Source organism: Bubalus bubalis, chromosome 4 (assembly GCF_019923935.1).
Source record: "Bubalus bubalis isolate 160015118507 breed Murrah chromosome 4, NDDB_SH_1, whole genome shotgun sequence".
NCBI lineage: Eukaryota > Metazoa > Chordata > Mammalia > Artiodactyla > Bovidae > Bubalus > Bubalus bubalis.
Genome location: NC_059160.1, coordinates 93,142,479 through 93,211,882, shown reverse-complemented (window position 1 = coordinate 93,211,882; position 69,404 = coordinate 93,142,479). Strand labels below are relative to the sequence as shown.

General features: G+C 50.0%; 3 protein-coding genes across 3 annotated transcripts; all 3 read left to right on the top strand.

The window, feature by feature from the left end:
• Nucleotides 1-20,518: 20,518 nt before the first annotated feature.
• KRT78 (keratin 78) lies at nucleotides 20,519-28,591 on the top strand. The gene is made up of 9 exons (XM_006046603.4): nucleotides 20,519-20,956; nucleotides 21,322-21,536; nucleotides 22,578-22,638; nucleotides 23,340-23,435; nucleotides 24,249-24,413; nucleotides 24,770-24,895; nucleotides 27,198-27,418; nucleotides 27,667-27,701; nucleotides 27,783-28,591. The coding sequence occupies exons 1-9, from the start codon at nucleotides 20,591-20,593 to the stop codon at nucleotides 28,082-28,084; spliced, it is 1,587 nt and encodes a 528-aa protein (XP_006046665.4). The 5' UTR covers nucleotides 20,519-20,590; the 3' UTR covers nucleotides 28,085-28,591.
• Nucleotides 28,592-33,879: 5,288 nt separating this feature from the next.
• Nucleotides 33,880-44,648, top strand: KRT79 (keratin 79). The gene is made up of 9 exons (XM_006046602.4): nucleotides 33,880-34,580; nucleotides 36,432-36,652; nucleotides 37,711-37,771; nucleotides 37,893-37,988; nucleotides 41,359-41,523; nucleotides 41,730-41,855; nucleotides 42,806-43,026; nucleotides 43,726-43,760; nucleotides 43,989-44,648. Exons 1-9 carry the CDS (start codon nucleotides 34,104-34,106, stop codon nucleotides 44,192-44,194), a joined length of 1,608 nt encoding a protein of 535 aa, XP_006046664.1. The 5' UTR covers nucleotides 33,880-34,103; the 3' UTR covers nucleotides 44,195-44,648.
• An 8,605-nt stretch (nucleotides 44,649-53,253) lies between these two features.
• Nucleotides 53,254-60,220, top strand: KRT4 (keratin 4). Its single transcript, XM_006046600.4, has 9 exons — nucleotides 53,254-53,838; nucleotides 55,467-55,681; nucleotides 56,756-56,816; nucleotides 57,152-57,247; nucleotides 57,807-57,971; nucleotides 58,226-58,351; nucleotides 58,902-59,122; nucleotides 59,367-59,401; nucleotides 59,510-60,220. Exons 1-9 carry the CDS (start codon nucleotides 53,329-53,331, stop codon nucleotides 59,746-59,748), a joined length of 1,668 nt encoding a protein of 555 aa, XP_006046662.3. The 5' UTR covers nucleotides 53,254-53,328; the 3' UTR covers nucleotides 59,749-60,220.
• Nucleotides 60,221-69,404: the final 9,184 nt, after the last annotated feature.

The following is a 69,404-nucleotide window of genomic DNA, read 5'->3' as shown; positions in this document are numbered from 1 at the left end:
TTTGAGGGAGAAGAGGAACATGGGCAGGTCCAGCAGGGGTGGCCTCTGGATCGTGGGAGTGGGGGTCTTGAGGGAGGTTGGACAGGCTTGCTCTGTCGCCTGCTTTGAGTAAACCTCTGCTTCCCACTGTGGGGACTGGATTGTGGGGGTTGCCATTAGATACCAGGTGACTCTGCTTTAATGTTGCAAATGACCAAAGGGAGGCCAGAAAGTCTTGCAAGGACCGGATGTAGTTGTAATGACCTGTAATGTAACCTCCAGGGTGGGGACACTGGTCACCTTCAGAGACTGGTCTCCCTTGGTGGCGGGGGGGGGGGGAGGGGGGGGCGGGGGCCGGGGGGGTACTGGTGGGGGAGGGGATGATTTCAATAATGTCTTGCCAACCTCCACTTGCCCACAGCCCAGCCCAAGCTTCATAGAGACCAGCTGGCCCTTGAGTGTGGCCATGTCCTGCCAATGGGTACCCAGAGGACTAGGAAGACTTCTCAAATGTCCTGGCCTGCAACAGACCCTTTTCTTTCCTGCTTTCAGATTTCCTGCCCCCTTTTGCCCTCCAGGGCTGGGATGAGCCAGAAGGGTGGGGATCCCAGTTGCCAAGATCCAATTTTGCTGGCTGGGAGGTTTTCAGGTTCTAATTAGAAGGAGCCACCCAGAGAGAATGACTTCACTTGTTCACACACACACCCTGCGCCCTGCCCTTTCTTCTGCTCCCATTCACACGCCCAGCCAAGGCCAGGGCGGCTGGCAAGGGAGCCCCACAGAGAAAGCAGGATTGTGAGCCTGTGTGGCTGTCAACAAGCAAACTGCAGGCTCAGAGCATTTTTGACATTTTTTTCCCCCTAGTCAAATGTTGCAGTCTCAGCATTTTCCCTGTTCCCTCCCCAGATGAACTGGATGGGGAGGGGCCCGTGAGGGCCCCACTGTGGGGAAACACTGAGGCCTAGTCTCAGTCCAGCTAGCTGCAGCCCTGGTGGGTGGGGGGCAAGGGGGCTTTTGGTGGGATCACCTTCAGCACAGGCAGGGAGGGCTTCTCCCCACTTCACAGTCCTCTCTGCTCTCTAAATTCTTCCAAAGATAAAACCACGATCCCTTCCATTCTGGGCTGCAGGATGGGAGCGTGATGCCCGAGGTGGGCATTGGCGCAGAAACAGCGGCATCTTAGGAGAGGTGTTGGAGTGTTGCCCAGAACTCCCAAAGGTTCCTGGGTTGGTGCTTGCTACAACCCCCATGGACCCCTTGGTCTCGGCTAGTTGGGAGGAGGCATGCGAGTTTCTGGATTCTGTCAGCATCGGGGTTATGGTGCGGGGGTCTGCCCCCGGACTCCAGCTGCCGGGGAGCAGCGCGGCACGTGGGAAGCCAAGGGGCTGGGCGGCCGCGCTCCGCGTGGAGCTGGGCGGAGCCGGCACAGGCCCGTTCCCTCTCCTCTGTTCTGGGAACGTCCTGCAGGGGTCGCCCTAAGCCAGGCTCCTGGGCGCCGGGGGCGGTGCAGGCTCTTTCCCGAAGCCGGGTCCCAGGTCAGACCCCAGGTCCCAGACTCGGGCTCTCTTCTCCCTTTGGGGTCCTCCAGCCCTCAGGAGTCTGGGAAAAGCCACGAGGGAGGGACAGAGACAACGTGGGGTCCAATGGCTCTGAAGCGACAGGAGTGACAAGTGTCGTTGGCCCGACCGGGCTCATGCAAATGACATGCAAATGAGCCCAGCTAATCCACCCTGGCCAGAGCCCGGCACGTTTTGACTCGGCGGGGAGACCTTGTCTCCGGTTTTCTTCCTATGTCTATGAGCGTTAGGATCCCATCCTTACTCCCTCCCTCCAAGTAACTGTGCCAGTGCTGTGCTAAATGCTCTGGCTACTTCACTTAGCTGTCATAAGCCACTGGCAGGGACCATTATCCTCATTTATATATGGTTCCCATGCGTTTAGAGTAATGTTTCCCAGGTTTTCCTCTTTTCCCTCACAAAGCACCAGGTATCAAATGAGCTTGAACAGAATATAACAGGACCCATCACCCACTCCCAGCCTCTGGAAAGCAGGGTCCTTCTGCGAGGTCCCTGAGAATGGAGATCTTGGTCTGTGATTTGGCACAAAAGGACTCCCTGAAGATTAGGTCAGGACTTTGAAGAAGTCATCTGGAGCATTCCCTGCCTCTGTGGGGCAGCCTTTCCCTGCAGGACCTGGGTCAAGGGGACCTTGAGCATTAGTGACCCACACTGCTCATGTCCCTTGTCCTTTCCTTAATGGTGTCAGAGGTCTGACTCCATCCCCCTCTCTGTAGCACCGGCCCATTCCTCTGGTGATGGGCCAGGCTTCCCAAGGGACTTTTAAAGGGGCTTTCGGTGCAGTTTCTGTACCCCTTTCTTACGAAAGGCCGTCATCGAGCTGGGGGCCTGTGGGTGGCACTGATCGCTTACCCAGAGTAGAGTCCCAGAGAAAGCAGAACTGAAGCCTTCTTCCCCAGGAGGTAGGCACAGTTCTCCTTGGCACTTGGCTGGTCCTGGGGCTGGGGCCAGAGGAGGTGTGCCCCTCCTCCTCCTCCAAGTGCCTGACAGCGTCCTGGTCTCAGGATAGAATCTCCCCTCTCTACACCCAGTTCCTCCCCGACATCTTCATTTACCCTGCCCTGCTATCTCTCCCACCTCCCACTCCTCCGTGGCCCCCTGCCCATCTTCTCTCTCCTGGATCTTACGCCAGGCGCCCCTTCTCTGTTGCTGACCATTTGGGAACCTTGGCTGCTCACCCTGGAGACTTCCTGGATTTCTCTTTCCTGCAGGCCTGGGGCCTTGAATTCTTCTCCCAGTTGCTGGGAATGAGGTGGTTCGAGGAATGAAGGTCTGGCACATTCCAGAGTTTGGAGGTGCTCAGATGCCCAGCACCTGGGCTCTTTGGAGTCTGAGACCCCTGGCCCTGCAGAAGCCATGAGGCAGATGGCCCAGGCCTCCTTGGGGGTAGGGATGGCACAGGGGGACAGATACTTTGGGTGGCTCAGAAACCAGGCCTCAATTTCTACCATTTCCATTCCCCACTCTGCCACACTGCATGCAACCATGTGCTGCCCTCCCCAGCTGGCTGTCACAGAGGTCGAGGTCCCCCTTCTTATCCCCTCACTCAACAATCTCTCCCTCTTGCTTCCTGAGGCCCTCCATACGCCGCTCTTCTGCAAGATGCTGCCAACTGCCCCAGCCCACTATTCCTGGAGTTGTTCCATCTGGTCTGAGCAGGTTTCTATCTTTCTTTAGATTCCCCATCTCCCCAGGTAGAGGGGGAAGAACAGAGGTGCTGATTCAGGTTGAGAACAGGTAGATACAGGCACAGACCTGAGAAAGGGTTCAGGTTTTATAGACAGACCTGGTTCAAATATTGACTCCACCACCACTGGTTGTATGAGCTAAGACAAGTAATTTAACTTGACTGACCCTCAGTTCCCATCTATACAGTAGGGTCACTTAGAAGCACAGTATGGAAAGCACCTGGCATGTAGTAGTTGTGCATTAAATGATAATTCTTCTTCTTCTTCTTCTTTTGACCATGCTGTGTGGCTTGCAGGTCCCAGTTCCCCAACCAGAGATTGAACCCTGGGCCATGGCAGTGAAAACCCAGAATCCTAACCACTACACCATTAGGAATCCTCTGATTATTCTTGATACATATAATAGTATTAAAAGTTGAGACAACTTCCTGGAAGAGAGGTCTTCTCTGGAACCCCTAAATGTAAGGAAGGACCCTTCTTGATGTCTAATCCCTGCCCCCAAGTAGCCTTTCTCTCCGAGACACCCTTCTCATCCAGTTCTTTATTGGGATTTTGTCTTCTTAGGAGAGGCAGGGTGGGGTGGAGTGCCTGCCTCCTGGGAAGGGGTTTGGTTGTGGGCTTGAAGATGATCGCTTGCTCTCCTCCAGCCCCAGTTCCCCTCTTCATGAAGTTGCCAGCTGCCCCTGGTTGGGCCTGCCTGGGCAGGTAGGCAGAGTCCTCTCAAAGCCAGCAGAGGGGTTTAAGCGATCTCATCAGTGCCTGGGAGCTGCCCCGGGCACCCTCGGAGGGGCTGGGGAGAGCAGGGAGAGGGTGCGGCCTGAGCAGCCAGTGGGAGGTGGGGGTGCAGGGTGGGGACAGCTGGTGCTGGTTTCCTTCCCGAGTTTCGATCAGTGGGGCGGGTTTAAGGCTGGGCTCTGATGAGCTAGCAGCTTTTCTCTAGGAAACCTGAGAGCTTTGAAGACAGAAAAACAAGTTTGTTCCACATCAAATCAGGGGCGTTGGGGAACTTTTTTTCTGATGAAGCACCGTCTCCAAGAAATGTGTGCTTTGGGTGGGGCTGGGGACTGAGGACATTCACACACAACCCTCATACACACACATCATCACACACAACCTCACCACACAGTCACACTCCTCTCTCCCCTCTTTGCACACCTTTATACGTTGATGTACACAAGTGTCTTCTACCATGCATATTCACAGAAGCTGTGTATTCACACTCTTACCTTACACACACTGCTAGCTTACACATTCACACCCAAACTCTGCTTGCACAGCTCCCTACACTTTTACTTGTATGCACACATATATGGCCTTGCATGATCATATCCCATCCCTTTTTACATTCATGCTCACTCCCTCACATCGTATCAGTTCCTGGTGATACACTCCCCACGTGTATTCACATGCTTGTCCCTACTTTATTTTACTGTGGGAGGTCAGAAGGGCAGTTGTCCTTGGACAGCAGTGAGAGCAGGAGGAATCCCGGGAAAGTCAGTCTTTATTTAGTAGGCTAGGCCTGGTTGGTGAGTGGAGGCTCAGAAAATGATAATAATAATAAAAATTAAAAAAAAAACCCTAATAGTTGAAGGGTACCACCCTGTGCTAAGTACTGTTCTGAGCACTCCTCATATATCAGTGGTTTGACATAATGCAGCAATCCTAGGATTGGATTGATTGAAATAGGAATGATTATCCTCATATTAGAGTCGGGAATGCAGAGGCACAGAGAGGTTAAGTCGCTTGCCTGAGGTCACACAGCTAGTCAGTAGTGGAGACAGCATCTGAACCCAAGCAGTCTGGGCCAGTTGGGACTTCTTAAAAGTTCAGAAAAATGCCCAGAAATCACCAGGGCTTAGGTCCCCATTAGGGGGCCTGTTTGGGGCCTCTATTTCTTTGCATTGATCGTTGAGGAAGGCTTTCTTATCTCCTTGCTATTCTTTGGAACTCTGCATTCAAATGGGTTCGTCTTTCCTTTTTCCTTTGCCTTTAGCTTCTCCTTTTCTCAACTATTTGTAAGGCCTCATCAGACAACCATTTTGCCTTTTTGCATTTCTTTTTCTTTGGGATGGTCTTGATCACTGCAAAGAAATAGAGGAGAACAATAGAATGGGAAAGACTAGAGATCTCTTCAAGAAAATTAGAGATACCAAGGGAACATTTCATGCAAAGATGAGGACATTAAAGGACAGAAATGGTATGGACCTAACAGAAGCAGAAGATATTAAGAAGAGGTGGCAAGAATACACAGAAGAAATGTACAAAAAAGATCTTCACGACCCAGATAATCACGATGGTGTGATCACTGACCTAGAGCCAGACATCCTGAAATGTGAAGTCAAGTAGGACTTAGGAAGCATCACTACAAACAAAGCTAGTGGAGGTGATGGAATTCAAACTGAACTATTCCAAATCCTGAAAGATGATGCTGTGAAAGTGCTGCAGTCAATATGCCAGCAAATCTGGAAAACTCAGCAGTGGCCACAGGACTGGAAAAGGTCAGTTTTCATTCCAATCCCAAAGAAAGGCAATGCCAAAGAATGCTCAAACTACTGCACAATTGCACTCATCTCACATGCTAGCAAAGTAATGCTCAAAATTCTCCAAGCCAGGCTTCAATAGTACACGAACCGTGAACTTCCAGATGTTCAAGCTGGATTTAGAAAAGGCAGAGGAACCAGAGATCAAATTGCCAACATCTGCTGGATCATCAAAAAAGGAAGAGAGTTCCAGAAAAACATCTACTTTTGCTTTGTTGACTACGTCAAAGCCTTTGACTGTGTGGATCACAATAAACTGTGGAAAATTCTGAAAGAGATGGGAATACCAGACCACCTGACCTGCCTCCTGAGAAATCTGTATGCAGGTCAAGAAGCAACAGAACTGGACATGAAAGAGCAGACTGGTTCCAAATCAGGAAAAGAGTACGTCAAGGCTGTATATTGTCACCCTACTTATTTAGCTTATATGCAGAGTACATCATGTGAAATCCTGGGCTGGATGAAGCACAAGCTGGAATCAAGATTGCTGGGAGAAATATCAATAACCTCAGATACGCAGATGACACAACACTTATGGCAGAAAGTGAAGAAGTAAAGAGCCTCTTGATGAAAGTGAAAGAGGAGAGTGAAAAAGTTGGCTTAAAACTCAACATTCAGAAAACTAAGATCCTGGCACCTGGTCCCATCACTTCATGGCAAATAGATGGGGAAACAATGGAAACAGTGAGAAACTTTATTTTCTTGGGCTCCAAAATCAATGCAGATGGTGACTGCAGCCATGAAATTAAAAGATGCTTGCTCCTTGGAAGAAAAGTTATGACCAACCTAGACAGCATATTAAAAAGCAGAGACGTTACTTTACCAACAAAGGTCCATCTAGTCAAAGTTATAGTTTTTCCAGTAGTCATATATGGATGTGAGAGTTGGACTATAAAGAAAGCTGAGCACCAAAGAATTGATGCTTTTGAACTGTGGTGTTGGAGAAGACTCCTGAGAGTCCCTTGGACAGCAAGGAGATCAAAACAGTTAATCATTAAGGAAATCAGTCCTGAATATTCATTGGAAGGACTGATGGTGAAGCTGAAACTCCAATACTGTGGCCACCTAATGCGAAGAACCGACTCATTGGAAAAGACCCTGATGCTGGGAAAGATTGAAGCAGGAGGAGAAAGGGACAACAGAGGATGAGATGGTTTGATGGCATCACCGATGTGATGGACAGGAGGTTGAGTAAGCTCCGGGAATTGGTGATGGACAGGGGAGCTTGGCATGCTGCCCTACATGGGGTTGCAAAGAGTTGGACACGACTGAGCGACTGAACTGAACTGAACTTGGGGCCTCTGGCTTTCCATCACCACCAGGCACTAGGGAGGCAGTGGCAGAGAAGGGATTCAGGGAAGTCAGGATCAGCCTCCCCTTCTGTTCTTTCCACTGCTGCAGGACTGGTTCCTGCCTAACTCCCAGGCCTGGCTCCAGGTGTCCAGGTAGCCTGCAGGGGGAGTCAAGACTGGGAAAAGCCGGGCTCCAGCTCCTTCCTGCCTGAAAAGGAAAGCTGGGAATGAGTCTGTGCCCTGAAGAATCATGGAAACAGGTCTGGGATCAGGATGAGTTTAGACCTCACAGTCAGTTGAGGAGAGAGCTGTCTTCCACGTCTGCAGTGTGCAGGCTCAGGCTCCTGTATGTGTGTGTGTGTGTGTGCGCGTGCGTGTGTGTGCGCGTGCATGTGTGTGTATGCATGTGCGTGTGTAGACTGGGTTTCCAGAGCAAGGTTCAGGTTTCCTGTGGGAAAGAAATCAGATAGTGGACCTGGTGAAAAATCCTGAGACTTCTTGCAAGGGAATATTTCTGAGCCATTCATGATAATCTAAGTGTATATTTACTGACACAAATGGGGCGGGGGTGGGAACTGGCTAGAAATCTGTGTGTGTAATACGATCCCACTTCTGGGAAATACATATTTGCATGAATAAATGGTGTTTACAGTAGATAGACTACAACCCTATACTAGACATATGAATACACATATGAATACACACATACACATATAATCATCATGAGATGCAAACTCCATAAGGGCTTGGATATTTAAAACAAATATTTATTTTTAATTTCTTTGGCTGCATTGGGTTTTTAGTTGAGGCATGTGAACTCTTAGTTGTAGCATGTGGGATCTAGTTCCCTGACCAGGGAAAGAACCTGGCCCAGTGGCATTGGGAGTGTGGAGTCTCAACCACTGGACCACCAGGGAAGTTCTCAGGGCATGGGTTTTTATCTGTTTCATTTACTACTTTATCTTTAGCACTAGAAAAATATCTGGCACATAGAAAGTGTCCAATAAACATATATTGAATGCATAATGAGAGATATCTACATATGGAAAAGTCTGGAAGATTATGCACCAAAATATTAATAGTGACTACTTCTAGGAGGTAGCATAAGAGTTTGATTTTTCCTAATTTTGTTACGTGCTGCTTTGAATTTTTCAACAATAAATTTGTAATATTTGTATAAAGAAAAGGAAGTGCTACAAGCTCTGAACTCTTCTTCCTCCACATCTTTGAAACAGGAGCCTAGAGTTTAGGAAGCCAGGCAGTGGGTGGGATCTGTCTTTTCATCCCCTTCCACCTGCCCACCCACCATCTTCCTGCCCTTCCTCTCCTCTTTCTGCCCCTTCTCCACCCACCAGCTTCTGCTGGCAGAGCTCCCCAGGCTTTTCTGTCCTGCCTTAGCATAATAAGGTTTAGGTAAAGTCACTGGAACAATGGACAGGCTGACTCAGGAGCCAGGAGAGGGCTCTGTGCAGCATCAGCCTTCTCCCTCCCTTCCAGGCCAGGCTAGCAAGCAGGTGCTTCTGGGGCCAAGAGGGACAGGCTGAAGTTGCAGCAGGAAGGAATGAGGTTAGACCCGAGACCTTCCTGACAGTAATAAGAGTCTTGAGCAGGTCAAAGAGGTCTTGGAGCCAGTCTCCTTTCCTGGAGGGCAGGAGGGGCACTTCCTTTTTACCTGGAGGAGATTAGTTGGTGTATCTCTGCATACCAAGCACAGTGCTTGGTGCTGAGAAGTGCCCAGAAAGTCTTATGGGTCGATGATAGTGTGTGTGAGCTTGTTGGGATGGTAGGGGCTCGGGGTCCTCTTCTGTGGTCTCTGTCCTAGTCGCATGACTCTCCGTAGTGCAGGATGAAATGAGTCCTGGCTTAGTGGACTCTAGTCCTGTCCTTGCTCTGTGCCCTGGGCAGGTTGCTTGCCCTCTCTGGACCTCCAGTTTCTTGTGCTATGAAAGAAGGGTATAGGATAAGATGACCTCTAAAATCTCTCTGGTCTGACATCCTATAATAACAGGCAGGTATTATGCACGTGTCGGGGGATTTTGCTGTCGGGTCATTCTCCAGTTATGAGTATTCTGGTCTTAACAAGACTCTACAATCCTCGAGACCTGGTCTGTGTGGCTGTGGCGCACACAGGCTGGCTTGCCTTGCCTTGCTTTGTTGGCAGTCAGCAAGCTGCTGTCTGCACTCCCCAGTTCTGCTAACCTTCCCTCCCCTGGACCCAACCAGAGGTTCCTGTCCTTGTCACTGTTGTGACTCAGAGGTTATGTGGAGCAGGGGGCTATGATTCTTCCTTTTGGAGAGTGGGTGGGCTGCAGCGCAGAGCAGGCATCAATGAGCTGAGGGATTAGATTCAGTCTTAGAAGAATTTCCTAACTTTCAGGATAGATTGAGAGAGGGGTCTTCACTCTGAGTCCCCGCTCCCAATCCTGCTTTCATTACTGTCATCCATCTATAAAAGCTTCCCAGACTAAACCTCTCTTTTCCCATCTCCCAGTCCTGACAACTAATGCCACTCCGGGTTCTGTTCTTATTTCTTGGGTTGTATGTGTCTGGGGGTGGGACCACTTCCTCTATCAGAGGGTTATTCAGCTTTTTGGGACCATGATCCCTGGTAAGAAATGCATTTTATATCACAGTTCTGTATATATTTATACAGACATAATGCACACTGAACACAATTTTATGGTGATACACTCTGATATGCTGGTTGACATCCATTAAATTAATTTCACAGCCTACTAGCGAACTGTAACTTGCAGTTGTTTTTTTTTTTTTGGTTGCCCTAGGTCTTCACCGGAGTGTGTGGGTTTCTCTAGTTGCAGTGTGTGGGCTTCTCTTGTCATGGGACATGGGCTCGAGAGAGCATGGGCTCAGTAGTTGTGGTGCATAGGCTTAGTTGCCCCACTGCATGTGGTTTCTTAGTTCCCTGTTCAGTTCAGTTCAGTTGTTCAGTCGTGTCTGATTCTGCGACCCCATGCACTGCAGCACACCAGGCTTCCCTGTCCATCACCAACTCCCGGATTTTGCTCAAACTCATGTCTGTTGAGTTGGTGATGCCATCCAACCATATCATCCTGACCAGGGATCGAATCTGCATCCCCTGCATTGGAAGGTGGATTCTTAATCTCTGGACCACCAGGGAAGTCCTGTAACTTGCAGTTTTGAAAATACTATTCTCTCAGGCTGACATCTGAAAGCAAGGAGACCAAACCAGTCAGTCCTAAAGGAAATCAACCCTGAATATTGATTGGAAGGACTGAGGCTGAAGCTGAAGCTCCAATACTTTGGCCACTTGATGTGAAGAGCTGACCTGTTGGAAGAGGCCCTGATGCTTTGAAAGATTAAGAGCAGGAAGAGAAGGGGGCAACAAAGGATGAGATGGTTGGATGGCATCACCGACTCAATGGACAATGAGTTAGAGCAAATTCATGGAGATAGTGAAGGCTGCAGTCCATGGGGTTGCAAAGAGTTGGACACAACTTAGTGACTGAACAGAAAGAGGCTGAAGTTCCTTGGGGATGGAGGCAGAAGATTCAACCCCCTCCCTAGGGCTTATTGCTTCAGATGGCCATGAGAGGGATGCTGGTGAGAGGGGCTGAGGAGGGGTAGGGAGCTGGTCAGGTAAATCCCCAACTTCATCTCCCAGTCTAGGAGTTCCTACTGGGCCCTGGACCTTATTTTCCCAGGGTTGTAGGAACCCTGGGACCTTTCCCCTAGAAGTTGCCTCATGGGCCTTTCACCCTCGGGTGTCGGGAGGCTGTCCTTAGTAACATGCCACATAAATATTTGCCAAATCAGGAGCGGTTGCTAGAAGCAGGACACCCAACTGGCTGAACCTGATTGGGTCTGAGTGGCAGGGACTGCGTGCTGGGCCCTGATGGGCAAGTCTGGACTCAACTCGTGTTTTCTGATCTGTACTCTTCTGCTTCCCTCTCTGCCCAGCCCTCTCTCCTCTCCAGGTACCGTCAGCTTGCTCCTAAAGGGGGTGTTCGTGGCTCCCACAGTCTGGGACAAGTCGTGCTCCACAGAAGGGCTTCCACCTTCCTCACCCTTGGCCAGTGGTGTGCAGGAGCCAGGTTGTGCAAACTCGCACGAGCTAATTGTGTCCACTTCTTCCCAGCTCTGCAGCCAGTGACATAATGCTGGTAGCTTGAAATCAGCCGTGGTGGTGGCGTTTATACCCTAGAAAATGGTGGCAAACACTACAAAACAGAGATGTGTTCTCACAACCCTGCACACAGCCAGCTGTAACCCTGCAGCACCCGCTGTTCAGTGAAGCTCAGGCAGTCCCCTCCCCGGCCCCTCTCCCCGGCTCCTGGCAGAGGGGAGGCTTCTGGTTCTCTGTTGACTAAGGAAACATGTGCACAGGCCTATTCTCAGTGGAGGCTGTGGCCTTCCTGAGAAGACTACAGGATCCTTAGAAGAGCTGGGTTCTTCTCCTGGCTGGATATATTCCTCTCTTTGGGATCTCTTGGGTAGTTGCTTTTGTTTCTGTGTCTGTGAACAAGAACAATACCCAGTTTTCAGACTGTGGTGAAGACTAGAAAAGGTTAAGTCTCTACAGGGCCTGGTACAGTGATTGGCACTCAGAGGGTCTCCAATATAATTTATTTTGTAATAAAATTAATTTTTTTATTAAAGTATAGTTGATTTACTATGTTTGCTAGTTTTGTGTAAAACATGGTGATTCAGTTATACACACACACAAACGTATATATGTATATATATTTATTTTCCTTTATAGATAATACAAAATGTTGATATATTTCCCTGTGTTATACAGTAGGCCCTTGTTGATTATTTTATTTATTCTAATTAATTAATTATAATTGGAACATAATTACTTTACACTATCATGATGGTGTTTTGCCATACATCAACATGAATCAGCCACTCTATTTTATATCTAGTAGTATGGAGAAGGAAATGGCAACCCACTCCAGTATTCTTGCCTAGAGAATCCTGTGGACAGAGGAGCCTGGTGGGCTGCTGTCCATAGGGTCGTACAGAGTTGGACACGACTGAAGCGACTGAGCATGCGTGCAAGCATTGGAGAAGGAAATGGCAAAGCATTCCGGTATTCTTGCCTGGAGAATCCCAGGGACGGCGGAGCCTGGTGGGCTGCTGTCTATGGGGTCGCACAGAGTCGGACACAACTGAAGCGACTTAGCAGCAGCAGCAGCAGCAGTGTATATCTGTTAATCTCAAACTCCTAATTTATCCCTTCCCCCCCATTCCCCTTTGGTAACCATTGGTTTGTTTTCTATGTCTGTGGGTTTCTGTTTTGTAAATAAATTCATTTGTAACTTTTTTTAGAAAAAAGATTCCTTGTGTAAGAGATATCTCATGGTATTTGTCTTTCTCTGTTTGGCTTACTTCACTGAGTATGACAATCTCTATGTCCACCCATGTTATTGCAAATTCTTTTTTATGGCTGAGTAATATTCCATTGTACATATGTACCAGATTTTCTTCATCCATTGCTTTGTCACTGGACCTTTAGTTTGCTTCCATATCTTGGCCATTGTAAATAGTTCTGCAAGGAACACTTGGATGCCTCAACGGAATTTTAAAAATATGAGCACGTTATAGATGGAAAAGGGCGATCACTTCAAAGTCAAGAGTTTGGTGTTGTCTCTCCTCACTCCCACCCTCAACCAGGAACTTGGAGACACACATTTAAATTCTGAGCTCCCGGGAAAGCTTAGAAAATTGTTCCTTTCCACATTCTTGGAAATGTGCTCCCTGTGGGTTTTGGGGGCTCACTACCTGGGCACAGAGGGCCCACAGAGGCAGTAGCTTGGCTCACCTTGGGGGCACCCTTCCCTGTCACAGTAAGCCCACCCCTGGGTGGGCATCCCCTTCCTTCATCAGCAGTGCAGTGAGGAAGGCAGGGGCTACTCACCCCAGCCCAGAAGGCAGGAGGGTGCCAGGGCAGAGCAGGCTGGTGTGAGGGTGCTCTCTCTGGCCTAGGGGAGCGTGAAGGGCAGGCCTTTCATCTCCCCCCTCCCCTCCTGCGCCGACAGGCCAGGAGAGCTGTCAGCTGTCTTGCAGGTGAGATAGAAATCAGCCACTCCCGTGGGTGCTGCTCCTCCCTCCCTCACTGGCTTTAGGAAACTTTGAATAGGGTTGAGGTTGACCTGTGTTCTCTGTAAACCAAATCAGGCAGAAGAATGTTTTACATTGTAATAGTTAGGTCTTAAGTGAATATGAATTAGCAAAAGATTAGAACCAGCACACAAAAGCTACATTTATGGATATTATGGTTTAGGGTCAGGATAAGAAAGAGGTGAATCCATTTAAATTCTATTTGAAGAATATATTAAGGACATACCAGTATGTCTGGCATTACACAATGGCATGATGTTGGAGGTTGAATGTGAGTGCCTGATGTTTGGGAGACTTGGGAGATTCTGGGTTAGAATTTGGTATGTATTTCTCAGTTGCCAAGGCTGAGCTGAGGGAGGGGTCCATGGTGCCTAGATTGAGGAAGTCATGGGCTGTCTGTTGTCAGGAAAGGGAGACTGACTAAAGGCAGGTGCAAGACGTTTGAACCTTTCTGGTCCAGCTCCGCTCAAACAGGATGGGACAGGAAACAACCCCTTTGTTGACTTTTGAAAGCCAGGAAGACCCGAATGGGTGTGGGTAGCCGTGCCTCACCTTGACCCCAGGCAATGACTTCTGTTCTTTGGGGATGTGCCCAAAATAATCACACCTGCTTTTTCAAGAAGATGCCAGAACCACAAGAATTGTACCTGCATCTATAGCGGTATCTCCAGCACTTATTGCATTTTCAGTTTAGTTTAGTTCAGTCACTCAATTGTGTCCAACTCTGTGACCCCATGGACTGCAGCATGCCAGGCCTCCCTGTCCATCACCAACTCCTGGAGTCCACCCAAACTCACGTCCATTGTGTCGGTGATGCCATCCGACCATCTCATCCTCTGTTGTCTCCTTCTCCTCCTGCCCTCAATCTTTCCAGCATCAGGGTCTTTTCAAATGAGTCAGCTCTTCGCACCAGGTGGCCAAAGTATTGGAGTTTCAGCTTCAAAATCAGTCCTTCCAATGAACACCCAGGACTGATCTCCTTTAGGATGGACTGGTTGGATCTCTTTGCAATGCAAGGGACTTTTTCTGGTCTTCAAAATATATTCCCCACGTCTTCCCTACTCCCCTTCCAGACTGCAGACACCTTGAAGGCAAGAACTTTCATTAACTTTTGTTTACCTTGGGCTGGCATGGTGTCTGGCAGAAGCTAGTGTTCAATTAGTGTTGATCAGGGATGAATGTGGAAGAATGAGTTTCACTTTTGGATCTGCTGTGTGATCTTGGGCAAGTCATTCTACCTGTCTGGACTTTAGTTGGTTGAGGTGTCCTTCAACATGGACATTGCTAGGTCTCCTCGAGGAACACAGTGAGGTTGTTAATGGCAGACTCTGGAGTCGGTCTATGTGTGTGCGTGCTCAGTCACTTCGCTCATATCTGACTCTGCAACTCTATGGACTGTAGCCCACCAGGTTCCTCTGTCCATGGGATTGTCCAGGCAAAAATACTGGAATGGGTTGCCATTGCTTCCTCCAAGGGATCTTCCCGACTCAGGGATCGAATCGGAGTCTCCTGCATCTCCTGTATATTGCAGGCAGAGTCTTTAACTGCTGAGCCACTGGGGAAGCCCCAGAGTCTATCTACCTTTGTTCAAATTTTGGCTCCATTCCTACTAGCTGTGTGGCCGATTTTTTCTCTTTGTGCCTCCCTTTATAAGGTGGTGATAATCCTAATACCTACTTCATAGGGTTGGGTTGTTAGGATCGCATGGCTGCTCTATGTAAATGGCTTAGATAAAGGACAACTGGGTAGATTCCCAAACAGCTTAGCATAGAGCTACAGCTGACTTGTAGCTATATGGGGATCTGTGAGGAGCATGCTAGAAGGAGGGAACAGCAAGTGCAAAGGCTCTGAGGCAAGAGTGTTCCTGGCATGTTTGTGAAAAAATTAGGGGATAAACTAGGCTAGGTCTTTTTCATGCCCTGTACTTTCCCCAAAAGACATACACTGAGAGGATGTAAAATGGCAGAGGAAGGGTTTCTAGTGGCATGCCGCAAGGCTCTGTCCTTGTTTTCCTTCAAGACAAAAGAAGAATCCCTCACTACCATAATAACACATCTACTTGCACCCCAGGGCAGTCTCTCTCAGATTTTCCTTCCCATTCTGCATTCATATGTGTGTTCTCTATGGCACTGTATAACTGTACATTCTTTTCAGACGGGAATGGGGCCTTATCCATCTTATGTCTTCTGTATCATTTAGCTCAGTGCTCAGCCCACAGCAGGAGCTCAATAACACACACACACACACACCACACTTGTGCACATACACACACTCACACACACACACACACACACACGCACACACACGCACACACATGACTACATTTGCTTGCTCCCAACCTTGTCAGGGAGTGAGGTGCTTTGGAGAACAGAATTGAGAGTTACAAGGATATCCAGAGGTTGAAAGATGAAGGAGATCCACAAGATGAAATTGAATGGGGAGTCATTTATTTAACAAGTGTCTACTGAGCACCTACTGTATTAGGCAGAGTTCTAAGTGCAGAGGATATAGAAGTCAGCAAAGAGACCAAATCCTCACGTTCATGGAATGATATCCTAGAGCAGGAAGACTGACAAACAAAGTGAGGAAGTGAAATATATGGCATGTTAGAAGGTGCCAAGTGTTGAGTGGAAGCAGATAGAGCTGGGAAGCAGGTAAGAAGTGTCAGTGCATGTTTATAATACCCAGGACACGGAAGCAACCTAGATGTCCATCAGCGGATGAATGGATAAGAAAGCTGTGGTACATATACACAATGGAATATTACTCATCCATTAAAAAGAATACATGTGAATCAGTTCTAATGAGGTGGATGAAACTGGAGCCTATTATATAGAGTGAAGTAAGCCAGAAAGAAAAACACCAATACAGTATACTAACGCATATATATGGAATTTAGAAAGATGGTAACGATAACCCTGTATGCAAGACAGCAAAAGAGACACAGATGTATAGAACAGTCTTTTGGACTCTGTGGGAGAGGGAGAGGGTGTGATGATTTGGGAGAATGGCATTGAAACATGTATAATATCATATATGAAATGAATCGCCAGTCCAAGTTCAATGCAGGATACTGGATGCTTGGGGCTGGTGCACTGGGACGACCCAGAGGGATGGTACGGGGAGGGAGGAGGGAGGAGGGTTTGGGATGGGGAGCACGTGTACACCCGTGGCGGATTCATGTTGATGTATGGCAAAACCAATACAATATTGTAAAGTAATTAGCCTTCAATTAGAATAAATAAATTTATATTAAAAAAAGAAAGTAGCAGTGAAAAATAATAAAGAAGAGGCAAACCTTCTAAGTAATATTTCCACCTTGCTTTGCATTTGATTGTCTTAATTGTCATAACTCAATCCTTGAAACACTACATAAATGACACAATGCTTTTAGCCAAGACTTTTCCTCTTTTTACAGAATCATTATTACCTTCATCTGAGATCTGGAGATTCTGAATTTCTATGGGATTCACTGTATTTTAAGTTGCCTAAATATAAAAGTAAACAGATTTCCCTCGTTGAATTTTAACTGCATCTTGTATGAACTAAAATGTTGAATTTGTTTGTTCTCTTTTTCTCTTTTTAACAACCTGGAGACAGCTTTGTGAATGATAATGCCAGATATTGTTAGAACATCTGAATGAGAATCTCAAAATAACTTCTTTCTAATAAAGTTGTTGCTACTCAGAAAAAAAAAAAGAAGCGTCAGTGCAACTCGGTGTTTCAGTTTTGCAGCCAGAGACGGTGACTTGTAGCTCTACGGGGTTCTGTAAAGGAGCATTCTAGAAAGAGGGAATAGCAAGGGCAAAGGCTCTGAGGCAGGGGTGTTCCTGGCATGTTCGAGAAAAAATTAGGGGATAAACTAGGTTAGGACTCTTTCATGCCCTGTACTTTTCTCTCCTTATCATAATTGCAATTAAATACATGTTTAATTGCCTGTTCCATGTCTCTTTCTCTACTGGACTCTAAGTTTTCTTAGTGCGAGGGCCAGGCCTTGTTCACTGCTAAATTCCTAACTCTCAGCATAGGTCCTGGCACACAGGAGGTGCTTAATCATAATTTGTCAAGTCAATAAGTAAATGTGGGGATTTCCTTGGTGGTCCAGTGGTTAAGAATGCAGGGGTTGCGGGTTCAGTCCCTGGTCAGGGAGCAAAGATCCCACAAGTCTCAGGGCAACTATGGCTGTGGGCCACAGCTAGAGAAGCCCAAGCACTGCAATGAGAAGCCCTTGTGCTGCAACAAGGGTCCAGCTCGGCCAAGATTAAAAAAATAAGTTCAATGTGAATAAATGGCTATCGGGTAAAAGCCTCCACTGCACACGCAGAACAGGCTTGAGTGCAATTACAGGGAAAGAGGTTGAGGAGTTGTAGCTGCAGCCAGAGATGAACTCAGGGTGGAGCAGTAAGAAAAGGGGCTGCTGGGGAGTGGAGAATACAAGTAGCTGCCCTGGCTGGGTATCCTCAAAGGCAGGACTGGGGTAGGCAGGGATTGTAGGGCTTGAGGTGTGGTTGAGGCTGTGACTTGGAGCAGGAGATTTAACCCAATGGGTAAAACCCACTGGAACTGTCACATGCTGGGTGTAACGTTAAGTCCATGATTTGAGCCATTCGCACTTTACTGCCCCGTAAGTGGGACCACTTTGTGTAACACTTGGGCTTCCCAGGTGCTGCTAGTGGTGAAGAACCCACCTGCCAGTGCAGGTTAGACATGAGACTCCCAGGTTCAGTCCCTGCATCGGGAAGATGCCCTGGAGGAGGGCATGGCAACCCACTCCAGGATTCTTGCCTGCAGAATCCCCATGGACAGAGGAGTCTGGCAGGCTACAGTCCATGGGGTCGCAAAGAGTCGGACGTGACTGAAGTGACTTAGCATGTGTGTACCACTTAGCCTCTGAGGGGCCTAGTATTCAAATCTCCAAATCATTTTGTCATTCTCTCTATCATGGCATGATTTATCTTTTTTAAATGGAAGAAAACATGTTGCAGTAGTGTTTGAGAATTTAAGGGAATTCAAGAAGGTCCCTAGGTATAACTGTCATGAGTAAGAATTCATCTCTTAGGCAAGTGCTTTGAATGACTAGTGTAAGCCAGACCCTGAGCTGGATGGAGGGGTGGACAAGGCAGACACGGTGGAGTCATGATCAAAGGTCTGTTTATGGGCTGTTCCTGGGTCAGTGGTCTGAGCTGGGTGGGGGCTCAGGCTCCAACCTGATCAGCTGTGTGGGTGGCCTTGAGCAAGTCGCTCAAACCAGAGTGATGGGTCAAAGTAGGCTTAGAGGTCATCTGGTGCAATCTCTTAGATTACTCAAGGTTGCACAGTCTCTGCACCTACCCTAAACCCTATGGGGCCTCAGAGTCCTTAAGTGAAAAACAAGGGCCTTGGACCAGAGGACCTTGAAGCTCTCTGGCTTTAATACTCTGTCACGTGCTCAGTCGCTTCAGTCGTATCTGACTCTTTGTGACCCCATGGACTGTAGCAGGCCAGGCCCCTCTGTCCATGGATTTTCCAGGCAAGTATACAGGAGTCGGTTGCCATGCCCTCTTCCAGGGGATCTTCCCAATGGGGGATCAAACCCTCATCTCCTGAGGTTCCTGCATTGCAGGTGGATTCTGTAGTGCTGAGCCACTGGGGAAGCCCTTTTAATACTCTGAAACATTACAAATATGGGGAAGTTTCAAGTGTGACCTCTGCCCTTCACCCTCAGTACTGGTGGGGAGGGAGTGGTTGAATCCAGTCCGCAGAGATCTTTCTCCAGAATGTTTGTGGGAGGAATGTGCCTCTGTGGAGTGGTCCCAGGGGGCAGGGTTTGGAGGTGGGTCCTCAGTGGGATTCAGTCCATTCCCCAGATTCTCTTTCTAGACTCCGAGTCCAGCCGCACTGCCTGCTCTCTACTCGGTCTGCCTGAATCTCTTCTTGGATCGTTTTCCTTCCTTCTCTTTCTCACCTGAGTCCTCACTCCCTCGATCGCCTTTGTTTTCCCCAGAGGAGGCCCGGCCTCTTCCTCCCCTTGAGGTCATCTGTCATTCAGTTTCCTTCCGGGTTGTCTGCTGGATGGGGCTATAGGGGAAGGAGGAAGGGACTTTTAATCCTCTAGAGGGAGGAGAGACACGCTCACCGTTGTCTGGTCCCAGGGGTGGAGCGTCTATGGGATTGTTTGCATTGCTAGGACTGACTTCCTCATAGCACATCTCTTGCGTGTTCATTATTCTGTGAGTCTCTGCACTGGCTTTGAGTTGCATTATCAAAGACCCCAGTACCCCAGCTTCAGGGTGCATCAGGCTCTAAGAAATGGTGGGAGGAAGAGGGAGAAATAGCCCGCCCATCATGGAAAGTAGACATTTTGGAAATTTCTGAAAATCAGAGCAGCCAGCCCTCCCTGCCCGCAGTGGGAGGGCAACAGGGGAGGCAGCTGAATGCTGCCTGGTTCCTCCACCAGGTGGGAGAATCGCTGAGTGATGAACCCTGGGGCTCCTCCAGTTAGCAGACTCTCAGGTCAGGGATTGAATCTATCCGGCGGCTGCCCCAGAGCTCCTATGTTTGTTCCCAGGCCCCAGGGGAAGACTGTTTCTAAATGCACATTTTATTTTAGAGCCTGGGAGCTCTGATGAGTAACTTGACAAATGCAGTGCGAGACCCAGGTTGCTGGGCCTGGTGCTGCGTGTTTGTGGAAGGGACACGGGCTGGGCTTAGGAATGCTTTATCTGCCGCCATCCCAGGTGGAGAGGCCTGGTTTGAGTGGGGTGGCGCCTTGTCGATGATTGCTGGGTTGGGCAAGAGGACGGACTTGGATACCCTGTTTTTCTGTTTCATTTCCAAATCTTGCAGTGTCTTTGAGCCAACGATGACAGTAACACCCCTATTAACCTCCTGGCTTCTCCTGTGCTGCAAAGAGCCTTCCTTCTCCTACTCTTGTATGTGGATCCTCCTTTGAGAAGTTGTGCTCCCCTGTCCAGCATCTGCAGGGCACTCAAGTGCTCCATTTGAACCCCCTCCATCTTCTTCTCCCCTTGAATGTGCCTTCCTTCTTACCCGTCTCCTCCTCCAGGAAGCCTTCCTTGAATGACCCTCAGTGACTTTGCTCAGGGCCTTCTCTCCCCATTCCCCAGCACTGAAGTCCCAGTCTCTGGCTGCTTCCTGGTCTTCAGAATGTGCCCACACTTCCTGTAGCCTGGGAGCTCAGAGGGCAGGCTCTGGGTCTCTTCCTTGGGCTCTGCACGTACCGGGCATCTATTCCCAGGCGTGTCAGAAGAGGTCAGCTGGAGCCAGTGACAGACACAGTCAGGCCAAGAGCATCTTGCTCTCCAAGGCCCAGCCCAGGCACGGGAGGGGATAAAAGTCTCGTGCCGGGCCTCAGGGCAGGAACTTGCTCTTGACGATCCTTTGCAGCCCTGAGACCTTCAGTCACTGCCATGTCTCTCTCTCCCTGCCGGGCCCGGAGGGGCTTCAGCGCTCGCTCAGCCTGTTCTGCCCAATCGGTGGGCCGAGGCAAGGCTGGCTTCAGCAGCAGGAGCCTCAGTTCCTTTGGGGGGTGCCGAGGAGGCTCTCGTGGAAGGACCTGGGGTTCGTGGGGAAGGCTAGGGGTGCGGCGCCGGGAGGGGAGTGGTGGGCCTGGGCTTTCCCTGTGCCCTCCGGGAGGCATCCAGCAAGTGACCATCAACCAGAGTCTTCTGACCCCACCGAAGATTGAGATCGACCCCCAGTTCCAGGTGGTTCTGACTCAGGAGACCCAACAGATCAGAGTCCTCAACAACCAGTTTGCTTCTTTCATTGACAAGGTGAGGGTCCACTCAGCTAAGCCCCTGTCTCTGTACCTGCCTCTGAGGAACTGTTTTCGATGGACCTGGGAATTGGGCAGTCTAGCCTCCTACTCCTTTTCTGATCACTTCTACAGCAAGGAAGTCCCTCTTGTGGTCTAACTGGAGTCTCTCTGGTTATGCTGAGGCTATGTTTAATTGGTGTTTTGAAATTCCCTTTATAGAAATGTCATTATAATTCATTGAGTGTGTGGGCAAATATTTATCAAAGGCCTCAAAGGCTCCAGGCTGGCCAGAGGGTTGCTCAGGCTAGAGAGTTGTCCCGGAGGCTGTGCCCAGGCAGGCAGTCTGGCAGGAGCCTCAGGAACTCTCTGCTTGTGCGGCAGGTGCGGTTCCTGGAGCAGCAGAACAAGGTCCTGGAGACCAAGTGGCACTTGCTGCAGCAGCAGGGGTTGAGTGACAGACCCCAGGGCCTAGAGTCTTTCTTCGAGGCCTATCTGGTCCGGCTCAGGACACAGCTGGAGCAGCTGCAGAGGGAACGAGGGTCTCTGGACGCTGAGCTGAAGTCCTGCCAGGGCCAGGAGGAGGAGTATAAAGCTAAGTATGTGAACCACAGCATCCCCATGGGGCCTGGTGGCAGCTGGGAGGGCTTGAATCAGGCTGTCTGCTGAAAGTTGTCCTTCCTCTGAGCTCCCGGAGTCACAGGATAGGCCTCCCCTCTGGCCCCTCTGCATCCCTACTCTCTCTGATTCCCAGGGGGCCCCATCTGCTGCAGGTAAGAGGCCCCCCAGCCCCTGATATCCAGGACTGGAGAGCCTCGATTCTAGCAGGCCCTGACTATGAGGGCCACGTTTCTGGTCAAGGTGGGGAGGGGCTTATTTAAAGAATGTTCCTGTGGGTTTTTTTCTTGAGAAATTCCTGTTGAGCAGGCTGTGGGCTAAAATGACTCAGATACTCTCTGGTCTCAGAGGGAGAAGGGAATGCACTTGGTGGGACCACCCCCGGGCCTGTGCATGATTCATGGCTGGCTGCAGTTCTGGGTTCCCCATGAGGTCACCTGGTGGCACGGGGAGAGCCCTGAAGCCACAGAAGGCTCCCGTTTGGTGACTGTGAGCAAGGAAAACTGTGTGGCCTTGAGCAAAGAATCTCACCTTTCCCAGCTTCAGTTTCCATATCTGTAGACGGGGATAATGCCTTTCTCATATTCCAGAGCCACTGGGAGGTTGGCTCCAGGGCCCAGGGGGAGGGTCCTAGAAAGACTGGGGCCAGGAGACCTGGATTTTAGATCTGCATGGGCCACCTAATTATCTATAACCTGGGCACATCTTATAATCTCTCTGATAAAATCCAAAATGCCTGCTTCAGATGATGATTGTGAGTGGTAAGTGAGAAGTGTTTGAAAGTGCCTTCCAGACGTGAAGCTAAGTGACCCGATGTCATAGTGGACCTGGGCCGAGAGAGTGAAGAGGGACATAGGACATGACAGAACTTCCTGACAGAAGAATAGAGGTGCAGGCTGGTGGTGGGTCCTGCTTTGGAGCATCTAAAGCAGAGTGACCTTCTCTTGGAGACTGTGCTTGGGGAGAGTCCTGGGCTCTGATGCCAGCACCCTGGGCAGTGTCTTTCTGTGCTTACTTGGCAGATATGAGCATGAGGCCAACAGGCGTGCCACGCTGGAGAATGACTTTGTGGTCCTCAAAAAGGTGAGTGGGTTCAACTGTTCTACCTGAATCCTTTTTTTTTTTTTTTTTAAATTTGTTTATTAAGCTGCACTGGGTCTTAATTGCGGCATGGGGGATATTTAGTTGTGGCAGGCAAACTCTTAGTTGCGGCGTGTGGAATCTAGTTCCCTCATCAGGGATTGAACCCCAGCCCCCCGCTTTGGGAGCACAGAGTCTTAGCCACTGGACCCCAGGGAAGTCCCTCTACCTGAATCCTGAGCCATTCATTGTGCACAGAATCTGGGCTGCGAGAGCCGTGTGTGTGTGTGTGTGTGTGTGTGTGTGTGTGTGTCAGGGGGATTCTCAAGAACGACATGCTGTCACATGTCTACAGGGACCCTGTGGGGAAGTGGAACATACACACAGATACAGGGACCCTTGGACAAGATCTGATTGAGGGACTATGGGATGAGCTCTGGGAGTCACTGTGGGAGAGGGTGGGGAGGGAGTGGAAGAAGCCGAACTGGTTGGGATGAATTAGGGAAGGCTTCCTGAAGGCGGTGTGGGTCAGTGTCAGACAAAAGAGAGAGCAGGGCAAGGCGGGGCTGAAAGAGGAAGGAATGGGAGCTGGAGAGGGCCATGGGGGTGTGTGTGCTGGGCAGTGTGTGAACACAACTCCTGGGTCATAGTGGGACCCCCAAAGAGGGAGTGGGGGTACATTGTTTTTGTCTTTCTGTCCCTAGGATGCAGACGGGGTTCTCCTGAGCAAGATGGAGATGGAAAGCAAGGTGGAGGATCTGAAAGAGTACATCTGCTTCCTGAAGCATCTCTATGAAGAAGTGAGGATTCTCCAGGGGCAAAAGCAATGGTCTGCCTAGGGCAGGCAGGATGAGGGAGGGGGACAGCACAGGCAGGCTCCCTGTGGCCACAGCATCGTGGGAGTGGCCGGGAGGTGAAGCCTGCTTAGGGTGACTTAGACACTGGTCATTCAATCCTCTGACAAACAATTACTGAGAATGTACCAGGTGAATTGCTAGGTATTGAGAATATACCCGTGAATGACCAGACAAAAATCACGAGGCTGGGAGATAATAAACACAATAAGCAGTAGACCCGGTAAATAAGTAAATTACATAGCATGTTAGAAAGTGATAAATGCTATGGAAAAAGGAAAACCAGAGCAGGGAGAGGAGGACTGGGAACGTGGAGGGGTAGGGCAGGTGGCAGTTCCAAATAGAGTGGTCAGATGGCCTTATTTAGAAGATGAAATTGGAGTAAAGATCTGACAGAGGTGAGGAAGTTAGCCACATGGTGGGGGTGGTGCGAGGGATTCCAGGCAGAGGGAACCAGGAGCCTTCTGGTCTTTGAGGAAATGCAAAGAGGAAGAGGGAGGGGATGTGATAGGGGGTCAGGGAGTGATGTGGGCCAGGTGATGTGGGGCCCTGAGGATATGTTCCTTTGATATCCAGGAGTCCTCGGACTGCCCTCACTTCCAGATAAGGGGACAGGGCATGCTCAGTGGCAGCCGGCATGAATGAGGGCTGCCTCTGAAGGAGGGGGCAGGAAGTCAGGCACTCTGCCCACTTTCCCCGGGGCTCCAAGGGGAAGGGGAGCCGGGAAGCCATGGGACACTGAGTCAGTCCTGCCCGCAGGAGCTGGGCCAGCTGCAGACCCAGGCCAGTGACATGTCCGTGGTGTTGTCCATGGACAACAACCGCTGCCTGGACTTTAGAGACCTCATCGCCGAGGTCCGAGCCCGGTACGAGGAGATCACCCGGACCAGCAAAGCTGAAGCCGAGATGCTGTACCAGACCAAGGTGCCGGGACTGGGGGGCTAGCACTGAGCTGGGAAAGACTGGTTCTCCCTGCCTGCCCTCGTGGGGCAGTTGTCCACCTCAGTCTGGCTGAGGCTGTTCTGATAACCTGTCTGGAGCACCAGGGCTGGGTGGGTACCATGTTCCCCTTCTCCGGGAGGGAGGCAATGCAGGGAAACCATGGGAGATGAGCCTGGAGTTCCACAACCTCATCCCACCATGTCCTGGTCTCAGTGTTTCACCTGCATTCCGGATGAGGATGTGAGGAGGCAGAGAGCCGGGGCCATGGTCAAAGGTGAGGGTCAAAGGTCAAAGGTGGGGTGCTGTCCACTGACGGTGCCACCTCTGTTCCCCTCCAGTACCGGGAACTTCAGGCATGTGCCCAGCTTCATGGGAACAGCATGAAGGAGACCAAAGTCCAGATCACTCAGCTGCAACAGACAATTAGGAAGCTGCAGAGTCAGATTGAGACCGTCAAGAATCAGGTAAGGGTCCCGAGCCCCCAAGCCCTCTGTCTTATCACCTTTGTGCAGGGGTCACTGTGGGGTTGGTGTGAAACTTTGATAACTCGTTGGAGCTTCGTATAATTTGGGGTTGAGAGCACTTTGAGCCCCACGTCAGAGGGGTTCGGCTCTCCTCCAGGGGATTCTAGCTGCACGGGCTCGGCACTGCCAACCCCTGCATAGCCTTCCCACTGCATTCCGTGCCCACATGTGCTTGGTGCTTTCGGCTCCTAGGGGAGAGGGTTAATTCATCTCTTTTCTAATCTTTTCTTTTGGCACTTACTCCTCAAGTCCAGCAAGGACTCTAAGGCCGTGCACTGAATTTCCTGGTCCCCTGTTGGGGAGGGAGAGAACCAGAATCTCAGGGAGCGGGGGACATGGGCAGGATGGTGGGGTGCTGAGACCCCCTTAGGGTTGGGTGATGCTGCGGATGGGAGGAGTGGGGAGAGGTGGGAGGAGTGGGGAGAGTTAGGAGGAAGGATGTCAGGGGCAGGGAGGTGGTTTCCTGCCCCTCTTGGAGACCTTACTTCCAGATGTGAGGATTACAGATTCTTAAGTTTTCAAGTGTCTTTGCTCTCACTTTCCCCAAGCCCAAAGAATCGCTCTTTTGGGATCAACAGAGGGTTGAGAGCTGAGACCAGTCAGAGGGTTTCCTCAAGCACTTCAGCCTGATTCCAAAGTCATGTGTGGCCCGTGCACGTGTGAGCAGGGCACAGATCTTGGAGAAAGTTCTTGGAGTACAGATCATTCAAAGGCCATACTCAGTCTCCAGACGTCCTGACCTGCTCTCCTTTGAAATGCAAAGCAGGACCTGAGGTGAAGGTGACCAGGTCCTATTACTCAATTTGCTGCCCCTTTGTTTTGCCCATCATTTTGGACTTTTTGCTTTGGAAGCTTGGGGATTCTCTGGGGTGTCTGATAAGATACAGATTCCTGGGCCTGCCACTGGCAACAGGGAATCAGAGTCTCTAAGCATGGAGCCCAGAAACCTGCTTTCTCAACAAAGCTCACCCAGGTAATGACGAAGCGCATGGAGTCTGAGCCCAGCGGCGAGCGCTTAGGAGAGTCACTATGTGCCCAAGTCTGGGAACCACAGTCCTCCCGTACAGCAAGGTGTCTTTCCTGGGAGAATCCCTCTTGGGGACCCACCCCCTATTACTCCTCCCTTTCATGCACAAGCCTGATGAACAGAGACTAAAGTAAGAGCAGTGGACTGGACCTCAGATGTCCTGGGTTAGGTCCCAGCTCCACCTCTCACCTCCTTTTCAGGGCTCAGTTTCTTCATCAGGAGAATGGAGACATTGTCCCCATCCATGGGGTGCTTTGTGGAAAAAATGAATAATGAGAGCCTTTAGGGAATGCCTTCCTTCCTGACCCGAATGTGAGGGTAAATCAGCTAGATGGCTGATTAGACAGGGATGCAGTCTTTCCTCTAGGAGTTTTCTACCGGATTGGAGAGGTGAACACAGAGAAAGTGTTTTTCAAATTGAGGCCCATAGTTTGATGGACTCTGACAACATCGGGACAAAGTATTTGAAATGGGGCTGTTCTAAAAAACACATGTATAATGACCCACCCAGGACAGGAGGAGCTGTAAGTACCCTGGGAGAGAGAAACTATTTAAGGGATGGTGCTGAGGATTAAGGCTAGGGGAAGAAATACAGCAAATCACTGGAGAAAGTGGCAAAGGAGATGGATACATTTCCTGTGGCTGCTGTGACAAAGTATCACAAACTTGATGGTTTGAAAGAACAGAAAACTGTTCTGTCTGGTCCAGAGGCTGAAGTCTGAACTCGGGTGTCAGCAGCTGTGCCCTCTGAAGGAGCTGGGGGAATCCTTCTTGGTATCTGGTGGCTCCAGGAATTCCTTGTCTGGTGGCTGCCTCACTCTCATCTCTGCCTTCATCTATTTCAGTGTCTGTATCCCCTCATCTTTTTCTTGGACATCGGTCACTGGATTTAGGGCTCACCCTGAATACAGTATGATAGCATCCTGAGATCCTTAACTCATTACATCTGCAAAGACCATATCTTTCCAAATAAGGTCATGTTCTGGAGTTCTTGGTGGACATGACATTTTTGAGGACACTACTTAACCCGCTCTAGGACTTAAAGAAGCAGAAGAAGGAACCCTTCCTTTTAGAATGAGAAGAGCTGGGAGTGGCCAGGAATAATTTTGGGCTCATGAAATTACGGTCCATCTCAGCTTTTAAGTTATAGTAGGTGCTTTGGGGGCCTGTGCCATGCCGATAGTCACTTTCTCCCTTATCTCCATGCTTTGCTAGAATGCCAGCCTGCAGGTCGCCATTGCTGATGCTGAGCAGCGTGGGGAACTGGCCCTCAAGGATGCTCAGACCAAGCTGGCCGAGCTGGAGGCTGCCCTGAGAACCGCCAAGCAGGACATCGCGCGGCTGCTGCATGACTACCAGGAGCTGATGAGTGTAAAGCTGTCCCTGGATGTAGAGATTGCCACCTACCGCCGGCTGCTGGAGGGCGAAGAGTGCAGGTGAGGGGCTGGTGAGGGTCCTGGGGATGTGTGAGAGGTGGGGGTGGGGGATGCCAGACCAACACAGGATGCTGAGAGATTTCTCCACACTCTGAACTGCTGAGGGCCACCCGTTCTGCTGGGAGGGATTTAAAATTGGGGGATTTTATCTGCTCAGAGGGTGCTGCTCCAAGAGGCTGAAAAACACCCCGGGACACATTCTCTGCAGCCTTTCTTAGTGTTTCTTCCTCTTGTTTTTTCTCCCCTAGGATGTCTGGGGAATGCGCCAGCCAGGTCACTATCTGTGAGTATCAGGGGACTTTGGGAGAGGGGTTCCCATGGGGAATCGAGGACTCTGCTGTGACCCTGGCCCCTTTCTCGGCAGCTGTTGGGGGAGGCAGCACTGTCGTGTCTGGAGGAGCAGATGGTGGCCTGGCGGGCACTTGTGGACTTGGAGGCGTGAAAGGCAGCTTTGGGTCTAGTTGCTCCAGCGTCGTGAAGGGAGGCTCCAGCGTCGTGAAGGGAGGCTCCAGCATCGTGACCGGTGGCTCCAGCATCATCCTGGGCTCTGGGCAGGGCCCCGTTGTGGGCTCTGGCTCTGTGTCCGGCTCTTCCTCCAGCTCCACCAGCCACACTATTCTGAAGAAGACGGTTGAGTCAAGTCTGAAAACGTCTGTCACATACTGAGAGACCCAGAGGCCACCTACTCACCCCCGCTTTCCTGAGCCCTCTCAGGCCTTCTCATCCTCATCATTCCCGCTTCTGCACTGCTGACTCTACGTCCACTGCCCACAGCCTGAGCCAGCCACAGGGGACTCTGCAGAAGTCAGCGGGTCCTGCCTGCTTGCTGTTCTGAATGCTCGTCTGGTCTAGCCTTGCTCTGCGTACTCATTTGCATCTTACTTGTCTGCTGCCAGCCCCAACCAAGAAGCACAGTGCCCAGCCTCAGCCCACCAGCCAGCCTCGTCCTCCCCTCTCTCTGCAGCCTTTGACCGAGCTGGGAAAACTCCTGATTGGGCTTGGCCAGATTGCATCTCCATCCCAAGAGAGAGGCTCGAGGCCCACTGACCAGAACCTGAGGGCTGGAACCACGGGCCACACCTTTGCCCTCTTCACCTGCCTCTGGGCCACCATTTCTGTATTTCTGTCCATTTATTTTCTGTGAAATAAAGCAGCACCCAGTTATCCCTGCAATGGGTCTTCCTTTCTTGCTCCCTCCCGCTCCCCCACTCCTTCTTTCCCATAAATTTTTTTGTGTCAGGACTAGGGTTACTCTGGTAAGTAAGATCAGCCCTGTCGTGCTTTCCTAACGTGTCTCTCTTACCACTTCTGTCTCCAATATAACCCCTCCCATTCATGAGAGCCAGACCTTCTTTCTTGGAGCCCTTGGTTTCCAGGGACAGAGCGTGGTTTGGTCCATAAGTCATGTTTGACTCTTGCAACCCCATGGACTGTAGCCTGCCAGGCTCCTCTCTCCATGGGATTTTCCAGGCAAGAATACTGTGGTGGGTTGCCATTTCCTTGTAACTTGCCTTTTACAGCTAATTCACATACCTGGGGTTGGGAGATCAGGATTTGTGCTGAGGTTCTTTTGTGTCCTCTTGCTTCTTCCAGCTTCCTCCCAGTGATGTGCTGGTTCTAGCTCTACCCAGAGTGATAAGCTTGGGTCTTGTTATCTCACTTCCATCTCTTACCTCAGAACTTTAACCTGCCACTTCTCCTGGACAGGTTAATTCAGCACCAATGCTATGCCACAGCCTTATACATGTGTTCTAAGGGCATTTAGAGGACAGGCTGCAAGGCAGAGACAAAAGTTCCTTTTGGCAATGTGCAGCTTCTCTGCCACTTCTTCCAGCAATTCTGCTCTGCCCCAGGGTTGCATAGCTCACCTCCCAAACCCCCACCCCGCAAAACAAAAACTATGCAGGTACTCAGCTCACTCTCCTCAGAAGGCAATTTATGGAGTATCTACATTGTTTGAGTAAGTCCTGTGGGCATCTCACACTTAAGGGATTCCTTCCAAACCTCCACTATGCTCCCTGTATGCCCTCCATCTCCTCCATCCCCACTGATGTTTTAGTAGCTCTCATAGCTTGCTCCCTAGTTAATTACCTACTGTAGGCTCTATTCCCAACCAAGGACAGCTCCATTCATCCCTGTTTTTCCTTCTTCCCAAGACTGTGCCCATTTTTCTCTCCCTTGGAAACCTTCCCTAATTCTCCATGTCAGAATGCACCAGACACTTCCTGGCACAGCCTGTTGTGATTCTTGACTCTGTTTCTATATGGTTCTGGTCTGGAACCCAGCTTCCATATTAGTCTGAGACCTCTGGGACCTCTGGGTGATCTGCACCCTGGGTGGGGATCAGCAGCTCAGCTTGTGTCTGGGGTTTGTTGGGGACTTGGGACTGAAACTATGCCCATTTCTCCTGCCTCTTGGTGTTCATCCTGTCTCTGGGCCTGTCTGAACGTGACATTGGAAACTTCTCCCTCCCTCTTTTTCAGGGAGCTCTGCAGGAAACCGCGAGTGTGGGCATCAGAACCAGGTTCTAGGAGGGTGGGAGAGTCACCTTTTCATCCCCCATCAGCCCATAGGCTCCTACACGTCTTCTTTTCTTTTCCTCCTCTCTACCCAGCCAGCTCCCAATTCCATGGTCTGAGCTGCAGGTTCAGTTCAGTTCAGCTCAGTTCAGTCACTCAGTCATGTCCAGCTCTTTGCGACCCCATGGACTGCAGCACACCAGGCCTCCCTGTCTATTACCAACTCCTGGAGTTTACCCAAACTCATGTCCATTGAGTCGATGATGCCATCCAACCATCTCATCCTCTGTTGCCCCTTCTCCTGCCTTCAGTCTTTCCCAGCATCAGGGTCTAGGTCACACCATTGTTCTTTGCTTTAAGGGGAGGCCAGCCCTTTTCTCAGACCCATAGGTTCTCTCCATCAAAAGTATCTAAGAAGGAGCTTTCCAGCCTTTGCCTTCTGTGAGAGAGACATTAGTGGGTGAGCACATAGTCCTAGAGCTAGACTTCTTGGGCTTGAATCCCGGCTCTGCCCTTTGCTGCTGATGTGACCAGTTCCTTGACCTCTCCTCTCCATGCTTTAGTTACCTCACCTGTGAAAAGACATTCGTGACACTAATACTCAGCTCAAAGGGCTACGGGGGGATGGGAACATTTAGGGTCCTAGAGGGAAATCAATGTACTCAAGATGGTTCAGCTAAATGAACTTTAATGAAAGGAATCCTCACAGAGGTGTGGGTGTGGCTAAGGACACAAACATGGGATGGAAAGTCCAGAGGTGGTTAGTGGTGGGAAACCATTGCCACTCCCATCACTCCCCACTTGCCCCTCTGGCAGGAGTGGCCAAACTCTGATTTGTCCAGGGCACAGAGGTTTTCTGGGGTGTGGGATTTTCAGTGCTAAAGGAGGATGTTCAAGCATGTTAGTTGCTCAGTCATGTCTGGTTCTTTGCGACACCATGGGCTATAGCCCTCCAGGCTTCTCTGTCCATGGAGATTCTCCAGGCAAGAATACTGGAGCGGGTTGCCATTCCCTTCTGCAGGGAAACTTCCCAAGCCAGGGGTTGAACTGGGGTCTCCTGCATTGCAGGCAAATTCTTTACCATCTGAGCCACCAGGGAAGGGGCTAAAGTGGGATAGTCCCAGGAAAATCAGGAGGGGATGGTGGCTCTGTATAGTGCTGAAGAGATGAGAGAAAGAGTGGATGACTGATTGGGTGATAGAGATGTAGGAATAGGTGGAAGCTGTAAGCATGGAGGAAGGCAGCCACCCCTAGAGCAGGGAGGAAGTACCTCCCATGTCTCCCAGATCTCCTGCTAATGTCCCTGCTCCTTGGCTAACCCCCACCTCTGGAAGCCAGAGAGCCAGGGAGTGGCCTGCAGGGATCAGGGAGGTCGGGGAATCAATCGGAGCAGAAAGGATGCATATGGAGAATCCCCAGTGTGGGGACTGGATGTTTTTGTTTCGAAGGTGTTTTTGTACCGAAGGTATTTGCCCTGTAATGAGTGCTTAATAAATGCTGACTATAATAATTGTTCCTATTAGATGAGAAAACCCTGCCCTGGATGGGGCTCCTCAAGGGCAGTGACTGTTTTCTTCACCTCTGCATCTTTCCTATCGTTCAGCCCATGTTGGGTGCCAGGTTGATGCCATCGGCTGTCTTGCCTCATCCGTTTTATATCAGCAGCAGCATTCTGTCCCCTCTGCTCCTGTGTCCTGTGCAGGGAGGGGCCCTGGACAGGAGAGGGTCTCTAAAGATGCTCCTTGGTTCAAGCAGCAGAGGTGGGGAGGGAGCCACGCCTCTTCGGCTACGGAAGAAAGGTCTGAATTTGGGTGTCCTGTATAAAGATGAGTGGAGAGCCAGACTGGAGGAGGCAGAGTGGCTCCCACACTGTCTGGGCTGGGGCTGGTGAGACTGTCTCTGATAGCAACTGTGGGCTTCCTTCGTGGCTGTCACCAGCCCCCAGCACATGCCTTGGCACTGAGTGCCAGGTAAACACAGGAGGGTGTCAGTCCCTGGGGAGGGGTGGAGGGTGTGTTTGTGGCCAAGTCTACTCTCACCCTGCTGTGCCTGACTCAGATGGCTGACATCACTCCTTTCCCCACTTGCCACTGTCTCCCCCTTCCATGCTCCCTGGGGAAGAGATAAGGAATCTGAAGAAGGGGTTACAGCTTCAGGGACAGGACACAAAGCTCAGCAGGGAGTGATGGTTCAGTCTTGGGATGGAGGGCCAGCGCTTTTGAAAAGACTTCCCTGGCGGGCCCTGGTCATAAGCAGAGGCAGGGGGGCCCAGAGAAGTTGGATGTTGTCCAAGGACACATTGGAGGTGAACCTCAGTGGGGGTTCACCTCCCAGCTCAGCTCCCCCAAATGCCTGGTGTCCTGACTCCAAGCAGGGAGGAAAAACCCCTTCCTGGCCACTGAGGGACTAGTTCTGGGAGCATCTTCATACCCATCCAGTGTGGGAAAGTGGAAGTGTGAGTTGCCCTCTCGTGTCTGACTCTTTGCAACCCCATGGAACCTGCCAGGCTCCTCTGTCCATGGAATTCACCAGACAAGAATACTGGAGTGGGTAGCCATTCCCTTCTCCAGGGGGTCTTCCTGACCCAGGGTTGAACACGGGTCTTCTGCATTGCAGGCAGATTCTTTACCATCTGAGCCACCAGAGAAGCCCTGGGAGGCTGGATTCAACTCCTTCAGGCAACTGGGGGCCACTACAGCCTCCCAGCCACCTAGAAACCATCCCACAGCCTCCTCTGGGCCCAGAGCACCTGCTCTCTGCCTGTTTCCTGGGGCAGTAGGGGTGGTCCCTTGTCCTCTCCTACCTAACCCCGGTCCTGGCAGCTGTGTGGGGATCCCAGCAAGAGCTGTCCCTGCTCCTTTCTTCGGGCAAGTCTCCTTCTGGGACCACTTCCTTGCCAAGGGTTGAGGTGGGCAATCAGTGGCACATCCTCACCACTTCCCTGTCCTAACACCTGGCTAACATTACATCTCCAGGTCCTTCCTCAGGGATGTGTTTGGTCCCAGCCGCCCGAGGTGGTAGGCATGGACGAGACTCTGTGAAGTGATTTGAAGAGCCCCCCAGCCTTCTGGATCGAGACCCTGGGCTCTGTGGCTGGGAAGATGGGATGTTGGGGGTATCTATAGGCTTCTTGGGGCTTTTGTTGGAGACATCTTATTTTTTTTCAGCTGTATCTTGCAGCATGTAGGATTTTAGTTCCCTGACCAGGGATTGAAACTGTGTCCCCTGTAGTAGAAGCATGGAGTCTTAACTAAGGGCAACCAGGGAAGTTCTGACGCTTTTTGAATCTGTACTATGTCCAGCCAGAGTGGGGTGTGTCCACCCACTTCCGGCTCCTTCCCAAATGGCTGGGCCCTTCTGGGGGAATGCTGCCAAGGGGGACTTAGGTGGCTGTTGAAACCCCCAGTCTTTGCCTCCTTCATCTCCTGGATTTGGCCCTTCTTCCTCCTTATTATTAAGTGCCCAGGCCTCTGAGTCAGGCAGGGACCGTCTCTGTCCTGTGTCCCCTCTGCCCAGCATAGGCTCTCTACCAGGCAGACAGTCTGCCAGTATACAACAAAAGAACTGGTTACCCCAACCCAGACTGGCACCTGTGTCTCCAGCCTGGACCTGCCAGAAGGCGCCAAGGCTGTGGGCCGGGACAGCGGGACTGGAGCAGGCCTGGGCACCCTCTCCACAGCCCATTGCCCAATGCTTCCGCCCCCACCACCCGCACAGCCTGGGCCCTGGGGCCTTTGCTTACCACAGGGGCTGGGGACCAACCCCAGAACAGAGCCCCACTGACTCAGAGCGGCCACCAGGGCTGAGTGGGAGGAGACCAGTCTGCCACTGTGTGGTGGGGGTGGCCCTGAGAGCCCGTATCATCCTGTTCCAAGTCAGGAGCACCCCAGCGGGGGAGAAGGAGGTGGCATCCGGCCCCAGACAGTCGGCTCAGCCCCAGCTCTGGAGCTCAGGTGATAACTGGGAGCTGCCCCTCCCTCCCTCAGTGGGGAAGGAACACCCCCGGTCCTCAGGGCCCCTCCCTCTCTTCCTGGGGCGATGGGGCAGGAGTGTCTGTGGAATCCAGGAGCCGGCCCAGTTGGGAAAAGATAAAAAGCCCATCAGTGGCCCAGCAGCTCACTGTGCTCCCTCCCAGCTCTCCTGTCTGCTCTGGCCCTGCTGCAGCGATGAGATCCTCCGTGTCTCGGCAGACATACTCCACCAAAGGGGCCTTCAGCTCCAGCTCAGCCAGTGGCGGGGGTGGTTCCCAGGCCCGCACCAGCTTCAGCTCGGTGACTGTGTCCCGGAACAGTGGCAGCGGTGGGGGGCCCCGCTGTGGCCCCAGCACAGGTGGCTTTGGGAGCCGGAGCCTCTATAACTTGGGGGGCAGCAAGAGCATCTCGGTCAGCGTGGCTGGAGGGGCCTCGGCGGGGCGGGCGCTGGGAGGCTTCGGCCTTGGCGGTGGGGCCTACATGGGCCTGGGGGCTGGCAGGCCGATGCTGGGGCCCGTCTGTCCTCCCGGCGGCATCCAGCAGGTCACCGTCAACCAAAGCCTGTTGACCCCCCTCCACGTGGAGATCGACCCGGAGATCCAGCGGGTGCGCACGGAGGAGCGGGAGCAGATCAAGACCCTCAATAACAAGTTCGCCTCCTTCATCGACAAGGTGGGCCCAGGTGGAAGGAGGCAGGAAGGGGTCGAGGAGTGCAAGCTGGGCCCCTGAGAGAGGGTGGGCGGGGCGGAGGCTGTTGCAACCCATATGCACTGGGGTGGGGATGGATGGAGTGACTTTTGAAGCCCTTTGGGGATGCCTGGACCCGAGTGGCTGGGTGGTCTTTATTTGCAAGTGATGATGACTCTTGAGTTGCGCGCAGGAGGCCTTTTGGCCCAGCCCAGCTTGATGGTGTTGCAGTCACCATTAACGGGGTTACACGGCAGCCTTATAGTACGATTAAATAGTGGATTGTCTTCGTTATTCCTCTTAGTGGGGTGGCCTTCCTGCTTCCTGTCATTTTTTAACTGGGAAAACTGGCTTGAGTGTCAAGTCCCCAAGAACCCCATGTGTTGCCTGTTCTGTTGGTTTTGGAGGCGTTCTAAGGACAAAAATGTTATCAGGACACAGTGCAGCGGTGGGAGTTCTAGAGGAAGTCTCCTTTTGGCTTCTCCAATTCTTCCTTTCTGTTCCAGCCAAGAAGCTCAGTGTGGGGTGGACATGAGTTCAGTGGTCACAGGTCACCATGACTCAGGGATATGCAGTTTGATCTGCCTCAGATCAGGGATATTCTGACTCCTTCTCTGGCCCCCAGGCCAATGAGGCAAGCATTTCCAGGTCCACTTTGCTGTGTTGTCTACCACTACCCCAAGGCCCCCAGGCAGTGGAACCATGATGAGGAGAATCCTGGTGGATGACCATACCCTGGTTCAGTGATCTGTGGGTTTCCAAAGGAGCCTGATGCCCCCTTTCCCATATGATACTCACAGTGTTTCATGAGAAGTCAGTCTAGGTGACAGTGAGTCTATTTTTAAAAAGAGAAAATTGAGGTCTGGAGAGACGAAGTGATTTGCCCAGGATCACCTGGAGGCAGTGGTGGGCCTGGGACTCAAGTTCATGGCTTTAAGAGGTCACTGCTCCTGGCAGGTACACCTGTGGCATGGTGCCCTGGGGCCATGGAACCATGGGCCTGGGGTGTTGTGGAGGTGGGATCCGGAGAGACCGGATGGCAAAGGATGAGGCAAGCTGTTTCACCCAACCCCTCACTGTCCCCCCGACAGACTTTTAGTTCTTCTGTGGGACTGTCCCAGAGGTCAAAGAAGCAAACCCCTCTCAGGCTCTCAGAATCACGGCCTGGGACCCGGGGGCCTGACAGTTTGTCCGCGTCTGGTGTCTTAGAAGCCTGGTTGGGCAGAGAATCCCCCTGGGGGCCCATTAAACTCACACCATGAGCACCCTTCTAAGTCTATAGAGATAGGGCTGGACATCCGTATTTTAAAAACTTAAAAAATGTCAAGTTTTCAGAAAAGATTCAATAATAGTACAATATATTCCTATATTTCTTTTCACTCAGATTTACCAGTTTTTAGCATTTGTCACTTTTGCTTTCTTTTTCCCTCTTTGTAGGTATATTTGTATATATACATATGTACATATATATACACACATATACTATAGATGTATCTGCATTTGAATTTTTTGATCTTAATGCAGAATTAGGGTTCAGAAACATTGATTTAGTCTGATTTACCCAGGATAATGAGAAGAGGAGACCCAGGGAGAAGTGACTTGACTGTCACCAGCCAGTAAATGACCGAACTGGACCTTTTAAGAGTCCTTGTCATTGGATCGAACTGTCTTTTTCAGCAAAGATGGTTCCCTCAGGAGCTCCTCCCCAAAGCAAGGCATAGACCCTGCACTGCCCCGTGCTGTGTCCTGGTCAGGACGGATGGTGACGATGAGCCTGGTCTTGGTCCCTCCTGGAGCTGGGGGAGGCCCCAGCCCACCCTTCTTGTTCTGGCTCAGGTGCGGTTCCTGGAGCAGCAGAACAAGGTGCTGGAGACCAAGTGGGCGCTGCTGCAGGAGCAGGGTCAGAAATCGGGCGTCACCAGGAACAATCTGGAGCCCCTCTTCGAGCGCTTCATCAACAACCTGCGGGGGAAGCTGGACAACCTCCAGAGCGAGCGGGGGAGGCTGGACTCGGAGTTGAGGAATGTGCAGGATCTTGCTGAGGACTTCAAGACCAAGTGAGGAGGGCTGGACCAGCTGTGGCCATGTGTGGATGGGGAGGGACAGCATGGGGAATCTCCCAAGAGGGGCACCCCGTTCCTGGGTCCTAGGACCCAGTTGGGTGGGCGCTCAGACAGAGCTGTTTCCCATGGGGGCTCAGGCTCTGGACCCATGGCCTCCTGGAGGGTTGTCACAGTGTGTAATAATTTTAAAAACTATTATAAGATAGGGAGAAAAGTTTAATGAACCTTTATGGTCTCATTACCCAGCTTTTATAATTACCAACTCACAGCCAATCTTGTTTTGTCTTTACCCCTACTCATTTCCTTCCCCTCTTCCCTTATTGTCTTGAAGCAAATCTCATTCATCAAGTCATTTCACTCACAAGCATTTCTACTGGATGTATTCATAGAGTTCATTTGTGTAACTTCACTTAATAATATACAAACACAATGCCATAAGAGCACCTAAATCTTTTAAAACAGTAATCCTTAGTATCATCAACTATCTAATCAATGATTGAATTTGCCCTTGTTCCATAAGTGTCATAAATTTTAAAAATACAGTTTATTTGAATCAAGATGCAAGTAATGTACTATGCAAATTCACATATTATGATTGGTTGAGCTGTATATTTATGAGTTTAAAGTATAAACTTTCATAACTTTCCCCACTGCTTGACACTGGCAATTTTAAGATCTTAAAAGTCTCAGCAAAAGCAGCTGGACAGAAGTTGGCGTTTTCAATGACATCCTGTTGTAGAAAGTGAATGCAAAGGTTAATCACTGTTGACACGTCTTCGCCTGTTCCCATAAAGCCTCCCAAGGGCTCTGATTCAAAGACATGGCTGCTCTCCGTTGCCATATTATTGCACAAATACTGTGTTCACTTTCTCAAAGAGGGTGGGTGGATTATTTAAAGACTGTATCCCAGTTTCTCCATTGGTTGGCTGCATTACAGAACTTCTCCCCAAAGGTGTTTTTGGCCATGCAAAATCCCGATTAGGGACTCCTTAAAGCCAACTAGGTTCAGTGTCTTAAAAGGTGAACTGGGCTGAGTCTTCCTTGTGTAACAGGTATGAGAATGAAATCAACAAGCGCACTGCCGCAGAGAATGAGTTTGTGGTCCTCAAGAAGGTGAGCAGGGTGGCAGGGAGTGGGGGTAGGTGGTCTTTATCTGCCAGGGTGCTGGGCTGACTTGGAGAGGGGCAAGAATCCTGGGGGCTGAGCCCACTGCCCTTCTCTCTCTCTCCCCCAGGATGTAGATGCTGCATACGTGGGCCAAATGGATCTGCATGGCACAGTGGACCGCCTGGTGGAGGAGATGGACTTCCTGAGGCATCTCTATGAAGAGGTGAGATAGCCAATGGACAGGGATACTTACATTCACATACAGTTTTGGGGATTCCTCCTGGAAGTCTGATCAGAATTCAGTAGTGCAACCTCATTGATAGAATATAGCACCTGGACCCTTAATCAATACTAGCATCCATGTCTTACGTGCTTATGATGGGCCAGGAACTGGGCTAAGTTTTTTATATAATCCCCTCAACAACTCCGTAATATAGGTACTGTTATTGTCTCCATTTTATAGTCTTGGACCCTGAAGCTCTGAGTAAGTTGCCCATGCTCTCATAGCTAGCTAGAGGGAGTTGTGGAATTAAAGCTTCGTCCTTGGACTGTTATACTGTTTTCCTTATTGCCCAGTTTATAACAGAGCAAAGGATGGAGGATTTGAGACGGGTAGAGAATGTGGATTGAAATTCCAAGTTAGAGCAGGAGGTGAGGTGTGGGTAGCAGGTAAATCACAGAGTTTAGGAGGGATTCCAGGAAACAAAGGGGCTTTGGAGACTAAGGTAAAAGCATTTCCAAAGAGAAGGAAAGAAGATGTCTTCCAAAAAAAAAAAAAGAGTCTTGGTCAAACAGCATCCATGGCATCCTTATTAGTTTGGTAATGCAGGCATAAAAGAGAATCTATGTGGCTTGATTTCTCCTTAGGGCTGTCTTGTTGGGTCCATGCCTTTCACACACAGTTTAGAGTTCATTCTAGAGGCTCATGGGAGATTTATGTCAAGTTTAACTTGGAGAAGTCTAAATCTCTCCCCTTTGAAAATGAGGACATTTCCATGTCTCAGGTTCTGGTATCTCTTCTACTGTCCATATTTCTCATGGATCTCTGAGGGTATTTGTTTCCTTAGCCACGGCCATGAGGTCCTAGTATTTGCTCCTCTGGCCTGGACCACTGATGTCAACGAGGCCAAGGCCTTTCCTACTCTCAGTATCTGTCTTGGCTTCCATTTCCTCCCAAGCATCCTGCCCCTTTCAGTTTGATGACTGTTTCCCTTGATAGGAAAGAGCAAACGATGTAGGAGTAGAGTCGTTGGCTTGGCCTGGGTTGTCTGTAGGGTTAGCCCAATGCTGCCTTCTTGTTCTTCTTTCCTAGAGCTTACCTAGAGGCTGCTATCCACTGACCTTCACATTTCCCCAAGGATGAACTCCGCATGGTCATCCTTGGCTATGCTGCTCTCCTTCAAACATCTCTGTGTGTCCTTCAGGATGAGCTCGTGGGGGAGTGTTCTGTGTCATGCTGCTGATTTCTTAGGTGTCTCCCTAGCTTTTTCTTTACTGGGATCACTGATGGTCATTCACCATCTGGGATTTCCTCATTCTCTTCTCTTAGGATGGTCTCTCTTTTAGGACAGGTCAAGGGGGCCCAGGCCCTTTTCTCTCAATGGGAAGGAATTGGCTTTTCCAGTGTCTCAAAAAGCTTTCCTTTCCTTTGCTGTTTCCTGTCCATTTGCTGCATATTGTTAAGTACCTTCTGCACAACCGTGGAAGGACAGTCTGCCTTTGCAGGTTTCCATATGATATGTTGAGAGCCATGTTGGGACAGGTGAGGTACATGGGACAGGCCGTGGATGACTCTTCCTGGGAGGGCTGGGAGAGTTTCAGAGGAGAAAGCATTTTGGATTTTGAAGGAAGGATGGGACTTCTAAAGAAGGGGCAAGTAGAATCTGCTTGTGTTTGGGGAGCAGCGGGTGAACCAGGCATCAAGTGTGTGGGAGAATGAGGTGAGGAGGTGAACAAGGAAGGCGAGCTGACCAAGTGACCAAGCCAGGGTCACTTCCGGTGCCTCCTTGGGAGGTAAGAGTGAAGACCAGAGCAGTCATTCCCTTGCTTGCATACCAGCTGCGATGGCTAACACAGCACTCGGTAATCGATTTTATGGTCTGGTTTTGGTCAAGCCAGATCTTAAGGAAATTCAGAAGGCCAACCACCAATCCCTGGCATGTCATACAGGGCAGGAAAGTTACCTTGTGGCTTCCCTCTGGCCTGGGGGGTCCTTGTGGGATCCAGCCCTTGCTCCAATGCCATCACTTCATCTCTCTGGCTCCTTCCCCATGCATAGATAAAAAGCTCACACCTTAATTCCACAGAGTTCTTCCCTCTCCACTTACATTAGCTCTTTCTTTGGAAAGCCTGCCCTTTTTATCCTCTAGTCCTAGCAAGAACACTCTTATCCACTCTTGGTGGTGTTTAGTAGATAGTGTTTGCCTCTTGTCTGAAAAATTCCAAGTTAATTTTCCTCAGGACCACACTCTGGCATGGGGCTGTAGAGGGACCCTGAGCCAGGGAGGGTGATGAGTGATGCTGCAAGATAATGCTGGCAGTGCACGGCTGTGACAATGATTTTATCTGTGGCACATGATTCATGGGCATATTGACTGAACTTTGGAGAAGGCTGGGCAAATAATGCATTTTACTGAGCACCCACCATGGGTCATGTATGAATCTGAATCCTCAGATCAACTACATTTTGAAGGTATTATCACAGCCATTTTACAGAAGAAGAGACTGAGGCCTTGTAAGGCTTAGTGAGGACCTCAGTACCATGGCTGGTGAATGTCAGACTGGCATTCAAACTTAGCTTTGTCTGTCTTCAAAGCTTGTGTCTTTCTGCCTGGCACCCACCTCCAACCCATTCCACCTTTTAAAAGCCAGTCTAATTTGAACATCTAAATCTGTGCCTATACAGATACCAGTTTTGGCTTTGGTAGTCCTTTCTTTCTTATTTTTTAAATTGAAATATAGTTGATTTACAATATTGTGTTAGTTTCAGTTATATGGCAAAGTGATTTGATTATACACACACATATATGTATATATATATGGGCTTCCAGGTGGTGCTAGTGGTAAAGAACCCACGGCTAATGCAGACACGCAGGGGATGTGGGTTTGATCCCTGGGTTGGGAAGATACCCTGGAGGAGGAAATGGAAACCCACTCCAGTATTCTTGCCTGGAGAATCCCATGGACAGAGAGGCATGGTGGGCTATAGTCCATGGGGTCGCAAAGAGTTGGACATGACTGAAGAGACTTAGCACAGCACAGCACAACCTCCCGTGGGCCAGCTGTGGCCCTGCCTGCCTCCCAGGGGTTCTGAGGATTAAAGGTGAGCCTACTGGCTCAGGGCCTGGCAACAGCTAGAATGTACTCCTTCCTTCTTTAGGCTCTTGGAAGCCTGCAAATCCATACCAAGAAAGAGGTCTATTCAACTGGGACCCCCGTTTCCAGCTGGAAAGACTGAAGCTCTGCTGGCAACCATAGATTCCTTTTAGGGTGGATCCTGGAGGGGCGGGAGCACAGCCTCCTGATGCCAAAATCACTCCCTACCCCCTGCTCCCCTGGCCTGGTGCTGGAGACAGCTACATCTCTTCCTGCAGGAGCTGGGCCAAGTGCAGACTCACGTGTCTGACACCAGTGTCATCCTCTCCATGGACAACAACCGCAACCTCGACCTGGACAGCATCATCGCTGAGGTGAAGGCCCAATATGAGCAGATTGCGCAGAGGAGCAGGGCTGAGGCTGAGTCCTGGTACCAGACCAAGGTGAGAGAATGGCTGGCTCAGGGGTGTGGGTTGGGCCTGCACCCAGACCTTCCCCCTTGGTGAGAGGCCTGGGCCCCTAGGCTCCTCGGAGGCTGGGGCCAGACACATCCAGCCTACTCATCCAGCCGTGAGGGTGGGTCCAGGGGCCAGCAGTTACCCAGGTGGGCCTGGAACGATTTGACAGCTCACTTTTCTTTGGTCTCCAGTATGAGGAACTGCAGGTGACCGCTGGGAAGCATGGGGACAACCTGAGGGACACCAAGAATGAGATAGCTGAGCTCACCCGCACTGTGCAGAGGCTGCAGGGGGAGGCAGATGCAGTCAAGAAGCAGGTGAGCCTCTGGTGGGGGGCCTGAGGGTCAGGCTGGGTGTTGGCAGAGATGTGCTCAGGGGTAAGGCCTGTTCTTCTCCCCATGGATGGGATATGCTCAAATGCTGGACCAATAAGATCAAGAAGCTCCTCTTACAGGAGAGGAAACTGAGGCTCAGAGAGGGACAGGGACTTGCCCAAGATCACACAGCATATTAGCGGTAGAGTAGCCCTCTCGAAGAAGATTGATCCCATCTCCAGAAGGTCAGAGCAGGAGTCTGAGCATTCAAGAGTCCAGGTCACAGTTGCTGACTCCATCTAAGGCATGGGCTCCTCCTAAGAGCAGAGTGAAGCATTTGGTTAATGGTGAGCTTGTATGATTTATTTTATCTCTTTTGTGCTGGGATGAGTTGCAGCAGGAAGGTTTTTTGTCTTTTTTTTTTTTTTTTTAAAGATTTCTTTCTTTCTTTTGTTTTTTGACTGTGGTGGGTCTTTGTTGCTGCATTCGGGCTTTCTCTAGTTGTAGTGAGCAGGGACTACTCTTCATTGCGGTGCACAGGCTTCTCATTGCGGTGCCTTCTCTTGTTGTGGAGCATGGGTTCTAGAGTGCTTGGGCTTGGTAGTTGTGGCACATGGGCTTAGCTGTTGCTCAGCACGTGCGATTTTCCTAGACCGGGGATCAAACCCATGTCCTCTGCATTGCAAGAAAGACTCTTAACCACTGAACCATCAGGAAAGCCCCCAGGAGGGTCTTAAGATTAGACTTCAGTAAGAACTTTCCCAGTGGAGCTACATGATTTTGTTTGTATAGTATCACCTCCTCTCTCAGAGGAACATTTCTCTTTTCCTTCATTCTCAGTTGGTTGGGGTGGCAGTCAGGGGAGCTGGGGATGGTGATGTCTAGTTTAAGGGCAGAGAGATGGATGCAATGACCCTGGAGGGTGTGTCCAATACCTCTCACGCCCTGGGCAGTGCCAGCAGCTGCAGACTGCCATCACAGATGCGGAACAGCACGGGGAGCTGGCATTAAAAGATGCTCAGAAGAAACTTGGGGACCTGGATGCTGCCCTGTATCAGGCCAAGGAGGACCTGGCCCGGCTGCTGCGTGACTACCAGGCGCTCATGAACGTCAAGCTGGCCCTGGATGTGGAGATCGCCACCTACCGCAAGCTGCTGGAGAGTGAGGAGAGCAGGTGGGTGGCCCCTCTTCCCCGTACTGATTCTGAGGGCTCCCGGCCCTGCCCTGTGGGAGATCCCATGTAGTTGGTTCTTGTGTCAAGGGGAGGAGGGTGAGGGAGCAACCATGGAACTGGGCTTGTAACTCATCACCTGAGACTCTCCTGCTTGTGTTCAGGGCCTCACTGTGTGCCTCCTTGGCTGGCACTACCATCAGTAATCCTGATGGTGTCTGGCAGGCCAACAGGGGACAGGGTTTTCTTTTCCAACACCAGATTCTGACCCTGGCAGAAGCTTCGAAAAAAAATTCATCATCTCTGTTCTTGTGGAAGGCATGAGATGCAGAGAAAGTCACCTTAGCCAGAAAACAGGTAGCTCTGTTGTGGAGTGGGTTTTGTTTCCCATCCCATTGGAGCAGGGGCTGCTGCTTATGGCCCAAGTGTGGAGGGAGGAGAGGGCAGAAGAAGGATGGAGCTGCCTGGCCTACTGAATCTCTGCTTTCTCTGCTACACTGGCTTTAGGAGCTGGCGGAAGGGTGCCTGGCCCAGGGCAGCCCTGGGCCAAGCTTTGGTCCCCTGGTTTTGTCATGTGGCCCCCGCTCCGAATCTCAAGGCCCACTGAGTTGATCTATTGTAAAGACAATGAGAGGGAGAGAGAGGGTTTTTACCTGGGCTCCTGGGGCCACCGATGCCTCACCTGGCCTGTCTGTTCCCCAGGATGTCTGGAGAATGCCCCAGTGCTGTCAGCGTTTGTGAGTATTTTGCCGCCCTGGGCCCGGCCCCAGTCCTCTGCTCAGTCCGCTCAATCTGTCCTTGAGGCCTGGAGACAGGTTCAGGGGGTCCCAGAGAATGAGCCCCCTGAGCCTGGTTTCCCAGGGCACCACTGTCTGAGTTCATTCCCATCACTCACTGATGTCGGGAAGCCCTGGATCCTCTCCTGACACGGCTGCCCCACCTCACCTAGACCCTTTCTCTTGCAGCGGTGACGGGCAACTCCACCACTGTGTGCGGAGGCGGTGCGGCTGGCTTCGGGGGTGGCATCTCCCTGGGTGGGGGTGGAGGGGCCAGCAAGGGCAGATTCAGCACAAACGCAGGCTACAGCACCATCAAGGGAGGGCCTGTCTCTGGGGGCACCTCCATCCTGCGGAAGACCACCACGGTCAAGACGTCCAGCCGTAGGTATTAGCTGCTGTCTTGCAAGCCGGGGCCCCTGCACTTCTCTCCCCACTCCCCATCCTCAGGAGCAGGAATAGCCCCAGGACCACTGACCCAGGGTACAGGCATGCCAGACTGCTCATGGGATCTGCATTTTGGGAAGGGCTCAAATCTACCCAGGTTTCCTCCTTGGTTCTGCAACAGGATGGGAGGGGTGGTTAACGCCACCAGTTTTCGGGATGTGTTTGGATGATTCAGGGATGATATTTTGACCACAGAGAGGAGGTTGGATTTCCCCAGGCCATCTCGGCTTCTCTCACCTCTTCTGCTCGTCTGCTCTGGGCTCAGGTCAGGCTGAGGGAGGATAAAGTCAGAAGTGGTCTCCCGTCTCCCACCAGACCACCCCCTCCCTGAATCTACCTACGTCCCCCTCCCCGTCTGTGCTGTGATGTATCTCAATAAATGGCAATTGCAGCTAGCTGTCTGGGGCTTGTCTGTCCTGCCCAGAGAGCAGAAACTGTCAACCGATTAACTCAGTGATGGTTAGGCAGCAACAACCACATGCTCACAATATCTCAATCTTGCTAAAAGCACATTAGTTCAGTACCATCACCACTCTAGGCTTTGGCTTTTACTCTCCTCCTGGAGGGACTATGTAAGTAGCTCCCAGCAGGACCCAGCTCCCAGCAGCTGTCTGTTGCTCAGCCCCTCCCCTAATGCTACTGTGTCCCCTGCCAACTCTGCGGGGCAGGCAGCACGTGTTCAGTGGAGAGGTCTTGGGCTTCACAATAGGTTTAAATCCCAACTCTACCACTTACTAGCTGACCTTGGGCAAATTACTTAGCCTCTTTGGGCCTCACTTTCCTCCTTTGTAAGGGGACAACAGAGGGTGAGATAGAGGATGGTTGGAGGGCATCACTAACTCGATGGACATGAGTTTGAGCAAGCTCTGGGAGTTGGTGATGGACAGGGAAGCCTGGTGTGTTGCAGTCCATGGGGTCTCAGAGTTGGACATGACTGAGCAACTGAACTTCCTCCTTTGTTAAAACGGGTGTGATGGAAACATGTGTAAAGCATTTGGCTTAGAAGAGCCTTGGCAGGAACTACTTTCCTTACCTCTGGCTTCTGGTTCCCAGCTCATCATCTTGGAGTGAGATGATTTCTCTTTCAGCCCTCACAACCAGTCATCCATAAAACCCCACATTTTCCTGCTAATAACAGAATATATACTGTTCTTAAGTGCATATGGAGCACTTTCTGGGATAAATCCTGTCTTAGGCCACAAAATAAATCTTGGAAGGCAGCTATGCTCACCACTATATCACCGATGCTGCACACAAAACAAGTCTTAGCAAATTCAAGAAGACTTAAATAATATAGAGTGTCTTTGCTGACCACAAGAGTATGAAACTAGAAACCAATAACAGAAGGAAAAGTGGAAAATTCATGAACACATGGCAATTAAACAGTACACTCTAAACAACTCCAATAACCAACAGATCAAAGAAGAAATTTAAAAATGGAAATACAAAAGTATCTGGAGACAAATGAAAATGGAAACACAAAATACCAAAACTTATGAGATGCAGCAAGAGCAGTTCTAAGAGAGAAATTGATAGCTATAAACACATGTATTGAGAAAATAGAAAGAACCCAAATAAACATTTTAACTTTACACCTCAGGGAACTAGAAAAAGAACAGAGTAAGTCCAAATTTAGAAGAAGGAAGGAAATAATAAAGATTAGAACAGAAGTAGATTAAATAGGAAGCAGGAAAATAGTGGAAAAGACAAAACCCCCTAAGAGTTGGATCTTTGAAAAGGTAAACAAAATTGACAATCTTTAGCTAGACTAACCAAGGGAGAAAGAGATGGCCTGAATCAATGAAATTATTCAAGAAAGAGGAGACATTCAACTAATACCACAAAAATACACAGGATCAGACTTCCTGGTGGAACAGTGTGTAAGAATCTGCCTGCCAATGCAGGGGACATGGGTTCCATCCCTGGTCTGGGTAGATTCCACATGCTGCAGAGCAACTAAGCCTGTGTGCCACAACTGTGCCCACGTGCTGCAACTTTTGAAGCCCATGCGTCTAGAGCCTGTGCTCCACAACAGGAGAAGCCATTGCAATGAGAAGGTCACACACCGCAATGAAGAGTAGCCCTAGCTTGTTACAACTCGATAAATCCCGTGCAAAGCAACGAAGACCCAGCTCAGTCAAAAATAAATAAATAAAATTATAAAAAAATACATAGGATCATAAGAGGTTGTTATGGACAACTATATGCCAATAAACTGGACAACCTAGAAGAAAGGGATAAATTCTTGGATATATATCACTTACCAAGACTGAATCAGGAACAAACTGGAAATCTGAACCGTTCAATTACCAGTAAGGATATTGAATCAGTAATTAAACATCTCCCAAAAAGGAAAATTCCAGGACCAGATGGCTTCATTGGTAAATTTTTTACTAAATATTAAAGAAGAATTAATGTCAACCCTTCTCAAACTTCTCCAAACCCCAAAGAGAACGGAAAACTCCCAACTCATTTCATGGGGTTAGCATCAAAGCCAGATAAGCACACTACAAGGAAAGAAAACTACAGACTAATATCCCTGATGACTATAGATACAAAAAAATTCCCAACAAAATACTAGAAAACTGAGTTCTGCAGCACATTGAAAGGATAATACACCATAATCAAGTGGGATTCATCTCTGGGATGCAAGATTGGCTCAACATACACAAATCAATGTGTGATACATTAACAGAATAAAAAATAAAAAAATCATATGATTATCTTAATGTGCGTGCTTCATGCTAAGTCTCTTCAGCCATGCCTGACTCTTTGGGACCCTATGGACTGTAGCCCACCAGGCTCCTTTGTCCATGGGATTCTCCAGGCAAGAATACTGGAGTGTGCTGCCATGCCCTCCTCCAGGGAATCTTTCTGACCCAGGGATCTGCATCATCTGAATGCACGCAGAAAAAGCATTTGAAGAAATTCAACACCCACTCATATAAGAATTATCAACAAACTAGGTATAGAAGGAACATACCTCAACATTTATCACAAGCTCACAGCTAACATCACACTTCAAGATAAAAGGTCACAAGCTTTTCCTCCAAAATCAGGAACAAGGCAAGGGTGCTCACTCTCACAATTCCAATTCAGCTAACTGGAAGTGGTAATCAGATAATTAAAAAAAAAGGAAGCATAGTTAATTTACAGTGCTGTGTCAGTTTCAAGTGTAAAGCAAAGTGATTCAGTTATACATATACACATATGTATATATCCTAACAGAGAAACAATTTTATTGAAATTATATTTCACTTCAGTTTAGTTGCTCAGTCATGTCCGACTCTTTGTGACCCCATGGACTGCAGCATGCCAGGCCTCCCTGTCCATCACCAACTCCCAGAGCTTGCTCAAACTCATGTCCATCGAGTCGGTGATGCCATCAAGCCATCTTACTCTCTGTCGTCCCCTTCTCCTCCTGCCTTCAATCTTTCCCAGCATCAGGGTCTTTTCCAATGAGTCAGTTCTTTGCATCAGGTGACCAAAGTACTGGAGTTTCAGCCTCATCATCAGTCCTTCCAGTGAAAATTCAGGGCTGATTTCCTTTAGGATTGACAGCCTCTACCATCAGGAAGCTTCCATAATAAGCCTCTTATCCTTATCCGTCAGAGGGCAGACAGAGTGAAAACCATAATCACAGAAAACTAATCAAACTGATCACATGGATCACAGCCTTGTCTAACTCAATGAAACTAGGAACCATGCAGTGTAGGCTCGGGAGGGTCATGGTGGAGACTTCTAACAAAACATGGTCCACTGGAGAAGAGAATGGCAAACCACTTCAGTATTCTTGCCTTGAGAACCCCAGGAACAATATGAAAAGGCAAAAAGATATGAAATTATAGTTAGGACTTAAGAAATAGAAACAGCTTCATCATATAACAAAACTCAAAGATTATACTATGGGCCAGGAAGATCCACTAAGGACAAATTGTTATGTTACTTAGAAATACTCGTGTAAATCTGGGAATGGCCAGGACACAGGGGTTTCCAGGCTGAATTTCTGGAGACTCAGAACCCCATGGGCTGCTCTCAAGGGGTCTGGGAGAGGCCAGCAGGCAAGAAGGTTCATAGTTCCCTCCTCTGCACCAATCAGAGCATCTCCTCTTTTACTTGTTTTACAAATGGGGCTGTGCATTTGTTTTTGATGACAAGAATGGTTTTGCTGCCAGAACATGTTGGGTTACCCCTGCTGACACATGCCCGGGGGGCGGGGGAGACCAGAAATGCTCTCTGCCCCTGGGAAAGTGGGGACAGTGCACAGACCCCACTTCCCGATTCTAAGGGCTCCCCACCCTCTCTCTGTCCTCACTGTCCCCGTTCCGAAATGCTGACTGGTCCTTTCTGTAGAATTTCTGATCCCCAAGTTGGCTCTGGCTCCCCACGGAGTGACTCAGGGGTGGCTGAGGCTGGGTGACTGAACAGGGTGAGGGCACCAACCCGGTCAGGGCAGGCGGGGGTGCTTTCCCACACCACACACCAGGTTTGGGGCTAAGAGTAAAAGACTTGGGATCCCCGTAATCCCAGGACTGAATGCCAGGGCTTGTCTCCCTCACCCACAAAGCCCAGGGCAAACACACCCTCCGCTCTGCTCCACACCCCTGTCAGCTGCTTATTCCCCTTTGACAAGATGGGGAACGGCTGCCAGTTGAGGAAGGGTCACAAGGACAAGAGTGGAAGCTGTGGAGGTGGGGCAGGGAACCGGATTTTAGCTGCTGCTTCCAGGTTGAGTCACCTGGTCCAGTTTCCTGCCTCTGGCCCAGGGCTGCAGGAGGCAACCTTCCCCTTTTCATGGATGGAAACTCTTCTTTGCTTTTCTCCCTCGGGGGAAAGGGCTCTCTTGTACACTGAGGGCATGCTGCCTTGAGTTTTTCAGGCTATAGTCCAAGGATTTTGTGAACTTCTGGGAATTTTGACTTTATAATGAGCCACAGAATAGGGCTCTAGTCTAGAACTTTCTTTCTGTTTGGTTTGGGTTTATTGTAGGATTTGTCATTTAGCTAATTTGGACTTAGTTGGAGGACACAGAATTGGCCCCCCATGAGAGGGTCCTATCTTATTGGTTACTTGTAAGTACAGGGCTACATGATCCGATCAACATTCCTTGGCAAAAGCAGGGATAGAACATTTAGCTTGCTGGCCGAGGCCCTATGGCTGCTCTGGTGGACCACAAGCTACGGGTCAAAGTTCCCATATAATTGTTTTTCCTGCAGATTCTGATATAAACCACTGGGGTGTAGAGATCAAGGTCACAAGCTTTGAAGTTAGATGGACAGGACTGGCCACCTACCTCCACCACTTCCTAGCTGTGTGATCTTAGTCAAATTATATAAGCTCTCTCAACCTTGGTTGTCTGTAGCTCTAAACAGCCTGGCGACCCCCTTTAGCTGGGTTGTTGTGAGGAAGGGAATTCTTATAAGAAAAGCACTCAGCGTCCAGCGCATGATGGCAGTTCTGTGGGAGAGTAACTGCTACCTGGAAAGCCAGGCAGCCTTTCCCTCATCTTTCTGTCTGAGGGATGACCTCTGCCTCAACTTAGGGTTTGCGTGATGAGAAGTACCTCCATTGAAGATCCATGGTTTGGGTGTCCCACAGGCACAAAATAAGATTGATTATATATTATAGATTATTTCCCTTAAAGTCCCTTCCACCTCTGTTGGCTTTCTGTTTTATACACACCTTAAGGATGCAGCATTCTCTTGTTTTGGGGTGTCAGAGCTATAGACTATAAGACACAATGGACACATCACAAGACACCGTGGGGCTACATCTCTGGGGAGGAAAAGCCTCCTCCTAGCCTACAAAGGTCCTCGTCAACCCTTAGAGTCAGCCAGGAGGATCGAGCCATGAGTGGGAGGTGAGGCAGGTGAGGGGTCTGAGCCCTGGGTTCTGCTCCTTCCCACCCTCGGGGCAGAAAAGCAGACAATCAGACCTCAGCTCCCCTAGAGGGTGGCTCCAGCTGTTCCCTGCTCCTTCAGCTACAGCCTCAGCCATGCCCACTAGGGTGGAAATTGGTAAACCCTTGCATACTCGTGCCCTCAGAGCCGGTTCAAGGTTTGCTCAGGTGCCCAAATCTGGATTGACCGCTGTACAAATTAGACAAACTGACTTTATATCAGGCAGGATGGTATGGGTGAGAGGCCAGGGAGGGCAGAGCCTTTGGGAATAGACTGTTGTCAGTTGGGGTCCTAGCTCCATCACTGTGTGACCCTGGGGGCTACTTCACTGCCCCAGGGTCTTCCAAGTCATCATTTGTAAGCACCGTTGTGATGCTGGCTACAGAGAGCTTCTAGGAAGATTCCATGATCACATGTATATAAAGTAGTCAGCACAGAGCCTGGCACAAAGCTGGCACTCCATAAATACTCATTGAGAGAAGGATGTCCAACCCTGACCTTCACAGGAGATGGTCTTGGCTCTAGAATGCTCCCCTACTACAGGTGGATGGAAAGCTCGGGCTTTCTCCAGTGGACCTTTGATGGAACCCCAGTGGAGGTGGGTGTCTCCTGTCCTCCCTGGCATAGCCCTTCCAAGCACTCATTTACTTAGAGGCCATCTGGGCAGGTGCATAGAGAGCCCAGCAAAGGCAGAGGTAGATGGGGACAGAGGGTGAGGTGTGGTTGAGAAGTAGAGGAAGAGGAGGGCAGGGAGAGGCAATGAGGGTGGGGGTGGGGAGAGAGGAGCTGGCTGGAGGAGACAGCTCCCAGCCAATCCAGTCTTCCTGTAGCCTGGTTCCCATGACCTGGATCCATGCAGCACCTTCTCATCCCACGGGCCTCTTCAGTCTCTTTGCATGGAAGGGGATGCTCATTTTTTTTTTTTTTTAATTATTTTTGGCTGCGCTGGGTCTGCGTTCCTGTGAGGGCTTTCTCTAGTTGCAGCAAGTGGGGGCTACTCTTCGTTGCAATGTGAGGGTTTCTCATTGCAGTGGCTTCTCTTGTTGCGGAGCCTGGGTGCTAGAGCGCAGGCTCAGTAGCTGTGGCACATGGGCTTAGTTGCTCCATGGCATGCGGGATTGTCTTGGACCAGGGATCGAACACTTGTCCTCTGCACTGGCAGGCAGATTCTTAGCCTCTGGACCTCCAGGGAAGTCTAGGGCTGCTTGTTTTTGCAGTGGCCAGTTTTCAGTTGGTCAGGGTCAGCTCGGGCCTGTGGGAATCACGAATGCCCTCTTCACTGCCGTTCCCCAGATTCGGGATAGCAGTCTCATTAGAGATTGAGAAGAGAGATAAAGATTCATCTGATTTCTCCTCAAAAGTGGCAACACCGAAGCCTGGGCAGGATGTAAGAATGAATGTCTCCAGACCTAGTGTGTACCAGGCACTGTAGGTACATCATCTCATGATCTATGAGATCATCTAAGATCTATGGGTTCTGAGAGATTAGGTGACCTGCCCAAGACTGCACAGCCAGTTAGTAGCAACAGGTGGGATTTGAATACAGATTCACTGCACTCAGTGGGAAAGACTTTAAGTTCGAGCTTAAAACTAGGGTATTGTATTTGAAAACATCGCTCTGAGAAGGGGCTCATAGGTTTCATTATTCTTCCAAAGATGTCCCCATCACCCCATTGTTCCAGCTCCTGCCCCAAATGCTGAGATTGTTATGGGAAAACAGACATGGCCTGTCCTGGTGAGCCAAGCAAACGACTGGGCAGCAAATGGAGTAGCGCGGCGCACAGTCGGGACCCAGGCTGGAGAGTGCTGACCCAGAATCTGGTAAATGCAGGCTGGAGTCCCAAGAAGGAATGGAAGTCCTGAGAGCCAGAGGCAGAGTCACCTGTATTTCGCCTCCAGCTCCATGCCTGGCAGATAGTAGGTTTTCAATAATTGTGTATCAAGCCAAGCTGAGTCTTTTAAAAACTACTTATTTATTTTTGGCTGCCCTGGGTCTTTGTTGCTGTGCACAAGCTTTCACTAATTACAGACAGCTGGGGCTACTCTTTGTTGGGGTGCGTGGGCTTTTCATTGCAGCGGCTTCTCTTGTTGCAGAGCATGGGCTCTAGGGCATGTGGGCTTCAGTAGTTGCGGTGTGTGGACTCTAGAGCTCGGGCTCAGTAACTGTGGTGCACAGGCTTGTAGTCTGGTGGCATGTGGAATCTCCCTGGACCAGGGATCGAACCCATGTACCCTGCATTGGCAGGTGGATTCTTAACCACTGTACTACCAAGGAAGTCCCAAGCTGAGTCCTGATCTACAGGTTTGGAAGTCTAGCAGGCTGGACTATGGATTTCCCCTTTTGTATATATGTGTGTGTGCTTGTTAGTTGCTTAGTCGTGTCTGACTCTGTGTGACCCCATGGACTGTAGCCCACCAGGCTTCTCTAGCCATGGGATTCTCCAAGCAAGAATACTGGATGGATTTCCAGGCCCTCCTCCAGGGGATCTTCCTGACCCAGGGGTTGAACCTGGGTTTCCTGCATTGCAGGCAGACTCTTTTCCATCTGAGACACCGGGGACACCCTTTTCTGGTCCAAGTGCACACAGAGGAATAGAAATGCTAGTGACAAATATATGTGCGGTCTCTGACAGGTTACAGAGTCCTCATTCCTTGTAATCTCAGGATCTTGACAGAAGGTGAAGGCAAATATTTGTATTATTTCCAATTTATGGGTGAAGCAACTGAGCACCAGAGAATGACTAGCTGCAGGTTTGCAAAGCGTGCATTTGAAGTCAGCCTCTGAGGTTCCAAATTCTGTGGAGTGAGCGACAGAGCGACGGTTGTCTTGTCTGGAGCAGGGAGGCCCCTGGAGGCTGGTGAGATTAGAGTGCAGTGTCAGGTGGGGGGGCGGTGGTGACCCAGGAGGCCCTGGGACACTGGTTCAGCTTCTCAGGGAAGAGAGTGTGCCCTCCGAATGACTTCTGTAGGTGTGTTTGTGACATGTTCAGCAGGTGCAAGAAGGATGGGCCAGTGCCAAAGGCCAAGCCCAGAGATGTTTCAGATTTTTCCCTTTATGCCCCTGCAACCAAGCCCTGCTCTCCAGCACATATAAGAGACCCAGACTGGTACTGCTGCAGTCAGTGACCTGGCCCCTCTTGCTTCTCCCTGACAACTCTGAGCTTGCTCCTCTCTCTCCAGTCATGATCGCCAGACAGCAGTATGTGCGAGGCGGGCCCCGTGGCTTTAGCTGTGGCTCGGCCATCGTAGGTGGGGTCAAGAAGGCTGCTTTCAGCTCAGCCTCCATGTCTGGGGGTGCAGGCCGCTGCTCCTCTGGGGGCTTCGGCAGCAGAAGCCTCTACAACCTCGGGGGGAACAAGAGCATCTCCATCAGCATGGCCGGGTGCCGGCAGGGTGCCGGCTTCGGGGCTGCAGGTGGCTTTGGGGCTGCTGGAGGTTTTGGGGCTGCTGGAGGTTTTGGCTCTGGTTTCGGCGCTGGCGGCTTTGGCAGTGGATTCGGGGGCTCCTTCGGTGGACGAGGTGGTGCTGGCTTCCCGGTCTGCCCTGCTGGAGGGATTCAGGAGGTCACCATCAACCAGAGCCTGCTGACCCCACTCCACGTGGAGATTGACCCTGAGATCCAGAAGGTCCGGACTGAGGAGCGTGAGCAGATCAAGCTCCTTAACAACAAGTTTGCCTCCTTCATCGACAAGGTGAGCGGCCCCTTGGTCAGATAAGGTGGTAGAAGCCAGGGTTTTTGAGTCCCAGCATCTCATACCTAAGCCTGCGGCAGATTTGGGAAACCTGTGGATTTCTCTGGGCCTCTGTTTCCTACCGGTTAAGGAGAACCGTTACTCTTTCTCTTTTGTCCTGTGGCTGGTGGGAAAATAGGCTGCTCAAAGCAGTTCAATGTTTGAATTTCCCTGAGGTTGCTATGTGCTTCTGGGCAAATCATTCAACTTTTCTGGGCCCAGTCACCCCAGCTATAAAATGGGTATATCATTTCTTTGCTTTTTCTCTAGATTTTGGTTTCAGAAATAACATGGTTAATAATATAGTTAATTCATTCTAGTTAATACGATTACTTAACTATTGGCACTTCCAATTTTGGGGCAGAGGAAAACCAGGCTGCTTTCTCAAATGAGAGAGGGACTGACTCCAGTGGCAGATTCCAGGGCCCATGAGGACCTCAGAAGGTCATCGAGTTCATCCTCCTGACTCTGGGCAAAATTGCTCATTTTGGGGTCTTTTTGAAGGGGCAGTGGGCTGAATCTCTCCTTTTTCTTTTGTAGTCTACTTTCCTCTCCATGCAAGGTCTAGAGGTTCAAGACTTTTGCGCTGTATGCTATGTTTATGTGTGACGGATGATAGTAGACAGATTAGTTCCAGAGAGTCATTAATTCCAAGACGAATGACCGAATGGATGGGTGAGCACATTTGGCCCAGAGTGCCCTGGTTCTCTGTGCAATGAAGTCTCAATTCTCTTAGATGAATGGGGCAAGAATGAACGATCTTGGCGTAGATTGAATGGGAATATTTGTTCTTGCTAGCTTGAAGAAATCCCTAGTAGCTTAAAAGGGCTTCATTGTGACTCTAGGACCTACAGGTGCAAAAGTAAGACTGATGGTTGGGTGCTTACTTGTCTTATCTCCCATCATCGGTTTAAGTTCAAATCATGATCAGTCACCCTTATCTGCTTTCTTTTCTATTCTGAGGCACATAAAGTGGAAATGTCATGCTACACCTTGGTTTATCTGGCTAGATCTCTTCCTAGAGGGAAAGTTCAGGGAAGTTCCCTTGCAGGACTGAGTCTATGAGACTCAGAATATGTCTAGGGCTGGATCTTAGACATTTTATATTCCATTCTGCATAGGTTCACAGGGACACACGAGGTTCATTTATAAGAAAGCTTGTTTAAAAACATCTTCAGTGAGTTTATGATTCCTTTGCCTTGGGTGAGGTCACACTGAGTGCAATAGCCCCTAGGCTCTGGTTGTATTTCCTGAATTAGTTTTATTATTTCATAGAAGTTCAATGTTCTTCTTAGCAATTCTTCCCAGGCCTTCTGGACCCCTGTGGTCCAGTTGTTCTTGCTGCACAGTCAGGCCCGGATGTGTGGGCTCTGCTCTGTTCTTCCCAACACATGTGACCCACTTGCTTCCATGGAGGGGGGTTGCCATATTGACTCCAGCAGATGGTGCCTGAAGTTGTAAGGTGGTGGCCTTACTCTGAAGGCTCTTGGGATTCCAGGTTGGCTTGGGTTGACTGGGTTGGTGTGGTCCAGCCCTCCTGCCAGAGTTTCAGGCTCTCATCAGTCGGTTGGTGCCTTTGTTAAATACAGGTGCGGTTCTTAGAGCAGCAGAACAAGGTGCTAGAGACCAAGTGGAAACTCCTCCAGCAGCAGACGACTACCACATCTGTCAAAAACCTTGAGCCCTTCTTTGAGGCCTACATCAATGCCCTGAGGAAGCAGGTGGATACCTTAGCCAACGACAAAGGACGCCTGCAGTCTGAGCTGAAGATCATGCAGGACAGCGTGGAGGACTATAAGACCAAGTATGTAGGGAGCGAATGCCGTCCAACAAATCTGTCTGACTGTGCCCCAGCCGGGGGCTCCTCTTCAGTCATTTAGAATCCCAGGCTCAGAAGAGACCCTGAAGAGTCAGGGATGACCTCCAGTCTGTTCTGCATCTACATGGTCACTTTTTAAAATAGGATGTCATCAGCTCTAAGTTGCCCCAAACAGAAAATGAGTGATAGGTCCAGGGAGCTGGGCGTGGCATATACCAAATGGATGGAAAGTAACACAGCAGGGTGAGGAGAATACAGGCTGTAAGGAGAGATGGACTTGCTTGGCATACTGACTCCTCCACTTACGAAGCTGTGTGATCTTGGCCGGCTTGCTTAACCTCTCTGAGTCTTAGTTCTCTTCATCTTTATTATTATTATTTATTGGCAGCACTGTACAGACTGTGGGATCTTAGTTCCTTGACCTAGGATCAAACTCATGCCCCCCTGCAGAAGAAGTGCAGAGTCTTAACCAGTGGACCACCAAGGAAGTCCTTCTTCATCTTTAAAATGGGAATAATAGTTCCACCTTATAGGTTGAGAGAATTAAATGACATTAAATGAGATAGAGAAAGCAGGTAGCGTAGTGCTGGGCATACAATGATCATTGAATGCATAGTAGCTCTTAGTATGCTCATTATGGGATGAAACAGAAAAATACCAGCTCCCTCTCTCAATTCACTCTCATACCAAGGAAAAAGAACTGGAGCATTGGCAACTCTCCTAAGAATTTAGTCCACCTAATGGCCAAAGGACAGGTCTTCTACTGAAATCAAATGAACCAGATCATGCTTGTTCTCTTCCTCACATCTTATCTCTTGCAAACAGTCTTTTTAAAATTTGGTTTTCACTCCTCTGAATAAACTAGAATCTAGACTGTTACCTCAAACAAGGTCATTACTCAGCCAATGTAAATGAAATTAATATCTGCATGAACATGCGAAAATGTAGCCAATTAGATGGATTTTTTCCAATAGATGTTTGAAAACCAGCAGGAAAGAGTGAGAAACACTAGCTCTCTGTGGAGCTATTGTCTTTTCTTTCTCATCTTCCCACCCCCAGGTATGAAGATGAAATCAACAAACGCACAGCTGCTGAAAATGACTTTGTGGTCCTCAAGAAGGTGAGGGTTGAAGGAGGGTAGGGATGTGCTCCCAATTCCCTCAGGAGTGGTCTTTGGCTTGAATCATGGGTTTGGTTCATCCTGACCTTCTCCCCCCCCCCACCCCACCCTTCCTTGATACTATCCAGATCTCACTGAACTAGGAATTAAGGCCGTGAAAAAAGCCCACATGGATAATTAACTTCCATGTCTGCAGGTGGCTTTAGGGGCAGAACAGGCCAAATAAAGTGAGGCCCTTACCACCTCACCTGGTGCTACCTGTGTGTCACATAATGCCCCCTGCCCCTCACTGGAATGCTTGTACCTTGTCTCTTATCCTCCCTTCTCTTCTGCAGGACGTGGATGCTGCCTACATGAACAAGGTGGAGCTGGAGGCCAAGGTGGATGCCCTGAACGATGAGATCAACTTCCTGAGGGTCCTCTATGCTGCGGTGAGGACTCCATCTTCCACCCCTCCATTCAGGGAAGGCCTCCACCTGTGAGGCTGCTGGTTGGAACTGACAGTCCTTTGAAAGTACTCCAGCTCCCTTACTTCAGGGCCATGGCTATCAGCAAGATCATGGATAGAAAGGATTGAAGTGAGAGATTCAACTGAAACCGAGAGGTTCTCTAAACCAGAGGTTGTCTTAGAGGATTAGATCTGAAGTTTGCACGGGATAGAAGTGATTGCTGTCTAGCATTTCTCCAGTGAGAAAGATCATTATCTTCCCTTCCATGCCAACATACTTGAGCCTCCTGACCTGGAGTGACTTGTGGTCCTCAGGGAGCAGGGAAGACTACAGGCATTGCTCTTCTGTCCTGAGATGTCACCAGCCACTTGATTTCTACATAGAAATTTACCCCTCCTCCTCTTCTGTACACTTTGGGAATGCCAAGTTGGCTCCCATCTGAACCTGTGGCATGGCCATTTCCATGATGATGGTGTGTCTCTGGTGTTAGAGATTAGGGAAGACCCTCCAGTACACCTGATATGAGACGTTTTCCCTGCAGGAGCTGTCCCAGATGCAGACCCAGGTCAGCGACACATCTGTGGTCCTCTCCATGGACAACAACCGCAATCTGGATCTGGACAGCATCATTGCTGAGGTCCGGGCCCAGTATGAGGAGATCGCCCAGAGGAGCAAGGCTGAGGCCGAGGCCCTGTACCAGACCAAGGTGAGTGCTGGGGGTCTCTCTGGAGTTGGTGGCTTCTGGGGCTCTGCTTTTGATGTCTGTGAGCAAGCCATCATCAGCTCAAGCCCAAGAGAAGTCAGAGGTAAACTGATTCTTCTGGGCGTCACTGATCCTGGTCTGCCTGGAGATTATGTGACATTTTGTATTACCCCTGCCACCTGTGGCTATTCTTGCTGAGTTCATTGGAGGATAGACCTCACCCAAACAACCCTGACCCTTGCTTCCCTGGGTCTCAGGTCCAGCAGCTTCAGACCTCAGTGGACCAACATGGAGACAGCCTGAGAAACACCAAGAATGAGATTTCAGAGCTTAACAGGTTGATCCAGAGGCTGCGGGCTGAGATCGAGAACGTCAAGAAGCAGGTAGGTGTCACCTCTACCTGAGAGCCTCACTACAGGGCCGGGGCCCAAGATATGTCTCCAGAGTAGACAAGCAGACAAGGCATGAGGCTGGAAGACCTTGAGCTGGTCTGCAGGGAATTTGTAGCTCTTTGCACAAGGAAATGGCAACCCATTCCAGTATTCCTGCCTGGGAAATCTCATGGACAGAGGAGCTGGCGGGCTACAGTCCGTGGGGTGGCAAAGAGTCAGACATGACTTAGTTACTGAAAACAGACAAGTCATACCCAAATCTTTTCAGCAATAACCTAGTTAACATGATATGACACCTCAGTAAATAAGGTTTCTTGGCTATTTTTCATTGTTTGTTTTATTTTTGTTGAATCAGTCAGGTGGGGGCATTGGTGGACTCTAGCAGGAGTGAATAAAATGCATGAGTCAGGGAACGTGGGGAGGACAGACAGAATCCTAACATCCTAAGCCAAATAAAGTGGCTGCAGGAGAGGGGACAGATTTCGAGGTCTTGACAACAGGCCCTAATGATTGACTGCCTGTCCCTTGCCGTTGTCTTCAGTGCCAGACTCTGCAGGGATCCGTGGCCGACGCAGAGCAGCGTGGGGAGGTGGCCCTAAAGGATGCCTACAGCAAGCGCACAGAGCTAGAGGCCGCCCTGCAGAAGGCCAAGGAGGAGCTGGCCCGGGTGCTGCGAGAGTACCAGGAGCTCATGAGCGTCAAGCTGGCCCTGGACATCGAGATTGCCACCTACCGCAAGCTGCTGGAGGGCGAGGAGTGCCGGTGAGTGGGGAAGGCAGGGTGGGAACAGGGGAAATGGAGAGGGTCCAGAGCCATGGCCAGTCCAGGGCGCCTCTGCTGCACTGCTTGCTTCAGTGCTGGTGTGTTATAAACCGGGATGTTACACGCAGGCTCACATTCAGGCCTCAATTCAGCTTAACAAGGGGGAGGGTGCTTGCCACCGGCTTGTTGAATGAAGCGTGGCTCCAGGCTTGCTGAGGTTCACTGCTCTTTCTCTCCCCCACAGAATGTCTGGAGAATGCCAGAGTGCTGTGAGCATCTGTAAGTACTGTCTGTTCCCTACTGTGGCTGTTTATTTGCCCTGGTTTGGGGTGAGATTCCCGGTAACAGTGCTGATGGAGTTACCTTGTTCTTGCCTTTTTCCCACAGCTGTGGTTGGTGGAGCTGCCAGCGCAGGAGGCCTCGGTGGAGTGTTAGGAGGCAGCTCTGGATTTGGCCTGGGCTCTGGCTCCTGCGCAGTTGGCCTCGGTGGAGGGTTAGGAAGCAGCTCCGGATTTGGCCTGGGTTCTGGCTCTGGAAGTGGCTTTGGATTTGGTGGTGGCATTGGCGGCAGTTCCAGTGGCAAGATCATCTCTACCACCACCGTGTCCAAGAAATCCTTCCGATAAAGGAGACGGGGGCCCTGCAGCGTCTGCGGCCAGCCTGCCCAGCCCTGGTGTCTCTGCTTCCTTCAACCCTACCTCCACTCTCCTTTCCTGGGGCTCATCTTACCAGTGTCATCTCAGTGCCAGGACATGGACTCTGCCCTCTTAGAGTTTGGTAGCTTCTTCCGATTTGGGCTTGTGATCCAGCTGGAATGGGAGAGGTGTCAGCTGACTCTTTACCTCCCATGGACAGAGGAGAATCCAACCAGGTGCCTCATCTCCAGGATTATCAGGGTCATGTGTCCCCTCCCAGCTCAACGCTGCCTCCTACCAGATCCTGCATCTTACTCTACATCAGGACCAAACTCCTTCTCCATCACCGGGCAGCAACCGACCCTGCAAGGTCGGGACAAGAACCCCGGAGTGCCCTGTCCTCTCTTCTTCTTCCCTTTATCCATCTTCGGGTGAATCTTCAATAAAACACCTTTGTCATTCATCTCTGAGCAGTTGTGTTGTTCCTTGGGAGAAGTCCCCAGAATTCTGGTGAAAGGGAAAGAGGCTGGGGCCCAAGGGATCTGTCAGTCCCTATTAAGGTCATCTGCCCAGATTATTGGGAGAGAAGTGCGGTGTGTGAAGCCTGAAGGCTGCCTTCAGAATAGGAGCACAGACTCAAAACAGCCAACAGTTGTACAGAGACCGCTCATTGCAGGCAAGCAGGGCAGTACCATTTCAGTGCTGAGACGCAGGCATCTGGAGGGAAGGCGTCCAAGTGTGGAGGCGTGGGGCGTAGGGCAGGTATGGGGACAGGCAGTCAGGGGTCTCCACTGAATACAGAACAAGAGGTTATGGCGCTTATGGAGAGTTCATGCTTAGTGTCTAGCAAGGCCTCCTTGTCTTCATGGAACTCCAGGCACCGGCTCTCCCTCCAGGTCAGCAAGGCTTTCAGGAACTTGTTGGCACAATCAACAACGTCATGGTTGTTGGATGGAGCAGTGAAAACACGTTGCTCTAATAGAGCTCTCATGCCGAGCTCACTTGCCCCTGTCCTCAGGTGACTCTGTCAGGGTTATCTGAATGGCTGTCCCTGTGTGGTGGGAGAGTGGAGGCAGTAGAGGATGCCTGACTGGGGCCAGCCCTGGAGGTTCTGGTTGGACAATCAGAGGTGGGGGTCTGGGTATATAGCCTTTGTGGACCCTCTGTTCTGGACGGATGATACCTGGAGCATCACCATCTTCCCTTCTTCAGCAAAGTTCCAGTGTGCGGTCTGACCTGTATCCCTCTTGCTGTGTTTGCAGATTGCACTCCCCTCCCCCTTCGCTGTCAGTTGGTGCCTCCCACCCTCCATTGCCAAGGAGTGTCTGCAGACTCCAATCGTTCCACAAGGTGCCTCCCACCTTACTGTGTGCAGACGGAGGGCCCACGGTTTGCCCAGGCTGGTCTCTGCTCACAGGCAGGCTTAGGGCAGTAGGGGAGAACAGTGAAGGGTGCACCTCAGGGGCTTGGCCTCCCTGGCGGGGGCCTCCTACCAGAAGCAGCCGCTCCCTGGCCTTGCTGGCTGCTCCTTCACAAGTTAATCTCCGCATTGTCCCGGAGCTCACCTCGTGGGCAGAGCAGGAAGTCTTGGACTTCTTCCCCTCACTGCAACCCTCCCCTGGGTGGATGCTGAATAGGCCTTTTCCCTGAGCTTCTGGGGTGGAAGGAGGAGTCAAGGATTAAAAGCAGGGGAGGGGCTTCTCAAGTTCACCCCCCAGGAAGCTGCAGGTCACAGTGAACCACACCAGAAGCTGAAACCCAGAAGCCTGGCAGATTAATGCGGGTGGGAGCACAGGAGTGTCACTGGGGGGCCTCCCAGGCCCTCCTCAGTTGAATTAAACGACTTGCAAAGTTAGATCATAGAGAAGACATGCACGTGTGTATCTTAGCATAGACAGGTTTGTATTTGTAGGCAAGCAGCTATGCAGGTGTGTTTTTAAAATTTATTTAAGAAGACTCCTGTTTAACATAAAAGAGCCCCTTAGGGAGGTGGCTGAGGGAGCTGTGACCCCCTTTGTGGCCCCTTCAGGATTCGGTGCTAGGGCAAAGGGAAGGGTGGGCCGAGAGAAAAAGGTGCCACTTTAGCACCTGCTCCATCTTTTGCTGTGTTGAAGATTGGGACTCAACGGTAGACTCTTTCTCCCATGTTGGTGAGGTGGTGGAAGGGGGCAGGTAGGTGAACTGAGAGAGGGCGGGGCTCTAACCTTTTCTGAGAGGCACCCTTTCTTCTAGGAAGTCTCCTGGGAGCCGTTCCACCCTCTTGGCTCACCCTGCTCGGTCTCCCTTAGGCCTCCTGGGGCCTCCTTCTGATCACACTCCCTTCTCTGCATGCTGTTCCGAGGCCTGCAGACCTCCTCTCATCAAACCTCTGTCTGAAAATCCACAGTCTGAGGACTTCGGCTGGACAGGCTTCACTGCGGGGCTCTCTCCCTTGGGGAGGACATAGCTTCATGTGACTGTGGGTTCATGAGTATGGGGGTTGTCGGGCAGGCAGACACGCCAAGTTCAGACTTCCCACACTTTCAAGAGAGTGGCAAGAGCAATGGTGTGTGTGTTAGTTGCTCAGTCGTGTCTGACTCTTTGTGACCCTATAGACTGTAGCCCGTCAGGCTCCTCTGTCCATGGAATTCTCCAGGCAGGAATATTGGTGTGGGTTGCCATTCCCTTCTCTAGGGGATCTTCCCGACCCAGGATTCGAACCTGGGTCTCCTGGATTGCAGGCAGATTCTTTACCATTTGAGCTACAGGGAAGCAAGAACAGTGGTAAATGTAAACAATGAGGCTCTGAAAGCACAGGGGAGAAGCATTCAGTTTTTAAAAAGAAATATTTTATTATTTGGCTGTTCCAGGTCTTAATTTTGGCATGACAACTGTTAGCTGTGGCACGTGGACTCCCAGTTGCGGCATGTGGGATCTAGTTCCCCAACTAGGGATTGAACCCAGGCCCTTTGCATTGGGAGTGCAGAGTCTCGACCACTGGATCCCCAGGGAAGTCCCAGAAGCATTCACTTTTGCCAAGAGAATCAAGGGAGGCTTCCTGGAGGAGGTGATCCCTAAGATAAATCTTGAAGCCTGAGAAGGAGTCAATCAGGTGAAAGAGTTGTGGACCTGGAGTTGGGGCAAGGGGCTTAGGGAGGTAGGGTGCTCTAGGCAGTAAGAATACTGGAGTAGAGGCAGGGAATTGAGGCACCATGCAGCGTGTATAAGAACCCACAGTAGCTTGGCATCACACCAGATTAGGAACAGGATGTGGTGGAAGGGAGCCTGGAGAGCAAGGCCCAGGCCAGGCATGGAGGGTGGCTTGGCCCATCATCTGATTTGTGTGGGGCTTTGGCTTTGTGTTCCAAGACTAGGCAAGCTCAGAATAAGGCTTGTCTGAGACAGCAGATCTGAAAGAGACAGAGGGAACTCTGGGGAACCTGCCTTCAGGGAGTGGCCTTTAGGCCCAGGACATGCTTTGGACTCCTGTCTGGGAATGGCCACTTCTGCATCTCACTGCCTTTCCACATGGCTGTCAGGCTGAGTCTTGTGATTCTCTACCTCCTTTCCTAGTCTTGTTCACCAGGAGGAAATGTTCTTTGCTGTCATTCCCTTGTCTTCTATCTCCCCATAGTGATAGTAATTTCTTCAGTATTTGTTGAGCATCTGCTTTATGCCAGAGACTGTAAATCGCTGTTCCTAAGTCTCCTTTGATAACTTACACGGTATCTCATGGTCACCTTATTTCTTATCATGATCACAGCCTCTGCTCTACGTCCAGCTGGACTCCCTGAAATTCTGCAGTGAAGAGCGCAAGAGCCATGCTTTTAAAAAATCATCATACTCAAAAATCAATTTAAATTTCCCCTTGACTTTCTCTACCCCAGGTTAAACGATTGCTTAACGTTTTTTCCTCCTCCTCTTTTTTCCTTTTGTTTCAATCAATTTATTTACTAACTTTCTATTTTTGTTTTGAATTTCCCAGCAAGGACAAGATGTGATTTCTGCTATTTACAACTTCTGGTTTGAGACACACCAGACTAACAAGATTCAGCATAAGTATGGTGGAGAGCTCCTATCACACAGAGGAATCTTTCATAAATAAAAGGCTCTTCAGGGCGAAACTCGTGTTCAGTTCTTTTTTAAATTAATTTTTTATTGGAGTATATTTGCTTTGCATCCAGTTTTACTGCCCTGTTGATTGTCTCTGGAATGTTCTGTCGCTGCTGGCCCTTCAGTTTCCTCTTCCAGCAGGAGGTAGAAGTGAGCGACTTAAAAGCAGAAGGCGGATTTCTGTCTTGAAAGGTAAGGAAAGTGGAGTAGGTCTCATCAGTTCCCCCTTGACCCCTAGAATCTGTCACCTTGTAGCTGACCTTTGCTGAAACCCTTCAACGGCTTCGCCTCTCAGAGTAAAAGCAAGTCTTAGTGTGTCAAAGTCACATGTGTGATGGGATTCCACTCCCCACCCCGCACCCCCAGCCCCAGAACTCATCTCTGATGCCTGTCCTCCTCCCTCACTCTGCTTCAGCCCTGCTGGTCCTCCACTGTTCCACAACACACTCCTCCCCTGCCTGCCTCAGGGCCTTTGTACATGTGCTTTCCTCTGCCCAGCGCACACTTTACTCAGGTGTCTGCATGTCCTTGCCACCTCACCACACTCAACTGTCTGCTCAGACCACTCTCAATGAAATAGCACCCTTCTCATGTCTGCTGCTGCTGCTAAGTCACTTCAGTCGTGTCCGACTCTGTGCGACCCCAGAGACGGCAGCCCACCAGGCCCCCCCATCCCTGGGATTCTCCAGGCAAGAACACTGGAGTGGGTTGCCATTTGCTTCTCCAATGCATGAAAGTGAAAAGTGAAAGTGAAGTCGCTCGGTCGTGTCCGACTCTTCGTGACCCCATGGACTGCAGCCCACCAGGCTCCTCCATCCATGGGATTTTCCAGGCAAGAGTACTGGAGTGGGGTGCCATTGCCTCCTCCGCTTCTCATGTCTACCCACTTTTTTTTTCTGCTGCCTTTATTTTATAGCACTTTTCACAGCCTGGTATAATGTGTACTTATTTCTTTTATAAGTACTTCTTTTAGTTGTACTTCTTCCAACATTAGAAAATACTGTTGAATTTCCAGAAACTGTCCTCAGCTGTGTTGGGTCTTAGTTGTGGCCTGTGAGATCTCTGCTGAATCATGTGGGGTTTTTCTCTAGTTGTGGCATGCAGTTTCAGTAGTTGCTGGGCCGGGCTTAGTTGCTCTGTGGCATGTGGGATCTTAGTTCCCCTACCAGGGATTGAACCTGTGTCCCCTGCATGGCAAGGTGGACTCTTAACCCCTGGGCCACCAGAGAAGCCCTTGTATTTACTTCTTTACTGTCTGTTTGTTGCTGGCATATGAGCTCTAGAAGAGCAGGAACTTCATCACTGCATTCACGGTGCCTGAACACAGTGACTGGAAAGTCGCAAGTGTTCAATAAAGATTCATAGCCCCAGGGCAGGCTGATTGGGGCTGATGCTCTGCATCTGAGAAAGAAGAACATGAAGTCGGAAACATGGAGAAAATGAAGTGCCTGGGTCATCACAGGAGCAGTCAATTTGCTGAATCGACCTATGATTTGTCCAGAGCAACAGATGAGACTGTGTTATTGTATTAGGACAGAAGTACACCCCAAAGTGGCATAAAATGACAAATACAAAGTAACAGCCAGGGTCCCCCGAGTACTAACAATGTCTAGGCCGCATTCTTCATGTTTGCCATACCTTGTTTAATTCAATTCTCACAACAGCTATGGCAGATTAATCTGTTATTTCCATTTGACAGATGAGGAAACTTAGGTTCTAGAAGGTTTCCTGTGTGATCTTGCCTCAGATCCCACAGTAAGTGAGTAAGAGGCAGAGCCAGGCTTCAAACCCAGGATGGCCTGACTTTCATGGTAAAGCCCACGTCTAACCCCTCCACCGGCTCAGGATCGATAGGAGCCGACTGCTAAAGAAGGGCAGAGACTCTTCCCCTGCACTGGAAGAAGCGGTGCCCACATCACAGCCAGAAAGTGTCCCCCTAAGGGTTTCAGTGCATGTTATACCAGCCCTGATTTTTAAAAATTGAAGTGAAGTTAGTTACAATGTTGTGTTACTTTCAAGTGTAACGAAAAATGATTCAGATTCTTTTCCATTATAGGTTGTTACCCTCCTCTGATTATTTTATATTATTTAGATGCCATGATTTTAAGAGCAAAATGGGGTGAAGGGAAACCATGTGTCCTGAAGATTGGGAGAAGCAATTGGGGATATGTAACTGAGAGGGCAGTTTCTGGAAATTCAACAGTATTTTCTAATGTTGGAAGAAAATACAGAAACCAAGGAAGCTAGTCTGTGTTACTCTGAAAGGCCAGATGAGAGCAAATCCATTCCACTGCAGGCCACACTGAAGGCCTGCTAGGACCAGATGCTGATGGACACAGAGGAAGGAAGCCTGGCTGTGACAGCAGCGTGGAGGGTCACAGTCCAGCAGGGCATTTCAGCGGGGGACCATGAGCCTGTCTCAGGGACAGAGCTGTCCAGCAGAGGAAGAGTCTGGTTGGCAGGAGTTTGAGACCAGAGGCTGACAGGCCTCAGTTAGGGTGGCTGCTGGGTTACTGTCAGGGTTCTGAGCATCCACATGTACACAAACATTTGTAGACTGAATAAACAGTATGTGCTAAGTTGCTTCAGTTGTGACTCTTTGTGACCCCACAGACTGTAGCCTCCCAGGCTCCTCTGTCCATGGGATTTTCTAGGCGAGAATACCAGAGTGGGTTGCCATTTCCTCCTCCAGGGGATCTTCCCGACCCAAACATCGAACCTCAATCTCTTATGTCTCCTGCATTGGCAGGCGGGTTCATTACCACTGGTGCCACCTGGGGATAAACACTATGTCTTCATATATATGTGTTACCATTTTCAAATGTATGTGATTATAAGATGCAGTTTTATTTAAAAGTATTGCTGAATTCATAGTAAAAAAATACATTCTCAAAAGATACTGAAAATATAAGTTTTGAAGGTCAGGATCATTTCTGATGTTAAAAGGGGCCTTCAGTTCCAGAGAGGGTTGGGTTCCAAATTCACTGATCCCATGAAGAGGAGTCCAGTTCCCACTGGATCAGAAGGCATTAAAGCTAGATCTAAGAAGATCTTCCTTGGGTGAGGGTGGTGCCTGGCTGGCCTAGGCAAGCAAGAAGATTTGACGAATTGCCTTCCATGGGCATTCTGAATAGGATAGGCTGCTTGTGTGCATGTGTATGTGTGTGTTTGTGTATGCGGGACTGTCCTGAGGTAGAGGCACGGACTGGCTGGCCTCTTGGCTACAGAGCCCTATGAGACTTTGATTTTATACATTGCAACACAGTGACTCACTCTTCTCTCTAGGGAGAAGGTATTTAGGCTACTTACTTAAGCTTCATAATCCGGGTGCTGAAATGAGTGTAAGCCAACTCTGATTTCTCAAAATGTTTACTGGGTCCCTCAAGCCTGGAGGGCTGGGCCCAACCATCAAGAATTTCAACTCATGGATTGCTTCCTCCTCTTCTATCATTTGCATCCCTGGTGACTCTCCAATCAGAATCGACACCCTTGTCCTGCTAATGGACTCCCGATCCCTATTTTGCTCCCCGTCCCCTAGTGGACAATGTCTTCTCTGCAATCCCGGGTGCAGAATAATAGATTAAATGCACTTTGCTGTAAAGCAGAAATGATCACAACCTTGTAAATCGACTATACTTCAATTAAAAAAAGAAAATAGATTAAACTTCTTTTCCCATTTCTTCCACCACCTGTTGGAGAGTTTCTAGATCTGATGGCAATGGTGGTTGTGACTTTCCTTCTCAAAGATCCCTCTCCAAGGCAATTCCCTTGAAGGAATGAAAAATGTGACTTAGGATCAGTGGGCTCTATCTGCCCCAGTGTGGGGCAGAAAGGTACCTTGCTTCACTTCAGGCCCCACACCTGGTCATGCAGCAGCCTCATTCTCTTTGGCACAAAAGACGGGCCCTCCATCCTGTCTCAACCACATCCCCTATGTCTTCTACAATCCCTTTCTGCTCTAGCCAGGTCTGTCTCATCCCTGTATTGATCAGCACTCATACTTGCATATATGAGCATCCATTCTGCCTGGGATGTAAATAGAAAATAATTTATTAAAGCACATTGTTGCTCATGGCCTCTCTGGGGGTTCTACGGCCTGGAACCATGTCCAGCCACCCCTAAAGGCAGCTCTGGAGCAAACATTATGACCATTGCTGCTGTACCAATGATGCGCAGGGGCAGTAACAAAACTTCACCTCTGTCCGTGTGTGGATGTGTGCTCAGTCACTTCAGTTATGTCCAACTCTTTGTGACTCCATAGAGCGTAGCCTGCCAGGCCCCTCTGTCCATGGGATTCTCCAGGTAAGTATACAAGATTGGGTTGCCATGCCCTCCTCCAGGGGATTTTCCCAACCCACGGATTGAAGCTGTGTCTCTTGCATCTCCTGCACTGCAGGCAGATTCTTCACCTCAGAGCCACTGGGGAAGCCCCCACCTCTGTCCATCAGGACTCAGATGTCTCCATCAGAATCTAGGTGTCACGAGGGTGTCTCTCATTGAAAGATTCCAGGCCACAGGCCTGGCTTCTAGCTGCAAAGGAGTCTGGGAATGTGTTTCCTGGATTTTACCCTGAGAAGGTAGGGATCTCACTGTGGGAAATGACCAAAATGAAGGGAAGACATTCAAAGATGTTGTGTAGCCACAGATGACAAAAGTCTACCCAGGTCACCAGGTCCTGAACCTAACCATGCTTGCTTTCGTGCTGAGCCTTGGCTCATGACCAACTGGGTTGGAATGTCTTTCCTTCTGTCTAGCAAATTCTGCCCTTTTTGAAAATTTCAGCTCATGTCTCTTCCTGAAGCCTTACCATGCAATTCCCCTTTTTCATTGCATTTCTGATTCTCCATGCTCTCAAAGCAACTCTAACTTGGGACTTAGTTTTGCACAGTCTTATAATGTTTGGCTTTTCTGCACTGCGAGTTCTTTGGAAACCATTCTTTTTACCACATAGTGATCTGGAGAGTCCATGTCACGTCTCTTATTGGTTCATGGATTTCTCTTTGTTGGGCCGGAAGCTGAGGCCTGCTTCCTCGCATCTCATCATGGAGTTGATGTGGGTCTAGCTATCTGGCCCCATGCTGTTCTCACACTCCCTGGGGAATCTCAACTGTTAATTAGCAAATGGAATTTAGCAAATGGAATTAACCCAATTAGCAAATTGGGTTGATTCTTTTGACAGGTATGAAAGCTGAAATTCTCCATGAGATTTGTAAACAAAAATAGCTAAGAATATCAGTGGACACTGAGCACTTACACTGTGCTAGGTACTTTCTGGATGTGACGATGACTATGAGAGAGGTATTTTTAGCAACTTAACTTTACAGATAAGGAAACCAAGGCACAGAGAGGTTAATGAATTTCCTCACAGACACACAGAGACAAAGCTGAAATTCAAAACAGAGAACAGACTTGTGATTGCCATAGGGGAGGGGGCAGGGGAGAGACGGATTGGGAAGTCGGGGTTAGCAGATGGAAACTATTAAATGTAGAATGGATAAACAGCAAAGTCCTACTGTACATCACAGGTAAATATATTCAATATCTTATGATAAATC

Excerpts from the sequence above, each read along its gene's own strand:
- KRT4 (XM_006046600.4), top strand. The coding sequence starts at position 53,329 with ATGATCGCCAGACAGCAGTATGTGCGAGGCGGGCCCCGTGGCTTTAGC. Across the intron at positions 57,248-57,806 it reads TGAGGGTCCTCTATGCTGCG|GAGCTGTCCCAGATGCAGAC; the intron begins GTGAGGACTCCA and ends TTTTCCCTGCAG. Across the intron at positions 57,972-58,225 it reads AGGCCCTGTACCAGACCAAG|GTCCAGCAGCTTCAGACCTC; the intron begins GTGAGTGCTGGG and ends CCTGGGTCTCAG.
- KRT79 (XM_006046602.4), top strand. The coding sequence starts at position 34,104 with ATGAGATCCTCCGTGTCTCGGCAGACATACTCCACCAAAGGGGCCTTC. Across the intron at positions 36,653-37,710 it reads GCTGAGGACTTCAAGACCAA|GTATGAGAATGAAATCAACA; the intron begins GTGAGGAGGGCT and ends CTTGTGTAACAG. Across the intron at positions 43,761-43,988 it reads CCCCAGTGCTGTCAGCGTTT|CGGTGACGGGCAACTCCACC; the intron begins GTGAGTATTTTG and ends TTTCTCTTGCAG.
- KRT78 (XM_006046603.4), top strand. The coding sequence starts at position 20,591 with ATGTCTCTCTCTCCCTGCCGGGCCCGGAGGGGCTTCAGCGCTCGCTCA. Across the intron at positions 21,537-22,577 it reads GAGGAGGAGTATAAAGCTAA|ATATGAGCATGAGGCCAACA; the intron begins GTATGTGAACCA and ends CTTACTTGGCAG. Across the intron at positions 27,702-27,782 it reads CGCCAGCCAGGTCACTATCT|CTGTTGGGGGAGGCAGCACT; the intron begins GTGAGTATCAGG and ends CTTTCTCGGCAG.